At 35.0% G+C, this 60948-nt stretch overlaps 7 protein-coding genes across 7 annotated transcripts; 5 read left to right on the top strand and 2 right to left on the bottom strand.

Annotated features, from left to right (window-relative positions):
- LOC18781401 (indole-3-acetic acid-amido synthetase GH3.6) lies at window positions 11560-14249 on the top strand. The gene is made up of 3 exons (XM_007214736.2): window positions 11560-12246; window positions 12346-13277; window positions 13376-14249. The coding sequence occupies exons 1-3, from the start codon at window positions 11921-11923 to the stop codon at window positions 13960-13962; spliced, it is 1845 nt and encodes a 614-aa protein (XP_007214798.1). The 5' UTR covers window positions 11560-11920; the 3' UTR covers window positions 13963-14249.
- Window positions 27903-28962, bottom strand: LOC109948623. Its single transcript, XM_020562287.1, has 4 exons — window positions 28786-28962; window positions 28483-28623; window positions 28069-28236; window positions 27903-27977 (listed from the first exon to the last, which is right to left on the bottom strand). The coding sequence occupies exons 1-4, from the start codon at window positions 28960-28962 to the stop codon at window positions 27903-27905; spliced, it is 561 nt and encodes a 186-aa protein (XP_020417876.1).
- LOC109948624 (zinc finger MYM-type protein 1-like) lies at window positions 33556-35799 on the top strand. The gene has a single exon (XM_020562288.1). The coding sequence runs from the start codon at window positions 33556-33558 to the stop codon at window positions 35797-35799; it is 2244 nt and encodes a 747-aa protein (XP_020417877.1).
- On the top strand, window positions 39879-42020 carry LOC18781318 (DAG protein, chloroplastic). The gene is made up of 5 exons (XM_007211928.2): window positions 39879-40267; window positions 41133-41230; window positions 41318-41383; window positions 41465-41641; window positions 41723-42020. The coding sequence occupies exons 1-4, from the start codon at window positions 39921-39923 to the stop codon at window positions 41635-41637; spliced, it is 684 nt and encodes a 227-aa protein (XP_007211990.1). The 5' UTR covers window positions 39879-39920; the 3' UTR covers window positions 41638-41641; window positions 41723-42020.
- LOC18778766 lies at window positions 48324-49980 on the top strand. Its single transcript, XM_007212105.2, has 2 exons — window positions 48324-48977; window positions 49613-49980. The coding sequence occupies exons 1-2, from the start codon at window positions 48482-48484 to the stop codon at window positions 49666-49668; spliced, it is 552 nt and encodes a 183-aa protein (XP_007212167.2). The 5' UTR covers window positions 48324-48481; the 3' UTR covers window positions 49669-49980.
- On the top strand, window positions 52669-55067 carry LOC18778928. The gene is made up of 3 exons (XM_020561201.1): window positions 52669-53214; window positions 53957-54143; window positions 54302-55067. Exons 1-3 carry the CDS (start codon window positions 52856-52858, stop codon window positions 54695-54697), a joined length of 942 nt encoding a protein of 313 aa, XP_020416790.1. The 5' UTR covers window positions 52669-52855; the 3' UTR covers window positions 54698-55067.
- LOC18778548 (mRNA cap guanine-N7 methyltransferase 1) lies at window positions 55703-60311 on the bottom strand. Its single transcript, XM_007211397.2, has 13 exons — window positions 60023-60311; window positions 59385-59524; window positions 59226-59294; window positions 59064-59135; window positions 58076-58177; window positions 57857-57913; window positions 57607-57745; window positions 57319-57383; window positions 57143-57193; window positions 56963-57025; window positions 56564-56687; window positions 56318-56379; window positions 55703-56186 (listed from the first exon to the last, which is right to left on the bottom strand). Exons 1-13 carry the CDS (start codon window positions 60096-60098, stop codon window positions 56091-56093), a joined length of 1116 nt encoding a protein of 371 aa, XP_007211459.1. The 5' UTR covers window positions 60099-60311; the 3' UTR covers window positions 55703-56090.

The following is a 60948-nucleotide window of genomic DNA, read 5'->3' on the forward strand; positions in this document are numbered from 1 at the left end:
GTGATATCAATTATCAACAGAATCACGGGGTTAATAACTTAATTACCAGAAAGTTGGAAATTATTAAGCAAACATATATATATAGTATCCACATGGTAATAAAGTTCGAACGTCTACATAATAATAATTCATAAATATGCATACATATAAAATTTTCTCCCAACATAAAAGAATGGTTTCTAAGGCTGCATGAAATGGTAATAGTCTGCTAACAAGATCTGATTATGATTATAGGTACATTATTATGAATATATACGTAGTACAAACAATGTACCTATAAATAATATATACACCTATAATAACGTATCTACGTATATAAGGATAAAATTAAAACATAATATAATATATAAATGTGAAATTTTTTTTACATGATATAACGATTATTAATTAAAAATAACAACATGTCATTCTCATTGCAACTAAGATTTTCTCAACGTCCACTTATTTTGAATTGTTCGACCAGGTGGGATTGACTTACTCACATCAGCATCATGAACAGTGTCCCCTTATTTTTGGGGCACTTGACCGACAGGAGTGCACAAACAGCTAGCTTTAGCCCTAGTGGATAAAGACTCTTTACAAGCCTAGCCTATTGCAACAAGCCCCATAACCACCATCCATCCATCATCCGTAGACCATCAAGGTGAAGCTCCCATTTCTCTAACCGGTAAAATCACTCTCTCAATCAGATGAAAGTGAGAGATTGATAGAGATAAAGCGAAAAAGCCAACATTTCTTGTTATGTCATGCAATCGTTCCAAAACTAAGGTCATGGATAATGCGATCATATATATCTAATTCAAAATGTCAAAGGGTGTCTGGTGGCTTTGCGGAAAAAAGATAGGCTACTTAATTAGACCGACACAAACCCTTATGCATAGACATGCTCGCCTACTCATCATCATTTTCTAAATAATATTTTATCGCTTTTCCTTATATATAAAAAAAATTGTCAAAGGGTGTCGATTAGTTCTTTGTGAAAGTGGACACATGGTGCACTGTTGTGCAGTGTGTTGTCAAAACTTGGTTTGGGTCATGCATGACGTGGAGGGCATTGCATCATGTGTTCTGTATAAAGGTAATTAGCTATAGGGTGTAGATTTCATTTTCTCGTTTAAATGATTTCTATTTTGCTCTGGTTTCGATGTTCTTTATTTGTTTCCTTTTTATGCATGTGATTGAATGAAATGAAGGGCATGCTGGTACAAGCCAAGTACTGGAGTTGAGCTAATCGATCGATGTCCCTTCCATTTTACCTTTCTGCATATGATCATGAATGATCTTGTTGTCGGCCAATTTTGCAAATTACTTCCTCTGTGTCGGCGAGAAAAGGAGATAAGATCACTACTAAATATATATATATATATATATAAGAACATAAAATTAGATGTTAATCTTCTTTCTATATAGTCACTAATTAATCTAATCTAATGGTTATGTAAACAGTTGTTTCCCAATTAGGATAAACCAGAAAATGCAATAAAATGCAAGTAAGAATTAGATAATATCAAAATATTTGGAGTGTCTACTATTGTGTAAGTAGACTTGTTCTTGTTAGCAAGTTTTGGTAGATCAATTAGCACCTATGTTGCATGGATATGAATACGAAATAGAAATTATAAATCTTTGTTCATGCACTATGAAAATTTGTCATCATACATCTCCCATTAACTCTATTTGTCATCACTATTTTGCTCTCATTATCTTCATGTGTAAATAATATAATCTCTGTAATTTCAAACTAACGAGATCACTCTTTCTGCATTGTGCTATTTAGATTTGGTTCTGTGTTAGAAATAAAGTCATTTATTTCAAAATATATATATATATACAGTTCCGATCTCTTGGACCACAGGAGTCCAAGAGATTGTGGTCACCCACCGTTGGATATTAATCCAATGGTTCAAAAAAGTTTCTTAAAATGAGTGCAAGAGTGAGTGAACCGTTGAATTTATATTCAACGGTGAGTGACCACAAATCTCTTGGACCTATGTAGTCCAAGAGATCAAGACTGTATATATATATACAATCTCTACATTTTCAAATTAATTTTTAGGACTGGTAAGTTGACCTTGCCTCTTCAAACATTTAATTTTACTTTGGAAAAACAGAACATACCTTGAAAATGTTAAAAACATGCATTTTTCTTTTCTTTTCACACAATAAATACATAGACATTTTTTACATTTATTCATATTTATCATTCTTTTTCATGATATTGCATTAATTGAATTGAAGAGTCTGTTGGAGCAAAAATTATTCAAGTAGCAAATAAACCTTTTCAAATTGCCACATAAGTCAACAAACTTTAATTTAAAGAGTATAATTTGCTGCTACTACTCTCTTAGTATCACAATACTTTTAACCCAGTTTTGTCTAGATAAGGAAGCACAAATCTTTTAACCTAGTTTTGTCTAATCGAGATCCCCAAAAGTCCAAAGGAAAAAAGAAGAGAAAATAAATTGTAGCCTAATATGTACAAATCAAGCTGCCACCGTGCAATTGACATTTGACAGTTAAACCTTAATTTGCCCATTGTCCTCCATAACTCCCAAGATTTTATTGCAACCCTAGCCTAGGCCTACACACAACTTGTATGCCTATGCTTTCATTATGGATGACATGGTGATATACACATGCTTTAAATATCCCCCTCATAATTAAGACAACAATACACACAAAGTCAAGCATGACATGACACAAACACGTTTGATGTAATGGCATCGCCAACAAAAATAACTAATGATAATGTGGGAGAAGAAAATCATTCCCCTCTTCTTCTTCTTCTTCTTCTTCTTCAGTTCTTCTTTCCAAGTAAAAATATATGAGAGAAACTATATATATGACATCTGTTTTATCAGAAATATCTCATACCATTTCCAACAGATGCAATTAGGGTTTTTAGGCTAATAATATTGGGCCCAGGTAGGGTCAGAAAAGCTCAGGGTGCATTTCAGTTGTGGTGTATATATATATATATATATATATATATATATATATGTGGGTTAAAGATTGGAGACAGACAGTAGGAGTGGAGGAAATTCAGTTTGAAGACTTGTTCTACAAACTTTCGATGTGCCACATTGTTCCTGTTTCAAACATGTTTCACAAGCCTCATCATTTTGTTACTTGATTACTTTTTCACCTGAAGAAGATAAAAAGATTCCAATCTCACCAATAATTCAACAAGGTAGGGCTGCTGCTCATCAAACCCACAAGCATTAGGGTCCTCACCCCATCATTACACCAATAGGAAAGTTTTGCTGAGGTTTTGATTCTTAGTTTCCTGTGGGCAGGGTTCAAAAGCCAAAAGAACTACCCAACCTATTCAGAAGAACTTAAACGTTACCCGTGACCTCCGACCCATGCCACTGCCACCATGTAATGATCATTCAAAGATGGAAATGTGCTCTGAAAATATTAAAATCATGCATGCACAATCTCCAATGCAACTAGTGTAAAATGTAACATTAAACGTTACCTCGAGTGATCTACCATGGCATGTTAATCCGAACCCAAAAGTTTTGCATGTGATTAGGTAATAGTTTACTCAGATTTTGCATCAAAATTTGAATCAGTAAATTAGCTTGCTGGTGTACTTTATTTGAATAATCATGGTAGATAGCTATATAGCTAGTTAATTAGTTAAACCCAAAGTATTAAGGCAGCATGATCCTGGCTTAACGATACCGTAATTATTCCCTTTGTGTATGTTTGTGCTGTCAGTGACAATTTTTTCCATGTTCCACCCAAAGGGCAGCATGATATTAGGGACCACAATATGGGTCTCTTAAAGTTAATCATTTCTTAAAAAGCTGTTAAACCAAAGATTTAGGCTTTCTATGTTATCTTTGCTGGAAATTTGGTTTTTATACTTACTATCTTTATTTTTTTTTTTCTGCGTTGCAAACAAGATATCTTCATCATGTAAACATATAAAATATATATACATATATGCCCCACAAATTGTAAATATACTACCATCATTGATCAATGTGTATGGCTGTGCATGCACATTTTTAATTTGCAATACGTTGAGGTAGTACATGTGCATGAAAGAATGAATATATATAAACCGACCAACTAATGTCTCACACAAAACTAAATTATCTTATGATTTGTTGCCCTAAATACCAATTGCCTCAATCATCTACCTTAATTATTGAATTCCTATTATTTGTGATCCTTTTGTTAGCCATGCAATTGGTGTATGTTGAGAGCAAGAGATAGGATTTGTCTTTTTCTTGAATGTAAGTGATAGTCTAAACTACAGACGAAGGTGGATTCTTACACACACACACACTACCAATCACTGGTCTTGCAAAGAAAGATCATTTTCCACTGAGTTAGACCTCGTTGGCATGGCACTAATGGCTAGTCTTTCATAGTTTTATCTAATGTATTTTATTGACTTCAAGGCGGCAATATTGAGGACTTCAACTAGATCGAGTTAATACTCCATATTACTCCTTGAATCAAGAAATGTTGCCCCTTGAATATTACCCACAATTCAGCTATGAAGCTTCTGGTTGGTGTTGCCTTTTTATCTCTTATGAGAATTGAAACTAAAGCATGTCGTGAAAAACGAAGGTGAAGTAATTGTAGATCACAACAACAAATCCCAATGATTTATGTGAGTAACGATTCAAACCAATAAACAATAAAGACATGCTAGCTATCACTTATTCCAATTGTATCCATCTTGGTTTCACAAAGCCTATCCCAAATTCCAATTTGGCAGTGTCTTTTAAGTTGCTTCGCGACAAAAGTTTTTTTTATTTTTTATTTTTATTTTATAAAGGTACCATAATAAGTTGACCAACAATTTAAAATTGGTGGTCCAACAATTTTTCACGTTCAATGGTCTCATAATTACATAGCTATAAATCAAACAAGATCATGCAAGTGATAAATTTAACTTCATTGGTCAAGCATTTAAACTTATAATTCCAATATTAGGATTTGGGGTTTAGGGTATTAAGGCCCTCTCTAGTAATGGTGAGCTAAATATAGCCCACTCATAAAATATAGTCCATTATTTATAGTTTTTAAAGGAATAATGTTGGGTTATATTTTTATTGTCTCTAGCAGTGCAAGACTAAACCACAACTCCTCAATATTTTATTAATTTTTAGTATATTCTTTAAATATATTAGTTAATTTAATTAAACATGCATCATCATAGGTCGATACGCTCTTGTACCAGAAACAACACCCTACAACGAGATCTTGTTGCACATCTTTAGGTCAAACCAGCGTTATAAATTGAGTCATGTTCGTGGTGTTTTGTGGCTTGTTTCTGAATTTGTAATAAATTGAGTCATGTTTGTGGTTTTAGAAAAATTTAGTCATCTTGTTTTCTGAATTTGCAATAAATTGTTTTAGAGTCTTTCTTTTCATGTATGGTGTTTTGTGGCTTGTTTTTAGAATTTGTAATAAAATTGACAATCAAACATCAACAACAAAAAACAATAACTAAAACATTAATTTTAAAACAACAACTAAAACATTAATTTAAAAAAATAATAACAATGCATTAATTTAAAAACAACATAAAAACTTAAAAAAGATGACAATGAAGGATGAAAATAATATGAAAAATTAAATAGAAGGATAAAAAGAATGTGGGAAATTGTGTAAAAATGAGGTTCGTATTTATAGACAAAATTTAGATTTTTTTTTAATAAAGAAAAAACCAATTTTTTGGATTTTTTGAAAAAAAATTAATAATAGCTAGTTGACGTCAAAAGATGTTGGAGTTTTGCACGGAGTCGTTGCATGTTTTTGGAAAAATAATAATAATAATAAAAGGATACAGCCCACCCAAAGAATCAAGCCTGAACCATAAACCCGAAATTTGGCCCAATATTTGACCTCTTCGGCTTGCTAACTAGGTTTGGTACAGTTACATGGCACATTTAGCCTACTTACTGGATATAACTTGTAGATGTGAAAATGCTAAATTGATGAATTTAACCTACTGCTGAAGATGACTTGACGTAATCAGGATTAATTTATAAGGAGATGACACACCTCCAATAAAGTCACATCTTCTTAATATGATCAAGCATAACTAGATAACGAGCCTTTTGAATTCATGTGAATCAAACATAATATCAAATTCAATTAAGTGCATATGAGCACTACTAGAGTAAAGATTAGTTGACATGGGTTCGATTATTGACCTATGTTATATAATAGAGTGGGCATATTAATATACTTTGCGCATTCACGTCTTTTGATTATGGTGATTATTATTAATAATAAAATACACCAAAACAATACTCTTATATAGAATATATATATATATATGTGGGTGTGTGTGGATGGCAAAAAGGTCAACGGTCAAAGATTTGCATTACTGTCTTTGTCTCCCACACAGGCACCACTCCATAGCTTGTATGTATTTATTTTATTTACACACACTCACACACTCACATCCGTTGGTGTAAAACATTAACATAACATAATAACATTCCCCAAAACTCTTCACACACCAAGCACTATGCGTCCCACTTGGGCGCGGCCCTACCTGCTTCCTCGGTGCACTCGCCTCCCCCCAATTTCTCCTCTCCTCCACCAAATGCCCCCGGTGGGTCCCACCTCCTCCAATGGCTTAAAAGCTTCATCACATTTTCCCACCATTATTTTTTTCATCTTGCTTGGTTCCTGGCCGTCCGATCATATTACCGGTCGGGGGCTTGACCAGTCAATGTGTCGCTGCGTGCGACACGTTAATCTTAGATTAGGCCCAAAAGAGTGGACAAGCGACGACTCAGGTGGGGCGTTGACACGTGGTCACCTCCAGACATTCTCGCTGGACTCTATTCTGCTGACATGGCGCTCACGTCAGCTCCACAGACCTTCTTTTCTTTTTTCCTTTCTTTTTTTTTTCTTTTTTTAAAAATCTTATAATTTCTTCTCCCAAGGAAGTCTAACCTTGTCTCAGAGACTAGTAATCTTATATTCAAATCTCCATAGCAACGAGATCTCTCTTTGTAGGTTAGACTATCGCTTATATTCAAAAAATCTTTAAATTTCTTTTTTTATCCTAGAGTTCTTCCGATATATACCTTTACAACTACTATATCCTAGTCATATACCTGCCTATTTTTAAATATTTACTGAAAACCCAAATTTAAAATAAGTTGACATGTGAGATAGATTTGTCCTAGTATTATTAACTAAATTACATTATATGCCACCTATCTTCATATTTTATTTATAATTTCTTTTCAAGCATGTCATTAATTACCCTAATTATAAGAATAATACTAGTCTTACTACATTTCTATACCAAATGATGTGGCATCTGATGTGTACATACCACATCAGCTAATTAATGTGATTATCACCTTTTTATTTTTTATTAAAATATACTTAATTGATGTGACATATGATATGGACATGCCACATTATATAGTATATAAATGTGGGATAAAATTATGGTAAGCATTACTCTAATTATAATTAATATTTCCAATTAATAGCATATGAATAACCTCATTTATTTTGGTTCGCATTCCCTCTACACATCGCCAATCTCTAAAATTTCAAACAAACAAAAAATCTCTAAATTACATATCCAATAAATAATGTACCTATAAAAACTATAACTATGTATATAATATAGGTACTTTATTTTAAAAAATTTAAAAAAAGATCCATTACTTTGTAATTGAAATTTCTGTAAAAAAAAAATTTATGAATTAAAAATAAGTACATTATTTACCACAAAAAAAAAAGGTTTTTTTTTCTCAGAAAATAGGTAAGTTGTGCAATTGAAATTTCTGCACATTTTTTATTTAAAAAAATAGGTATGTTATTTATAGGTACACAAAATAGGTATATTTACAAAAGATATGTAAAAAATAGGTACAAATAATAGGTACATTATTTTATGCTAAAACATGATAGTTATATGAATGTTTCTTCATAAATTCAATAGGCCCTAAACGTGAATTTTTTAGATACTGAATAATTTGTTTTTAAAAGAACAAACTTACCCTAAAAATTCCTAAATTTAAGCCAACTTAAAACACCATTTTCCTATCTAAAAAAACACCATTTTAATATTAATGATATTGAGTTGCAACAAATATGTTCAAAGTATATTTAGCACAATCAATGGAGAAAACAACAATTGCAAATACATAGGGGTATTTTGGGAATATGAAAATTACAATAAATCAAATTTTGAGATTGATAAGGTAACTTGATGAGGTGGATCCTAATCATGAGTTTTTACTTATAAAAAATGAGTTTTATTAATAGGAACAAAAGGTGATGGGTTGCGGTTACAAAAAATTCAATTTAAAATGGGTAAGCCAAATTTACTATTTATTGTATACAGGATTTCTTCTTCTTTCTAAGAAAAGGTTTCATATTTTACCCTTTTTTCTTTATATTTCAATGAAGATAAACAAGAGTTTAACTTCTACCATAAGTATGAAAATATATGTGCTTAACTCGAGCTGTAAACTAACTTCATACTTTTGTGTAGGATGGGACTATTTAGAAAGTGCTTCACAAATAATTTGGCAGCTTGATTAGAATGCAAAAAATGACAAAACTATTTGGTTCTGCACTTTACTTGGTCGTGGTGATGCTCTTAATAGAAAAGGTTTAACTTCATTTATTTTCTTCTTATAGAAATGTTCTACAACTTCAACAATAAGCCTCCCTATTTCTTGTCGCATTAAAAAAAAACTATATGCCCTTATATGATATAAAAAACAAAACTATAAGCCCTTACGTGGCTGTGTGTGGGACTGTTTTAAGAATCACTTTTGCTGGCTTTTTTTAGAAATCACATAAGAAAATTTATGTAAAGCGTAAGTGCTTTATATATATATATATATATATATATATATATATATATATTCATATGGAAGCACTTGGATATGTGTTTTGCCAAAAAGTACCGAGTTATATTTTAACCTTAAAGCTTGAATTATCAAATTTGTGTACAATAATATGTCAGTATACATATCAATATCTTACTTATTGAAAATAAATGAAGCTCAAAACGGATAAATATTTGAATAAATAGAACATTGTAACATCGCTAAAGGGTCCATAATTCAATGGTAAAGACATTTACCTTGAGATCAGTGGTCTCATGTTCTAACTTTAATGACGCCTCCTCCCTCCCCCTTCCAAATTTTGACAAAAAATAAATAAAAATGTTTTCGACCCTTGCTTGTTTGAAGTATAAAGGCAATGAGTTAAAGTCAAATGAAAGCAATATTGTCAAAATGGTCCCCTAGGCATGGCATTGCGTGTGGTATGAAGTATTATCTTTGACCTGGAGATTTACCTTGTAATTTTGGTTTTGTTAGGTATAGAATGTTATGGTTGATTACTACTAAACCCTAACGTTCCATGTATTTTTTCTCAGTGTTTTTGTGCCTTCCTTATAATATCTACTTAGAAATCATTATCACTGTCATTTTAATTTGCAAGCAACAAGTGGAACCCATATTTTCTTTTAAGACCAGTCAAAAAAACCCAAAAAAAAAAAAAAAAAAAGATATTTTGTATAATGTTCCAAACAACCTTCTTTTTTCTTTTTTTTTCCTTTCTTTCTTCGTTTCTTTTTTTTTCAATAAATAATTATAGGCAGCTTAATTTGTTTTCGTCCTTATCTTGTTTAAACAAAAGTACATAAAAAAACAAAAAGATTACCAAAACCTTAAAGAAAACATGTAATTAAAGTACACAAGATGAAATTATTTTCTCACTACATATGGCATTGGAAAAAGTTAAGTCGTCCTTGATGTCTGTGGGTGCGTGCATCCTCTTCTTTTCCCCTTTATAGGAGCAAAGAAATCATGTATGCCAAAGTGCCAATGTAAACATGGCAATTGCTCTCCAAACAACTCATGTTATGATTAGAAATTCTCCCCAAATTTGCAAGGGAAGATGAGCCTTTTCTGGCTTTGCCGTCTCATGCCCACTAAGCTGTTTTGTTTTTATACTTACATATATGAACTTCCATTATATCATTCTACTTTAGTACTAATTGGTATGAATGTATCTTGAATGAGAGTCTGGTTTTTCCCACCCACTCTTCTAAGGATTAGGTTAAGTTTGCTTTTTTATACTTTTGTTTGTATTATCAAAAATTCAACCATCTTAAATTATCATTTTCAAAAAGTATCACGCTTTTACACATGTCGAAACACACATATCTAACGATACCGAATTGTCCTATATGTTACAATGCTCCTAATCCTTGAACACGATGACAAACATTACGTCTCTGCAGATATATCTACAGATGTATTTTACTAAATTAAGATTATCCAATGTAATAAGGATGGGAGTAAGGAAATTTCTTATCTTAATGAATTAAGATCATCCAATTGTAGCATCCAACTATCCATTGGGTTGAGCTTAATTAATACCCAAATTTCATTACCACCCCATAAATTTATTTTTATTTTTTGGCCCTGAAAATTAACAGAGATTAATTAACTCTAAAATAACAATCTTAATTCTTGCATGATTTTGCAACGTTGGACTAGTTTCAGCCGAAGAAGTGGTGCCAAACACACTCCCACAGTCTCAGTACGTCAAGCCACAGGCACTGAACGTCCAAGCAAACACGTGTCGACAAACCAAGTTGGCAGCCAGCTGGGTGGTCCCACTTGGATACTTGCACAAGTAACCCCAAATAATTTTTACCGTACACAAGACCACACACTATTCTTCTCCCTCCTTAATAAACTCGCGATTCATTGACTTAAAAATATCACGTTCATCTCGTGGTTACGCCGTTTTCCAACTTGGTTTACCGGGCAAGGAAGAGATATTTAATTGGCTGCCGGTATTTTGTGAAACATCCGCAGTACAAGCGCGCAAGAAAAGAGTGTACTCACCGCGGGTTTACCGGATATTGCCGGTTTATAAATGGTTTAGTTTTATCAACTCCAGTGGCTTTCAAACGCCTTCAGAGGGTGGTTTCCGTTTTTTCCTTGTACGGCAAGCCCACCTTTGGTTGTGCTTGTGCGCTTCTCCCCAAGACAAGGAAAAATAAAAGGAGGGGTTTTTAAAAAAAAGGGTTAAAACCTTGAGCTTGCAAAAGTCAAAATTGATATGGAAGGAGATGATTCATTTTGAGATTTAGTTAGTGGGGTTTCCATGAGACAATGGAATTGGCCAATTGGGTATGGGATATTGGTTTACAAGTCTAGACTTGGAGAGCTACTTGATAGGAAGTTGCTTCACTTTTCTTTGCATTTTTTCACCTTGATATTTATGTTGATGATAATGTGAGGGTGTTCCTGTTATGTGCTAATACTGTGTGACACAACAGTTGAGTTGAAAAAAATAATTACGTGTCTTCAAATTTAGCGATAAGCTTTTGTTACTTAAATAGACATTATATCTCAATACTGTCTCGTGAAAGAGTAAAGTTTGATAAATTTTTCTGATAAATTGACATGTTATAAATTCATGCTCTTAATTGAATGTATAATGCTCATTACCAGTATAATCATGTAACATGTCAGATAAGATATCCAGTACTACTAACCATAAAACTTATGACCAAAAAAAAATATATTGGCGTTGAATGCATTGAAACTCCATGTTTTTATTTATGTGTGAAATGAGCATGTTCAGAAAAGGAAAACAAAATGATACCAAGGTTGCATCTTTACACTTATGCCCTTCATAATATTGCTCTGTTTACTTTCTAATCCCTATAGCCTATAGGTGAAGCAAAGCCACCTCCATTTCCCTGCTCTATATAAACACCGGTTCTCCCTTTCTTTTTCCCCCACACCTAAGCCATCATCTTTATTTTATAACAACAACAACTATCTCTATCTCCATATATCTCTCTCTCTCCTTTTCCTCTCTCTCATACACACTTTCAAACCCATCTCTTTCTCTCATTTCAACTACAAAAACCATGCCTGAAGCACCAAAAAACTCTTTGAATCCCTCAGTGGACTATTATCTCCAAGACAAAAACGAGAAGGCCCTTCAGTTCATTGAAGAAGTCACAGAAAACGCCGATGAGGTTCAGAAGCGTGTGCTTGCTGAAATCTTGGCTCGCAATGCTCATGTTGAGTACTTGCAGCGACATGGCCTTAATGGTCACACTGACCGTGACACTTTCAAAAAAATCATCCCTGTCATCAAATATGAAGATATCGAAGCTGATATCAACCGTATTGCCAATGGTGACACCTCCCCAATCCTCTGTTCTAAGCCCATTTCTGAGTTTTTGACAAGGTGGGTTTTTGTTATCTTACACATTTTGATTAATCATGATCATCTGTTAATTAATTTGGTTGGTTTAGCTAAATGGGTTTGTTTGTATTTTCATTGTAGCTCTGGGACATCTGGTGGAGAGAGAAAATTGATGCCAACAATTGAAGAGGAGCTTGAGAGAAGGTCACTGCTTTATAGCCTTTTGATGCCTGTGATGAGCCAATCTGTGCCTGAATTGGACAAAGGCAAAGGAATGTACTTTTTGTTCATAAAATCAGAGGCCAAAACACCAGGGGGGCTTGTGGCAAGACCAGTTCTCACGAGCTATTACAAAAGCTCTCATTTCAAACGAAGGCCTTATGACCCTTACACAAACTACACCAGCCCAAATGAGACCATCCTCTGCCCTGACTCTTACCAAAGCATGTACTCCCAACTGCTCTGTGGCCTTTGCCAAAACAAAGAGGTCATCAGGGTTGGTGCTGTTTTTGCCTCTGGGTTCATCAGAGCCATCAGATTCCTTGAGAAGCATTGGCCTAGTCTCTGCAAGGACATAGCCTCTGGCACTCTAAACCCCCAAATCACTGACTCTTCAGTGCGTGAGGCTGTGATGAAAACCCTCAAGCCTGATCCAAAGCTTGCAAATTACATTGAAACTGAGTGTGGGGAGAAGTCTTGGCAAGGGATCATAACAAGACTTTGGCCCAACACAAAGTATGTGGATGTGATTGTGACTGGGACTATGTCACAGTACATTCCCACACTGGATTATTACAGCAATGGGCTGCCTTTGGTTTGCACCATGTATGCTTCTTCTGAGTGCTATTTTGGTTTGAATCTCAACCCTTTGTGCAAACCCAGTGAGGTCTCTTACACCCTCGTTCCCTCCATGGGCTACTTTGAGTTCCTCCCAGTTCAGAGAAACAATGGGATCAACTCCAATTCTCTCTCTGTCCCCAAAGCACTCAATGAGAAGGAGCAACAAGAATTGGTTGATCTTGTTGATGTCAAGCTTGGCCAAGAGTATGAGCTTGTTGTCACAACCTATGCTGGTAAGTTGTATAACTTTCTTTTTCTTTTCTTCAACTCAACTTGGGATGGGACTTAATTTTTAGTCTGACATTGATTTGGTACTATTAATTCATTGCAGGGCTATATCGTTATAGAGTTGGAGATGTGCTGAGAGTGGCTGGTTTCAAGAACAAGGCTCCACAATTCAACTTCATATGCAGGAAAAATGTGGTGCTAAGCATTGATTCAGACAAGACTGATGAGGTTGAGCTGCAAACAGCAGTGAAGAATGCTGTGAGCCATTTGGTGCCATTTGATGCAACTGTCTCTGAGTACACAAGTTTTGCAGACACATCAACAATCCCAGGCCACTATGTGTTGTTCTGGGAGCTTTGCCTCAATGGTTCAACCCCAATCCCTCCCTCAGTTTATGAGGACTGTTGCTTGGCCGTTGAAGAATCCCTCAACAGCGTTTACCGGCAAGGCCGAGCCTCAGACAAATCCATTGGGCCCCTGGAGATCAAGATTGTGGAGGCAGGGACTTTTGACAAGCTCATGGATTATGCCATTAGCTTGGGAGCTTCAATCAACCAGTACAAGACACCAAGATGTGTCAAATTTGCACCCATTGTCGAGCTCTTGAACTCGAGGGTGGTCTCAAACTACTTCAGCCCCAAGTGCCCAAAATGGGTTCCAGGCCACAAGCAATGGTGCAACCTTGATTAGAAGGAAGGAAAATAAATGAAGGGGTCTTAGCTTTATCTGCTTTTCTGGCCTCTTAATTGATTTGTTATAGCTGCTTTCATGGAGGTTCACAAGAACTGTTTTTGTGATCATCTTTAGGGAAAAGTAACAAGTACCCATTTTAGGTTAACCTTTATGCTTTCATGTTCATCTTTTTTATTTATTTTTTATTTTACTTTTTTGAAGTTTTTAGCGGTTGTTTAATTAATATGCATAACCATGTACAAAAACAGTTCCTGTTTCAACGAAGCTCTTTTTTTACTTTTTTCTTTTCCTTTTTGCATTAATAATTATCACGTTTCATGGGAATTTGATTCTCAATTCCAGCCAGAAATCCTGCCCACCGAAGTCTCATGTGCCCTATGTACTAAAACGGCACTCAGTGAGAGTCTCATCAGAAAGCCAACCTCTTCTCAACTCCTTTCTTTTTCTCTCTCTCTCTCTCTCTCTCTCTCTCTCTCTCTCTCTCTCTCTACTCTCTCTCCCAACCAAAGGTCACCAACTTTTCCCATAGTTTATGTTGCAATTGAGTTACTACAAGAATAATTAAACACCTTTCTAAAGATAAATTATCATATTCAGCTCAATGACTGGTTCTGCGAGCTTAGTCAAAGTGACCACATAATGTGACTCCAACAAAAGGCTAAACTCACATATATTAATCACATATTTAAAAATAAACCCTTTTTAAGATTTTCATAAATAAAAAAAACCCTTTTTAAGTTGTGAGATTTAATTTAAGAAATTATTTATAAAATTTGGATAAACTACATTCTTGATAGACACTGTGTGTTGAGAGATGTACATGGTGGTCACCTCCAATTTTGGATTTATATATTATAGGAACAAAGTTATGAATTATTCAATAAGGATTGTGACAAAATTGCATGCAATAATTTGGCATTATTATATGTGAGTGTTTGATTTGAATTTATCCCGAAATTTGGCGCAAGCAGTCAAAGGACAAGAACTGCTTGCTGCTGCTTTGGTTTGGCATGGCAGGGAAGGGCAGATGAGGTTCAAGCAGAGATTGTTCCCTGTTTGGCCATTGTCTTTGATAGCAAACAAAAACAGTTTTGGTTTTGAATTAAAGAAAAAGATAAAATATATATATATATATATATATATATTTTCTTTTTCAGAGTATCAGCCAGACCAAATCATAATAGCCCCGGCAGACAAACCCAGAAAAAGATGGAGACAAATTCAGAGACAGAATTTCAAGGTCTCAGATAAAAAGAAAAAGGCTTTTTTCAGAGGCAGTACTGGTGAAGAAGATAAGGTTATGCCTTTTTCTCTTTTTAATTTTCTTTTTTTTCTAGTTTGTGCTGTTGTTGTTGTTGCTGTAGTGGTGCAAGCAACTGTATCATATGGGGCTTTGTCTTGTTCATGAATTTCCCATTTTCCATGACAGATTGAATCAAAGCAAACAAGTGGTCGAGCACCAAAAGCAACTACACCGTGTCCACTCCAATGCCACCCAACACACTTTAGCCGAGGAATTGCTTACGGCAAAAAGCTGATTCATGTTTATGCATGTGGTTTTGTAATTAGTAACTAAACCAACTTGTAAAAAGTTGATTATAACTTTCTACAACTTTTAAAATCTGTGCAAATATTGTGTTAAACGGAAATACGTGTGGTTGAGTTTTATAATGAGTCTCATATAAATAAATGGTTATTTTAACATCACATGTGTGATTGAGTTTCTTAATGAGTCTCATATAGATCAACAATTATTTTAACATGACCCGTTTACATGTGACTGATAGTAACATAATTTTGTAATGAAATTATTAGCTAGTTCCAACTGAAGTGGGCCACTTTAATATTACGAAAGATAATGCAATATTTTTCCTTTAAATATCGGAACACAAGATAGTCATTCTTTGGGCATGTAAGTCATGATCCATCCTATATTTTGAAAAACATAAAAAAAGATGTGGTCATAGATACTTATTTAGATCCTTGTTTAGATCCTTATTTAAGGACTTTGTTAGAGAATAATTCCATATCCTTGTTCTTTATCTTGTGAGGATATTTTGTCTTTTACTTAAAATTCAAAAACCAAAAACCTTATCATGAACACCAACTTCGAGATATAATTAGTTCATATTTCTCACAATCATCAATGAATAAAAACAATTTCAAGAACCCAAAAACAATCTCACTCATGAGATAAATCACTGGCACAGAGAAATTACAAGCCCTGCCCCTGAGTCCTGACGATTTTCTACAATTCCTCGTGTAACAAGCTATTGAAATTCAAAACCAAAAAATCGGCGAGGAAAGTGCCAATTCGACGAACCGACTATAGACCTTTATTTGTGGGTCCCGCAGTCCATGCAGTACGACAAGCGAGAAGCATAGAATACCTGCTCTTCAAAGGGGAAGGGGGACCATGTATGAGATCTCGACACGTGGCAGTGAAAGCAGCGTTGACCTGACGTGTTGGTCTCTCTCTTTCTCCTGCTGCTCTAAAAGAGAAGGCGACTTCGGGGCCCACTTGGTTGGGCCAATGAGAGTATAGAAATCCACGTGGGACTGTCGTTTTGAGTTTTGCTTTGGTCGGCCCCAACATAGAGGATGCAAACTATAGTAAGGCACAGGAATCGGGTGGTGGTGGTGCCATTGGAGGAAGGTGGTCTACCTCCATTTGGTGCTGCCACGTCGGGAAAACATGCAGAGGAGTTTATTGGTTGATGATGTGGCAGAAACTAATTGGGTAAGACATTTTGCTGGAATGGACTCACTCCCAACTCTCATTATCGAATTATCCAAATTAAGTGCAATAATTTGAATTTGAATTCCTTTTTTCATTTTCCAATATTTCGTTTGAAGAAAAATACAGATTTATGAAGGAAAATATATTCTCACCCTAAATGTGGAGTAAGCACTTCATTACTTGAGCTATAAAGTCCTATCTTAAAATAATATTGGATTTAGTTCAATGAGTTGGATTATATGGCTGGATAGAATTTGTAATCATGGTCAAATATTTAGTGGTATAAAAATAATTTTGGATTGGATTATTTGTAATCTTACAAGGCCTAAATGTAGTACGATCATGATCACATATACGTTTCAACTAATCCGCACTTAATTTCATGATTTCTCATAGTGTGAATCTCATCAAAATGTTGGAATTAAGTTGGAATGAATTATGTCCAATCCTACTATATTTCTACTAATCCAACTCCTTATCTTCTTGAATTCAATTCTACCTCATAATGCAATCCAATCTCAGTCACCAAATACGGCCTAAACTTGAATGAATTTTGATAATAATTTTATTGGTAGTAATTATTGTGGAGGTTTTTTAAATTATTTTTGACGAGAGGTCTCATCAAACCATTAAACACTTGAGAATTCTAGGCTCTACACGTTTCACAATCAAAGCATAATGCAAGGAACAAAAATGGAGCATACCCAAGTACATGATTAGTAGCAGAGAAGGGAAAGAAACACAACCATCATTTAGTTTTGAAGCTGAATGGGTGAGTGAGGTACCAAAGCAATTATTGAGCAAAATGCGATGTGAGATGGAGATTGAAAGACATATGAATAAGAGAGGAGAAAAGTTTTAGCACTGAAACAGAAATTACACCATGCTTTTTGCGACAATTTATCAAACAATGATGGGGATAGCAACCAATTTTATAAACTAGATTTTGAGTCGATAATGAACCAAAGGTGAAAATGATAGTAACCAGAGGGTGATTGATTGACTGCAAAGACAAGATTTAAAAGAAGATGAAAAAGTAATTGGGTTGTTAACCCTAGGATTAGGTGTAGAAAATCTCACCTTAATTACATAGAGTCAAGGATATATCCATGCATTACGTCATGCATGTAGAGTGTGTGGATGTGTAGCATACAATGACTCAATGAGTTTCACATTGATTAATGGCTAGGGTAATTAAGTCAAAGTGATGAATAAACATGACACATTATATTAGTATCATATAAGGCACGTTGCGACACAAGAACCTAATTCTACTGTTGATGCATTGAATATCCTGCCAGCCTGATTAAGACACGGACAAAACCTATTCTACATACTTCCTTCAAAAAAATTTATTTTATTTTTTGTTCAGATGAGAATTTTCAATCAACAAACAAATTCATTTTTTTTCTTATAGCAAGGATATGTGTTACGTTTGCCCACAAAACACGCATTCAACTATATCTACTAGCACATGGTGCATTTGTTTGCCATTTTAGTAAGAGCCATCTCTCTCTCTCTCTCTCTCACTAGAAATTAAATTAAAACATGACAAGTCAAAAGTGGACTTAGGACTTGGAAATTAAATTTGTTTGAAATCAAATGGACCCTCCGAAAAGAGCAGAGGAGAATGTGCCGAAAGAAAATACCACATAATATTAGAATATTATTAATGATTGGCTCAAACTCAAGGGGGCAGGGCCAAAAATGGACCCCCCGATTCGTTTAGAGATCCGAAAATGGCCCAAACTTCACGTGAAGTGTCACGTCCCATCCGAGTAACTAGAAGGCGACGGCCCAACTTAGGTGGTTTTGGTTGTGGTTGTGGAGTGGGTCCACTTCCCCTCCCCAGGCCACCTCACACGTGAGCTGTGGGGCCCTGTCAGGGGTTTAACCTCCCCACCCACAGGTGAGGGCATATCCGATTTGTTTTCTTGCCGGGCTCACTTTATGGGCCCTCTTGGGTCGGGTTGGGCCCATTACTAGCTCATCAACAGTGTTGTTGTTATTATTTATTTGTTGCTGTTACTGTTACTGCTGCTGCTAGGGTTTTTTTTTTCCCTCTCTCTCTTAATTACAATCAGTAGTGGGTTATAGCTGTTTCCTAATCAGGCTTATTATAATCTCGTTTCGGTGTATAATTGCTCCCTGATAGTCAGTAATCTCCAATTATATATGAGATAATTATGAGCTGCTCCTGTGATGCAACAATGCACAAAGAAAAAGAGTGCTCAAATTGGTTAGGACAAGAAAAAGGGTTGTAGAATCGTAATTCAAAGGAAGAATTTGGCTGACATCAATCGCGCCACTAAAATGTGCACGGATGAATATAAATCATTGGTAGGTGTGGAGCTCTTCATTCAATTCGTACTCTTTAATCTCTATCAATCATCTACGTGCGCGTGAACGACTGACGCTAGCATTTCTCTTAACTAAACAGAATGAACGAGAACTGAAACATTTAACAATTAACAAATGAGATAATCAATCATGCAACCACATAAACACCTAACTCCATGTTGACATAACATTAATTGGTTGGATATTTAGGAACCTTTTTTTATTATTTATTATTATTTTTTCCCCTTAATTTCAACTTTTTGGACTTAAGAGTTTCTCTTTTTAAAACAACATTTAGAGAAGATTAAGCATTCAGTCTTATGGATTGGTGAACTGTTCAAAATTCCAAAGGTCAGCACTGCAGTCTCCATCCATCACTGAAGTCACTGGAAGAACAAATTCATTAAACATTAAGCTTTGGTTGGATTAGCTTTCATCACTAATATAACTACTACTTCAGACATTCTGCAGCACACAACTGATTACTTTTTTCATGTATTCAAATGCCTTATAAAGTTATAATGATCTCACTTGAAGATTATCATGTTCGTCTTACATTCCAAATATTCAAATGAATGGGGAAAAAAGAAGAAAAAAATACATGTCGTTCAAAGATTCTTCTCTTTCTTTCTTTCTTTTTTCAATTTCTGTTGTTATTTAAAGCAATTTTAGGTCTCTGTTCCTTTCAAGATGGCGTCTGGAGACTGCAATGCGAAAATGAAAAGTGGAAGAGTAATGAAAATGCTGCATGCGCTTTTGAATTTAAGGGAGACATTTGTTCCAAACTTCAACCACTTCAGTCCTACATACAAGTTATTATCAGTCAGATCAGGACATGATCCATTAAAATAAATCTTAAAGACACAAGTTACTCAATATATAACAAGTGTATACGTATATGTATAAAAATGTTCTCCTATCAAACCCGACTATCTTACAACATAACATGTTAATTAATATATCGTTGACGAGGTTGATTCTTACATGAAGGCGTGATTCAGGAGATATACAATTAGTGGGCTAATATATTGTTGTTTAATTGTTCTGTTGGGCTGTTGATATCATTTAACTTCACGCTATAATGGTTACGTCTTCAAAGTGTAGAAAAATTAGCAGATAATGATGCTCACAGAAGTCAAGAGAAGAAAAAATCATATCAGACAAGAGACATTGTTGAACAATTAGCTAGACATAAATGGTTGTGTTAAAGTTGATGATACCAAAACCAATATATATTCAGCTGAGAATGAGACATGGTGTGAGATATTATTAATTTCTTCAATTTCATTGACCAATTAATCAGGCTACTGGCTAGGTAGCTAGCTAGCTATAGAAGGAACTTAGTGACACTGACTTGGAGGTTGCTTCCTAAAATCAAACAGTGTTATAAACAACTAGATTTGTGCTTCCTCACGCAAACAGTTACGTCTTCAAAGTTCATATATAACCATTATTCTTCTTGTGCAATTATATTTAAGAACTGTGAAAAGAACGTCTTCCAAATCCTATTCCATTGAATTATTTGGGGTTTTGATATCCCAAAACGTACCTATTGTTCTAGTTTTTAGTGACTTATGTTTCTTTTTTATGAGAAGTATCCATCATGATTCGACCCCAAAAAAAAAGGAAGAAAAGAAGAAGAAGTATCCATCATGATATCAAAAGGAGGTTCTCTAGCTATGTTGTATTGATTTCGTGAGTATGGATTAGGGTTGTCACTAAATCGTTATCTTGAACATATAACACAATCGAATTGGAACATATTCATAGAAGGTTGCACATGCACTAATACATTCTTATATTTGGCTGGTGTACCATCGAATACACCACATGCCTGGTGTATTATCCGATACAAATAGGCCATGTGGAATTATTCTAATCCAACTTACTCCATTGCTTTTTATGAAATGTGGCTGGCTACATTAGAAATATTTCACATGTTCTACGTCTGTTGGATAGTACACAAACCACATGGTGTATCCGAAACACCCAAAAATTACTCAAACAGAGATGGGCTATATTTAGAGGCTCTCATAATTTATTTTCTCAGGGAGAGAATAAGAAGCTTTTTAAATGTCCAAAATCAAATAGCTCACAAGACTTTTCAGAGCCCTTAGTATGTGATTTAGTGTCTTGACAGCAAATTCGGCCCAAGAGAACTTATGCAAATAAATTTAGCCCAATGGAATAGCTCGTCAAACCTATTCTCTGTTTGGATGAAGGAAAATAATTCGGGATTTAGCTAAAAGTTAGGAATTGAATAGGAGAAATTGATATTTTCATTGTTTGGCAACTTTAGCAGAGAAATTATTAAATGATGCACGGAAAAAATCGTGGATATTAGGGATCGAGATTTTCGAGTTTAATTTCCCCCAAAAGAGGCGTCATCTGGAAATTTCTATTGAGTGTCGTTTTCCCTGTCATTTCTATTATTTACAAAATTTGACATACGTAAATTCAAATACTGAAATTATTAATTGCCATAAATTTAAATGATGGAGATCTAAATTGCATCATTTAAGAACTTTATGCAATTTTCAATTTCTTCGTCCAAACATATTGTTTCATTCTATGACATTTGATAACCTTTTAGGCCCCATTTAGTTCGCAAAAAAGATTTGATTGGAAATAATTTCTCATGTCTTTCCCTAGGGATTAGGGATGGCAATTTTCCCCGCGGGTAAGGGTCTTCACGGGGCTTGGACCCTAATGGGTTGAGTATGAAGGGCAAAAAATGGATATGGGGAAATTATCAGGTATGGTGATCAAGGAGGGGCGAGGATGATATTTTAATCCCCAACCTAAACCCGACCCGTTATATATATATATATATATATATATAAAGTTTTGCTCACATCAGGATGACCTCAGATCAATCCAATGGTACTGAAGCTTTGATATGTATTAATTGACAAAACTTAAAACCACGTGTAGATCAACTCTTTGGTTTTTTTTTTTACGCACAAGTGGCAGCCACTTTAATGATTATTGAACTAATTTAATATTATATCAGACTTATCATACCTTTCTCTCTCCTTCTTTCTCTCAATTACGTCACACTTTCCCTTCTCTCTCTTCTTTATAAAACTGAAAAAGGTGGTGTCACGCCCCGGACCCAGGGGTCGGTGGAAACCCCGTACCCGGTGTGTGAGAAAGTAAAATAAAATAAATAGAAGCCGGAACAAAGGTTTAAAATAAACTTCTCTTATAAAAAATAGCTCCAAAATCTTACAACTTTACAATTAATAAATAAAGCTCTACTACTCTCATCTAATTCAGCATCAACTTGTTTAGTCCTCGTCTTGCCCACTATTTCATCTGAAAAATTAAACAGGGTGAGGGATGAGCAACCACCGCTCAGTAGGGACATGAGACCTTACCACAGTAGATTGATATAACTAAATTAAGTGACATGCAATCACACAGTCAAACATCACATTAATAATAATAATGCATGAATGCTCTTCATCTATTTCCGTTAATTCATATAACTGGACAAGCAGACATGCACGTCCCATACCATGCTTATACCACTTGGTCCCGAATGTCCATTTATATAAACTAACAACTATTTCAATCATCCCATAATTCCCCTTTTGTTAGTCGTCTTGTCTACACTATTGATCTCCAAGCCCAAATCACCCAATCGACAATTATATCGCCAATTTCATAGTCTGCTGTGCACATGGACTCGCCTAAACTTGGTCCCTACAATGGTCAGACTCAACTACACAAAAGATCCTTCCCATTACCCTATTTTCCATACTTTCTTTATCAATTAATCCAAGAATTTCAGCCATCACTGATAACATATGATCATGTCAATATTAATGATATAATGATAATTAACAACACTTAAACACCCAATATCAATAATAATCAAATAATAACATAATGCATAATATATTGCTCATGAAATTTAATTAGATCAATCTTTGTAAAAGGTCACCAAGAAACCCCTACCTTGACACCAAAACTTTTATTAAAAAAGTAATGTGTTTCCCAATTTTCCACCACCTTCACAAACTCAATCTCCCACTCTATCTCTTTTCTCTCTCACTTTCTCCTCTTTCGATTTCTTTTTCTCTTCTCATGCACAACTATGGATGACAACAAGTAATGAAGGTCATATTTATACTAAGAAGAGGCGGCAACTATCCTATGCTTTCATTGGCTGCATGTTGATTTGCTTCAAGTATGGATAACTATTTCTACAATTATAACAGCTCATGGTAATGTTGCTTAGTCACAATGACACATGTGAGTCTTAGTGTGCTGCAAGTAAGTGTAAATATCTTCCACGTTGTTTATCTAGCAAGGAAATATAAAGTTGCCAACTATAATAAGTAAAGTCAAGAGGCGTTGCATGCAAGAGAAGAAGTGATTAAGTTTCCTAGTGCCCCACTCTAACAAGACCATGAATTAAAACTAATAGTGAAAATTGCACATATATATATATATAATTTATAAATTAAATGGCAAAATATGAAATCTTCAAATTTTATAATTTTATAAATACGGAGTTTCACAGGTGGGCAGCTTAGGGCAGCCTAAGAGATTTACTTTAATTAATTTTTCAACGCCTTCATCTTCTCAACACAACACCTTTCTGACATTGACAGCCCCATCACATCAGACTATAACCTTACAACTCAACTGATCCTTCCAACTTCGAAGTTCAAGTAAGTGTTATTTTAATTTTTTTTAATTTTTTTTTACTCGAATTATAATATTTAATATCTTGACCATCATGATTTCTATGTTTTTTTTCACTCGTATACCAATTTGCCTGTCATGAGTGAAGTGCTAATCATATTGATAAGAATGAGAAACCTATGTTGAAATTGCCATTAGAGATGGAAAAGCAAATGGCTGAGACTTACACACATAAAATTTTCTATGAATTTCAAGATGAATTATGGTGCAGTTTGTTATATATGGTTGAGTTGACAAGTGAGATTGCCAATTATTGTGTGTACAAAGTTAAGAGGAGAAACAATGACCATGGTTCTAGAGTGCGAGAAATTGTTCATAAAAAAGAATTGGATTTTGCTTCGTGTAGTTGCAAAAAATTTGAGAATCAAGGAATCACATGTAGACACATCTTGGCATTTTTTAATACTATGCGGTTCACGTATTTGTCACATCAATACATCTTGAAGAGATGGACTAAAACTGAAAATTTAGAGAGAGTTTTTGATGATGATGGTCTAGAATTAAATGATTTTTCTGAAAAATCATTTCTTGTGAGACGAACTAGATTGTTTCAACTTGCTTCAGATGTAATTGATAAAGCTATGACAAACGAAGAAGCAAGTGACATCGTAGCAAATAAATTATAAAATGCGCTTGAGGAGATCAAACCTATAGTTAATGCTACAAGTGGAGTTCTTGAAAAATGTAGTACTACTCGAGCACACAAGTTTAATACCACTTCTGATTAGAGCAAAAGGTTGTGGAAAAAGGCTAAAAAGAGGAAAAGAGAAAGGAAAGAGTAAGAGTAGGTGTTGTCATGGATGCGGAAAAATTGGACAATCACATGATAAAAGAAATTGTCCAATGCTAAAAAATGGGTGAGTGTAATTATTATTCAAATTTTTTATATATGAATATTGCATCAATCGTCTTAATTATTGTTTTCCTTTGATGTAGATGTGATGACGCAAATTCAAATTTATCTTATATAGATGAGAGTTCTTTCTCCACAGGTGATATTGATGTATAGATGTGTGTTAATTTATTGACAGGAAAATTGAAGTAACACATTATGATATTCATTTTTCCTTTAGCAGGCTAAAAATTACTTGGAAGTACAAACGTGGGCTTCATATTACAGTCATGAATATGGGACATCTTGCACATGAGTCTAGACTATGCGAATAAACACGGGGACATGTGAATCTTTTAGTTATATATATATATAATTTTTCTTACAAAGATGAATTTGAACCAAAGAGATGCTGCAAGGACAAGTAATTTGTAGAACTTTTATATTTCAAGAGTTCTTTTAACTTTTTCTTAATAATAAGGTATTATTTGCTTAAAGTATTTTTTCTTCCTGGAGCATGTCAATTATAAAGAAAACATAGGTATCAAACAAACAGTGACAATTGATTTCAAAGAGAGAAAAATGACAGAAAAAAAGAGCAGAAAGAAAAATTGAGGAAAAGCGAGAGAAGGAAAAAAGCAAAAAGAAAAGAGAATAAAACAATTGTCAGAGATGTATGAGAGTGAGAATGAAAAAAATGAAACAGGGGAGAGAATGAAACAAGTGCGTCCATGTTTGGTTTCAAAGTGAGAAAGAACGAATGGAAAGGCAAAAACGAGAGGAGGAATGTATCCACCCTTTTGTTTTTTTATTCTTCTCTCTGTCTCTCTACCTCTCTTTCTTTTTTTAAAATTTTCTTTCTCTTTTTTCTTCTACTTCTCTCTCTTTTCTTCTTCTTCTTCTTTTTCTCAATCGCCATATCGCTGTCTCTGTAAATTTTGTTAAATGCCGGATGCCATATACTAGAGAGATGAACAAAGAAACACCCATTGCAGAAAATTTCACAACCCCCAATTAAATTTGTCAATTAATTTCTAGGTTATGATTGCATATGTACCGCCATTAAAGAGTGTGTTTTCCAGAAGATTGTTGACTTGTAGAGAAAAACAAGAAACACCCATTGCAATCCACAAATTATCAAAATCCATTGTACGTTTGATTTAGATAAATTTTTACAAGTCATTGTTCTCATAGCTTTTTGACTCAAGGAAAATAATAGGCTTAATGAAATTTCTGTAGAAATCTAGAAATTAAAGAGGCATGTGATGCATTTTCCACAAGCTTTTTGACTCAAGGAAAAAACAACGGGCTTAATGAAACCATTGTTCTCTGGGCTTAAGCCCCCTTTATTAAGAAGGAGAAGAAGCAGAGAAGAGGGGGAAAGAGACATACGGAGAGAAGAGAGAGAGAGAGAGAGAGAAATAGAAGAAGAAAGAGAAAGAAAATTAAAAAAAGAAGGAGAGGGTGAGAGACAGAGAGAAGAAGAAGAGAGAAGGAAAAGCGTGAGATAATCGAGAGAAAGGTATGATAAGTTTGATATAATATTAAATTAGTTCAATAATCATTAAAGTGATTGCCAATTGCGGGTGAAAAAAAAAACAAAAAAGTTGATATGCGCGTGGTTTTAAGTTTTGTCAATTAATATATATCAAAGCTGCAGTACCGTTGGATTGATCTAACATTTCACATTTAGTGTCCGCATTTTAATTAAAATCCAGTCATCCTGATGTGAGCAAAACTATATATATATATATATATATATTATTATTATTATTAAAGAGATATCCTATTATTATAATATAATAATAGGAAATCTCTTCAACTATGCGAATTATAGTAATAGGACATCAGCCGACATCTAGGGCTCTCTATAATAACAGGAAATCTCTATTTATTTATTATATATAAATATATTATTAAAGAGATTTCATTATATTGCCCTTGCCCTAGGTTAATGACTTAAATGGTCCCCCAACTATCGCTCCAGTATCATTTTGGTCTATCAACTAAAATTTTCAATTCAAACGTCCTTAAACTTTTTATTTTGTACCAAAATCGTCCTTCCGTCAAAGTCTGTGTATTATTCCGTTAAATCGAGGGACAAAACCGTATTTTTAGGTGAGTATCCTCTTCTAAAACGACCAAGCCACTGTAGTATCACATTCCCTCCCATTTCTGTGAGAAGCTCAATCAAAACCCCAAAATTAGAACCCTATGTTTGCAATGTCGGAGATTTCAACGTTAGAGATTTCAACGACATCAAGTGGGACGAGTCGGTACTGCGCCTGTGGGATGAAGATAACTCGTCGGACTTCGTGGACAGATTTAAACCCAGGAAGAAGGTTCTATGCTTGTGATAAAAATTGGGTAAGTTATTATTTGGGTTGCAAAAGTTGTTCTTTTCTATTTGTAATTGCTTGATGAGGTCTGAAATTGGGTAAGATTTGATTTGCCGGAAAAGAGGTGTGCATTATTTCGAGTGGGTGGATAATGAAACTTTTCCAAGAGGAAAACAAGTGGTCCCTGATTTGCTTAGAAGACTTAGAGCAATGGAGGAGGAAGGTAGAGCAAAGGAAGAATAATTGAGAGCTGTGGAAGCAAAAAAGAAAGAACTGCAGCAGAAATTGAAAGAAATGGTTCAGGAAAAAAAGGTTTTGGAATGGGGTCATGGGTAAAGACAATTGATAATGTGGGTTACCTTGATTTTTTTATTGGGGTTTGTTTATAACATTTCTGATGAGTGGGAACTTGTAATTGTTATAGGGTTTGTTCCTTTTGAATGTAATGGTTCTGAAATGTGCATTACTGTTTTGAAATGTGCATTAGTGTTCTAAAATGTTCTTGAATTGAGGTTATTTGAATATCTGGGAGATGTCATTCCATTGAGTACAACAGAGTAAAAGCCATTCCATTATTGACCACATAGGCAATTTACAAAATGAACATCCATATAAACATTCAAATTCCAATTACAAAGTTTGAGCCCATGAAACTGAAGACCAGTTAGACCAATTACAGAATTCCAATTACAAAATGCACCTGCCTAGCAAAGTACATAAGCCAAAACAGATAACCAATTACACAGTTTGCGCTGTTCTAGCTCAAAACCAATTACACAAAGTACACAAAATCCTCATGCCCAAAAAAGTACCTAACCTAAAATAGCCAAGCAATTACAGAGTTTTAGCCATTCAAACTCAAAACCAATTACACAGTCAAAAGTCAGAATCAGTCCCTTTTGTCATAAAATCCCTCTGGCCAAAAAATTACATATCCTAAAATACACAAAATAGGTCAACCTAATTTTCCCTATATTGAGGCCATGTTATTATCATGGGAAATGTTGTCCAAAGCTGGTCCTTCTTGTCCCCTTCCTCTTGCCACCTAAACAATGTAGTAATGTCAGGTGTATAACAGTTGAAAAATTAGCAATTAGTGAAATGAGTAAGAAATGAACCAAATGACAAAAACCTACAGTTGATCGTGAAGATGGTAAGCCTCTTCCTCTTCCTAAGCCTCTTCCTCCACTTATGCCTCTTCCTAAGCCTCTTCCTCTAATTGCACTTAGCTTTGAAGATGATAAACCTCTTCCTAAGCCAATATGTGAAGATGGTAAGACTCCTTGTCCATTACCTCTTGTTACCTGGAAAAGTTATTGATCTTTATTATTTTCCAATGACATAAGCAATAAAAAATTTAAAAAAATGAGAAAATAAAGCTTACACTTTCTTGTGAATTTGGGTAAACAGGGGCTTGAGCTGTATTGCCTCTTCCTCGACTTATGCCTCTGCCTCCTTCTCCATTACCTCTTGTCATCTAAAAAAAATTAAAGATTTTAGCCTCCTAATGACTTTTGCAATTTAAAACCACAAGAACAACCAAAGCTTACACTTTGTAGAGAATTGGGGTCAGCAGTAGCTTGAGCAACATTTCCTCTTCCTCTACTTATGCCTCTCCCTCTGCTTATGCCTCTCCCTCTTATTGTGTTAGAAGAAGAACCTTGCTCCATTTGGATTGAAGATGCATTAACCTGCAAATGTATAACAAAATTATTAATGTAAGTACGCCATAACATAGAACTAAACAAGGTATTTAACAATCATACCTATTGGGTTTCATTGTTTTATCTGTCACATGTTGCTCTATTATGGCCTTTCTGACCGCATCCACGACATCTTATTTGAATAAAAACCCTTCTAAGCTTGGCTGGTAGGGCAATATATTTTGGAGGCATAGGATTTGGTAGGATGGGAACTGGTATTTCAACCTCACCAGGCTCCTTCGCCCTAACTCTGTTAGGCCTACCCGGTTGTTGCTTATAAAGTGGAGGCTTAATTGGAGGAATGCCACGTTTACTCCATTGGTCCATTGAAGAGATTGGATAAATCACTGGTTCATAAGCTTTTATATAAGCCTCCAGCTTATAACAATCATCCACATAAACAATTGGGTTTTTACATATTTGAAATATTGCTAAGATTGCATGAGGACATGGTATTCCACATAAATTCTACCTCATACAAGAGCATGTCTTTACTCTAAGGTCTACAATAAATTCTCCACCATAAATATGGCTCATTTGATATAATTTCTCACTAGCCAATCTAGGAGTGCATTGTGATGAACCTAGCTTGTTCTTCTCAATTATCTTGAAGATCCTATGCCCAACAGAGTATCTCCAATTCTGACATGCAGACCTCCTTCTAGCCATCCTAAGCATCACATACACTCTTATCCTCTCCAAGCAATTCAAAATTGTCTTATCCCTTGCATCTAGTATGGCTGCATTGAAACTTTCATATAGATTATTCAACAAAAGATCACATTTAAAATATGATTCGAAGTGAGATCTGCTCCAATTTTTTGCAGGTCTCTTCTTCAACCACTTTCATGCTTCCTCATCCTCTCTATTTTTGCCTCTCACCAAAGCACAGTTGTAGCTCTTGCTGCAGCCTATAATATATGTTTCAGAGCAAGACCAATATGTGATGCCCTAAAGTTACTGCACATGTGTCTCACACACATCCTGTGCTCTACAATTGGAAGTACTCTTTCAATGGCAGGTACAAGTCCCTTTTGTTTGTCACTTCACTACCTAAGCTTTTCCATTTGTAATCCCTAAATCTTCAATAAGAAGATTGAAAAACCAAATCTAAAAGTCTTTACTCTCAATATCAACCACTGCATAAGCTACTGGGAAATAACAATTGTTCCCTTCCACCCCAACAGCTGTCAAGATCTATCCAGGATAAGGCCCTTTCAAATGGCAGCCATCAACACCAATAACAGGTCTGTAACCTTCTAAAAATCCTTTCTTATAGGCAGCCAAGCACACATATATCCTTTGAAACACTGTCTCACCCTTCACAATCTGAGTTTTAATCTTCATTGTACTACACTTGTTTGCAATTTTCAATTCTTCTGCATAATCCCACAATCTAGCATATTGTTCTTTGAAAGTACCTTCATTTAAATCTCTGGCTAGCCTCTTTGCCCTATAAACTTGAAGTTTGGTGACATTTATTTTGTAATCTTTCAACACATCTTGTTGAAATGATTTCAGATCAAAGTCTGAGTTGCGCTTCAGCTTGTTTGCATATCTGTCGCAAAGCCATTTTGATATAGTATGCCTAAGCTTGTCCACTCTTCCACACTGATGTTCTAGGCTCAAAGTTTTTATAGCAAATGTCCATTCCTCTCTATTAATCTTTGATCCATATACTTGGAAAGAACACCTTTTCACACATTTAGCATGAACTCGTATGTTGTCATTTTTTTTCAATTTCACTTCCCTACCCTCTATAATTGCAAGCTCCTTGATAGCCACTATCAGTAGTTTTTTGTTTGCAAACTTCATTCCCAATCTAAACTTAGAATTTTTCAAATCCACATCTCTTCTATACTGCTTAAACTTTGGCAGTTTTATCTTTTTTCTACCATTACCCAGCACCATCTGATGACACCTCTCCTTGAGCATCATGGCTAGTCCCCTCATCTGCTATATTCTCTCCCACAATTGGCTTATCCTCTACCTCATTTTCACTGAACTCATAATCACTGTCTTTAATTTCTGAATATGCATCTTCATCTTCATTTGACAATTCTGCCCCTTCATTATCAATTGTCACATGTGCCCCTATAACTTCATTTGGCAATTCTGCCCATTCATGATCAATAGTGAAATGTGCTCCTATATCTTCATTTGGTAATTCTGCCCTTGCATCTTCACTTGGTACCTCTTTGACAGCATCTTCATTTGCCACTTTTGTCCCAACATTCTCAAAAGTCTTCTTATCTTCAACTTCAATATAATCCACCTCGTTCACTTGGTAATTCTGAGTCAAATCCCCATCACAATTCTCTGCATTTGCATCATACTCATAGTCTTCAATCTCACTATAGTATAACACAATAACCTTATTGGATGGTATGTGACCAACCATTTCAACCACTGTAGCATCTGATGTAACAAGCTCCAGTCCACCCTCAGGATTTTTACACCTAATTTCCAAACGTTGCTCAACTTGAGAAATGTCAACCTCATACCCAAGACCTCTCCCAATTTTCGGTAAATCTAACAAGGACAGAAAATCCTCTATAATATTGTCCAAATAACATACCTTACCCTTCTTATAAACCCCATTTTTAAACCAACCTCCATGATGTAATTCTAGAGTGCACATTCCATTGTTAGCTTCAAAATTGAAACAACAATATGTTATTCTAAAGTGATAGTTTTATTGTTAATGCTAACGACAACAAGGGCAACAATTACTGAGTTGGGTGTGAACCAGACAACTAAAGGACCACAGCCATTTAAAAAAAATACCATATTCAACATACAAGAACCACAACCAAAGGACCACATACATAAAGCTTACACTCTACAGTAAATGTAGCAAAAGCCAAATCCATATCCATATACAAGAAAACGATCCTTTACCCTTACTTTAAACATAAAACAACCAAAAAGCCGAACATAAACACAGAATAAGGAATCTTTATAAAGAAACCACAGTTCCAGACAATGACAACTCATCCATTTCACCAATTTCCAAACAAAAACAACATAAAATGCATTATAGAAGCCCTTACCGTATTTGGGAGTCTTTCCACCCGAACGGAATTCGTACTCCATTATCAGCAACTAGTGAATTTCCCAAAATCTCCAAAATCCCCAAAATCAAACCCTAACCCAAACTCCGAAATTCGAACTCCAAAACTAACACTGAAATTACACACTAACTTCACCAGTTCAACGACTCGCACACTACTATAGCATCGACCAATTCAGCAACTTGCATTAGAATCCCTTTCACTCGATGGTAATCACAGGAAATGAGAGGGCTTCTCAAAAAGTGGAGGTATTTTGGAGGTATTTTGGTTCTGAACGATAGGACTTCTCAAAAGTCGCATATACCCTTCAAAACTCAGTCACGTCACCATTGCGTGATCAAAAGTGACAGACTCTGTCACGGAAGGACCAACTTGGTACAAAATATAAAGTTTAAGGATATTTGAATTGAAAATTTTAGTTGATAGACCAAAATGATATTGAAGTGATAATTGAGGGACCATTTAGGTCATTAACCCTATTACCCAAGTGTTATTTATAAATCTTACAGCCGATATCTAGGGCTCTCTCCCACATTGGCTTGGACCACTTGCACCCTTCCTTATTTCAAAGTCAAAGGAGTAGATATCAACATACTGCAAGCACCACTATCCTAGGTACTTGATTCCAACTTTTAACCATTGATACTATTTTTTTTGTTCTATTTTTAGTTTTCATATCATCTAACATAATCACTGTAGGTAAAAACATATATTAATATATTACTAAATTTGTTAGTTGAAATAAGAATTACCAATACTATATCTTAGTTTATGCTTAGACATTATTCATTATATTTACCTATTAATAGATTTCTTGATCATCCTATTCATAGATGGACATTGATATTGAGAACATATTGGACTTTGACGGTGGTACTCAACAATCAATTGAATGCTCAATAAGAGTTGGGAACCAAGAACACACTGCACAACCAATTGATGTGATTATAACAGTCAAAATAAGAGAAAGTTAAGATCTGTTGTTTGGAATCATTAAAAAAAAAAAGATTGGAGATGTGTGGAAAGCAGTGTGTAATAACCAGGGACGGACCCACAGTGGAGTCAATGGGGTCAAACGACCCCATGGACTCCATGGAAGCAAGGTAGAAGGTGCCTTTGAATTGGGGTGTGACCCCATGAGAGAGAGGATTTGCAGACAGAGCAAGAAGAAGATGAACAAGGAAGCTCTGTTCTGTTTGAAAGAAGCTGGCCAAAACGGCGTCGTTTTGGTTTTAAAAACGCGCTGGCCAAAACGGCGTCGTTTTGGACCAGCGAATTTTTTTTTAAAAGACCTGGCCAAAACGACGTCATTTTGGTCCAGGTGTTATAAAAAAAAAAAAAACAGAACAGATGCCCAGCTTCTTCCTCCCTAATTTTCATTCCAAAACACCTATTTTCTAAACCCTCAAACCTAAATCCTCAATCTCCACCCCCCACAAACCTTTAACCCTCTTCCCCACCAAGCCTTGAAGCCCCAAATCCTCCATTGTCGCCGCTGCCAGCAGCTCCGCCACTTCCAAAAGCTTGCCTCCATTTCCACCACCTCACAATTCAAGGTAAATTCTAACTCTAAACCTAAATTACTTGAATTGAAATTGAATTTATGATTGTATTATATTGTTTAGATTTATTGGATGTTTCATTTATGAATTTTTTGTGGTTAATTGGTATAAATTAATTTATTGGATGTTTCATTTATGAATTTTTTGTGGTTAATTGGTATAAATTTGGTGTTGTTTTGATTTATTGGATGTTTCATTTATGAATTTTTTGTGGTTAACTGGTATAAATTTGGTGTTCTCTTGAATTGATTTTAGTTATTATTTTGATTAATTTATGTAGAATTATGGAAAGATTTTTTAAGAGAAAGTCATCATTGGGTAGTTCGGATAGTGTGGGAAGTTCAAGAACTTCAAGTTCAAGACAAAATGAGTTAGATGAGGTTTTGGCTAATCTTCAGGCAGACCCAGGACTAAGAATTCGTATGATTGAGTATGATGCTAATATTAGAGATGAGGTTCGAAGAGCATATCTTCAAAAAGGACCTTGTCAACCTAGAGGTCATTCTTTCCCACAAAGTAATATCTCAGGAATTAATCGACGCTTCATTCCCCAATGGTTTGATGAATTTGATTGGTTGGAGTATAGTGTATCTAAAGATGCTGCATTTTATCTTTATTGCTATCTCTTTAAATCCAATTTTGAACAAGTGGGTAGTGAAGCCTTCACTGGAGCAGGGTTTAAGAATTGGAAGAAATGGAGAGAAAGAATGAAGGTGCATGTTGGACCGATTGGTAGTGTTCATAATAAAGCTAGAGAAGCCGCTATAAATTTGATGAATCAAAATACACATATTGAAACGGCTGTGAGCAAACACTCTGAACAAGCTCGTATGGCATATCGAAGATGCTTAATTGCATCAATCAAGTGCACTAAGTTTCTATTGAGACAAGGTCTTTCTTTTCGTGGAAATGATGAAAGTGCCACTTCAAGCAATAGGGGAAATTACTTGGAGTTATTGCAATTCCTTGCAGACAATGATGAGAAAGTTAAAGAAGTTGTGTTGGAAAATGCTCCAGGGAATCTCAAGTTAGTAGCTCCAAAGATTCAAAAAGATATTGTGAATGCATGTGCCAGGGAAACACTTGATGTCATCATGAGTGGTTTAAAAGATAGATTCTTTTCTATATTGGGGGATGAAGCACGTGATATTTCTGTGAAAGAGCAAATGGCTATGGTGTTGCGTTATGTGGATGACAAAGGGCATGTAATTGAAAGGTTTGTGAGGGTTCAACATGTTACCGACACCACTTCAAGTACACTAAAGGATGCCATTGACATATTCTTTTCTTCCAATGGTTTGAGCTTTTCCAAGTTACGAGGACAAGGTTATGATGGAGCTAGCAATATGAGAGGTGAGTTGAATGGCCTTAAAACAAAGATTTTGAGAGAAAAACCTTGTGCATACTATGTTCATTGCTTTGCTCATCAACTTCAACTAGCACTTGTTGTCGTAGCAAAGAAGAATATTGATATTGCCTCTTTCTTCACAACCACTAATAGTGTGGTTAACCATGTTGGAGCATCGTGTAAGCGGCATGATGCACTTAGAGCACAACTCCAAGAAGAACTTGTGATAGCTTTCGAAAATGATTGTCTTATAACGGGGCGAGGTTTGCATCAAGAAACAAGTCTCAAACGTGCCGGTGACACACGATGGAGCTCACATTACGGTACCATTATTAGCATCATTTCTATGTTTTCATCTGTGATTCATGTGCTTCAAATGATTATTGATGATAATCCCAATGATAGTGCTGGTGAAGCAAATAAGATTCAAAGGGAAATGCTTACTTTTCAGTTTGTGTTTCACCTATTCTTAATGAAGGCTATATTGGGACTCACAAATGATGTGTCACAAGCATTGCAAAAGAAAGATCAAGAAATTGTGAATGCGATGGCTTTGGTGAAATCATGTAAGGAAAAACTACATTGGATGAGGAATAATGGGTTTGATGCATTGGTTGAAGAGGTGTCTTCATTTTGTGACAAACATCATATTGATGTTCCTACCATGGATGAGGCCTTCGTACTTCCAGGGAGGTCAAGGCGTAATGCTCCAATAAAGACAAATCGTCATCATTATCGTGTGGAACTCTTTATTAATGTCATTGACGAGCAACTTACGGAGTTAGATGATCGTTTTAATGAGGTAAATATTGAGTTGCTTATTTGTTTGGCATGTTTGAGTCCAAATGATTCATTTGTAGCTTTTGATAAACAAAAGTTACTTCGTCTTGCTCAATTTTATCCTCAAGACTTTTCGGATGGGGATCTTTTGGCACTTGATGATCAACTTGAGCTTTATATTCATTATGTGAGTTCGAGTAGTGATTTCTCTGACTTGCAAGGGATTGGTGATCTTGCAAAAAAAATGGTGGAGACAAGGATGCATCGAGCATTCAATTATGTGTATTTGCTTATTACATTGGCTCTAGTTTTACCGGTTGCTACTGCTTCAGTCGAGAGGGCATTCTCCGTCATGAATATTATCAAAGGTCCACTTCGGAACAAAATGGGAGATCAATAGTTGAGTGATAGCTTGCTTGTTTATGTTGAAAAGGATGTTTTTGATTGTATTGAAAATGAAGCTATAATGCTACGTTTTCAAAATATGAAACCTCGTCGTGGCCAATTGTAATTTGTAATGTTGTTTTTTTACATGAATTATGAATGAATGTACTCTAGTTTTATTTTCAATGTTATTTTAATCTTTCAAAAAAAAAATTGAACTTTTACACTATGACCCCACGACACAAAATTCCTGGGTCCGTCCCTGGTAATAACTGTGGGAAAAAGCTATCGGCTGGAAGCAAAAATGGAACTACACATTTGCATGATCATTTCAAAATATGTCCTTTGAGGAAGCAAAGAGATGTAAAGTAGTCTTTGTTGTATCCTACTAAATCAAATGATGGAGGTGTCAAGCTTGGTACGTATAATTTTGATCAACAAAATGCAAGGAAGGAGCTTGCTTGTATGATTATTTTGCATGAGTACCCGATGTCCATGGTTGAACAAGTCGGTTTTAGAAGATATTCAGTGGCTTTGCAACCCTTGTTTAAGATATGGTTTCTCGAAACCCAATTAAGAGTGACATCTTTAAAATATTTGAGTATGAAAGGGAAAGAACAATGAAGTTATTGGAGACAAATCAAAGTAGAATTGCAATTACAACTGATATGTGGACCTCAAATAACCAAAAGAGAGGATTTATGGCCGTCACGTCTCATTTCATTGATGAATCTTGGAACTAAGTCGACTTGTGAGGTAATTTATTTCGTTTTGACCAAGATGAAGTGAAATTGATGGCCTAAAAAATGGTAACAAAGTTTGAAAAATATTGGGATACAATGCATGACATGATGAGATTGGCAATTATTTTTAGATCCAAGGTTTAAGATGAAATTGATTTAGTTTTGTTTTCCTCATATATAAAGAGAAGTCTTCCTTGGAAATTGAGAGGGTATGCAAATTGGCTTATGATATTGTCAAGGAGTATCAGTCCAAGTCTAATTCAAGTGTTACTCATGAATTTTGTGCAATCTTCAATTTCTACCTCTTCATCGCTGGCATATCAAGTTGGAGTTGGGAACTATATGCACAAGTTTGAATCTTTGCCTTCTAATTCAACTAATGTTGAGCTCATTAAATCAAGCTGGACCATTATTTGGAAGTCTCTTTTACCTAGAACTCTGATTTTGATATATTATCATGGTGGAGAACAAATGGCATCAAATATCCTACTTTGCATGATATTGCTACATATATTTTGGTTATTCCTGTGTCTACAGTTGCTTCAGAGTCGGCATTTAGCACTAGTGGAAGAATTGTAAGCCCCAATATCGTAATCGACTTCATTCAAAAATTGTGGAGGCCTTAATGTGTGCTCGAGATTAGCTATGGAATGAGATAAAAGGTATTGAAAATATGTTATATAAATTTACTATTAAATGTAATCGTTACTTAGTATTTTCTAATTATTCATGTTTATTGTGAATAGGTTCAAACTCTATAGCATTGTCCCAGGGCTGCACATCTGATAATGATGTTGAGAATGAGGTAAAATACGAATTATATTATATAATTGATAATGATGTTTAATATCCTACTCTACACATGATTGTAAAATTTATATTTTGTTTTATTTGTGTTAGGGATCTTACTGAAGAAGTTGAAAACATTACTTTGTGCGATTGAGATGTGTGATGACTACCTCTATAATGATGAACACGCCTTGGACATGTAATTTTAATATGTATTAATTTTTTTTATATAGTCTAGATTTTTAGTTAATAATAATTGAATTGATACATATGTTTGCGCTTATAGTGTTTTTTTTTTCATTCAACAAAGTAATTTTTTTATTGGTTTTTCTTCAGTAATGGGGCGAGTAGGGGAGCCTGTTCCCCAATTAAGGCGGGGATGAGGATTCTCCACTTAGAATATTGCGGGTATGAATGTGAGGATGGGGGAAAATGCTTAATGGGGATAGGGATGGAATGACATACCCACCCTCGATTCAACCCATTGCCATTCCTACTAGGAATGGGAAATGGAAGATTCCTTTCCGTATTTGGTAATCCTGGGAAAGTAACCAGGAAATACCATTTTATTTCCTTTCACATGTTTGGTTTGTGTTGGAATGTAAAACAAAGTTTGTTTAAATTTTCAATTATACCCATATGAAATCAAATATATATAAAAAATGCATTTAATGCTATATTGTAATTCTAAATTGTTAATGGAGACAAAATGGTCATGAAAATGTGCATTTAATGTTGGCTCATTTTCTCAAACTTTCTCATGAGGAGGAAAACAAAACCAGAAGTTGGAGGATGACTTCACTTTCCCCTACCTATTCCATGTGCCAGACAACCATTTCTCATAATTAGACTTACCAAACATGGGAAAACAATTGATTTCCCATCCCCAAACCTCCTTTCCCATTAACCAAATGGGTAGCTAACTTTTTTTTTCCTTTTCAACAAGGCTAACTACTCTAATATATAGGGATGACGATCGAATTCAACTGCAAAAGAGAAAACCATGACAAACTGGTCTAATCCACAAATGTATATGAGAATGGACAATAAATACCGACCATCATGACGATCACCGTTACCACCACATAGTTCATACTCTTCTATGCATGCAAAAAATTGGGGCCCTAAATTTCCCAACTGTTGTGTATTTAGGAAGCTTCTGTAATGAGGGATAAAAATGAGGGGTTATAATGAGGGGGTTCAATTTAGCAGTCCAATAATAACTTGCACTAAATCAGACGGCTATTAAGGAACCCTTCATTATGGCCTCCCTGTGTGTTTGACTCTTTCCATTAGGGCTGGGCATCTAAAGCCGAAATACCTAAACAGTACACTAACCATACCTTACCAAACCGATTTCATACCGTTTCGTTTAGGATAAGGCAATATTCGGTACGACATCGTACCGTATCAATAGAGTATGGCACAGTAGCAGTACTAGGTATTTGGTACTGGTCAGTACCGAACCGAATACCTTAAGTTTTATAATTTTCTTTCATTCTCTTGCCTCAAACGTTAAACCTCGATCTCTTAGTCAGACACGCTCTCTCACTCACTCTCAGACTCACAGCCCATTCGAACTCTCCTCCATCCCCAGCTCTCTGTCTCTCTCTCAATCTCACTCGATTCAAGCTCTCTCCGAGCCAAATCCTTCTAAAAGCTCTCTCTCACTCTCTCGAACTCGATCTCTGTCTCACTCTCTTAATCTCTTGATCTCTTGCTTTCTCCATCTTTCTCACTCTCTCTTATATGTCCCAGGCTCCCAGCCCTAATTCTAGCCCAGCCCTCTCTCGGCTCTCTGGAATAACTATCAGCCCCAAATCAACGAAGGGACAAATGGTAAGTTTTGTCGTGATTTTTGTTAATTTGTTTATGGTTAATTAAAAATGAATGAAGTTGAGGGAGTTCCTTGTCCAGAATGTTGATAGTATGCTAGGAATGTTGATATAGTAAGAGGGCCGTTCATATTTCTCTTCTAGAGGAATGTTGTCCATAAGGTTGATATAGTATGCTAGTCATCAATGCTAAACCTCTTTTGTTATCTTAATATGAAACAGTTTTATTAGCTAAATTGGTTTGTAAGTTGTAAGGCATGAGTTTTAACAATTTTGATTTGATGAATCTATTCAATCTGTTGATGGATATTGATTTGGTTGATTTGGATATTGAATCTGTTGAATGATATTGAATCTGTTGAATCTATTATAAGGCATCACTTATTTGATGAATGAATCTGTTGAATATTGAATTGATTGATTTTTGAGTTATGTCATTTTGGTACCGAAATGGAACCTTTTCACACCAATACCGATTTAGTATGGTATGGTACTGTACCAATTTTGGTAAACGATAATCCTATATCATACCATACCGATTCTAATTTCCGATATCAGTAGCGATATGAGCTCAATACCGTACCCAGCCCTACTTTCCATAGTATAGGTTTATAAAGATTTAATAAAATTTTGATGGGCCATTGGCCAAAAAAACCCAATTCATAAGCCCAAGCCCAACTCAAAACTATCCAACATAAAACCTGAAAATATCGTCCTTCTCTCTCCTTATCTGCGTTTACTCTCTGTCTCACTCACTCTGAACTCTGAAAATGGCAATGGCACCGAGCCTCTATCTTACTTCCAAAGCCCTAATACCAACCCCAAGACCCTCTCTTTTTCCTCCTTCTTTCCAACCCTCTTTCTCTTCCCTCCGATTCAATGCGGAGACTCAGCCTTTAACTCGCTCGGTTCCTTCAAAGCTGCGCGTTCGAGCTGTGAACGACAGCGACTACTCGTCCAGGAGGAGCAGCAGCAATGAGCAGAGAGAGACGATAATGTTACCTGGCTGTGACTATAACCACTGGCTTATAGTCATGGAGTTCCCTAAAGACCCTGCTCCCACTAGAGAGCAAATGATTGAGACCTACCTCAACACTCTCGCTACTGTTCTTGGAAGGTGCTTCTTTACTAATTTATGCTTTAAATTATGTTCTTTAACGGTTTATGTTTGTTTTAATAGAAAATGTTTCTGGGTTCTATTTGTTTTGGGCCAAATTTTATTGCTGTGGAGAAATTTTTGGTGAAAACTTCAAGGATTTCTGGGTTGCGTTTGTTTCGACTGGAAATAGTTCCTAGAATATGTTAAGGGGAGATATAAGTTCAAGTTTTGCGTAAATAGAATAATTTGTTCACGAATTCCAAGTTGAGTGAAATGTGTTTATATATTTCTTTGATAGTATATCAAGGAAAGGAAATGTTTATGCAGGTAATTGGGAGTAATCTGTTCGTGTTTATATAGTGCAGAAAATAATTAATTATTAGATAAATAGAAAATTACTTTCCTTCTATGAAAGGTCCAAGAAAATGAAAAGAAAAATAATGCAGTGAAGCTTGGAAAGTGTAGTATGTTTGATCACTTATCATTAAGCAGAAGATTCTCTTATATTCTGGAAGTAGTGTTTTTAATTTTCAGAGACTGGATAATAAACTATCTTCTAATTTTGAGTGAACTTCAAATACGTTTTTATGTGGGAAATCAAGTTCGTTCTAGTATAACAATTATCATAACTAGCTAGCAAAACAACTTGATAGTTTGAATCTGACCAATGGCATCTGAATTGATGTTAGCTGTTGCGTTTATCGAATGGAATCATTTTGAACTAGTTTTGATTGATGATGTGGAAGGCTCTTCTTAGATCAGTTAACTTAAGATTGTTTAACTCAGTCTGAGCCTATGTGGGTTTTGATACTCTCCTAGATTACACACACTTAGTGGGAAGCACTTAGTTATCAATCTCACAACTTGGTTTTTTATGTTGCAGCATGGAAGAAGCAAAGAAAAATATGTATGCTTTTAGCACCACCACATACACTGGATTCCAGTGTACTGTATCTGAAGAAACATCTGAAAAATTCAAAGGTTATGTATTGCATTCAGGTGCATCTTTCTGCGGGTTTCTCATATAACAGTGACTTTGTAGAGCTAACTTGGTTCTTCCTGATGCAGGATTGCCTGGTGTTCTCTGGGTATTGCCAGATTCGTATATAGATGTTAAAAACAAGGATTATGGAGGTATGTTGAGTCACAAACAAATGGTGTGTTTTACCACTTGAGTGTCATTCTAATGATTTCATCTTGGGGGTTTGCATGTAGGTGATAAGTATGTTAATGGAGAGATAATTCCTGGCAACTACCCTGTTTATCAACCAAAGAAACGAAGAGAATCAAAATTTGAGAGCAGAAGATATGAAAGACGAAGGGATGGACCTCCTCCTGAACGAACACGGCCAAAGCAAGAAACAACTCCATCAGAATCAGCCTCTTGATGAGGTAATCAGAATGCCATTGTATGCAACCAATTCTATTTAATTTTAAAGTTATTTTTAACTCTATTTTCCTGTACTTCTACAGTTTATTAACGTGGGAATGCAAAAACAAATAGTACTTTATGAACTGGTAGTGAAGGTCATCTAATGGAGGAACTCATCCAGGGGTTCACATATCTGTGCTTAGATTTTTGTGGTGAAGTCTTTGTGTTTTGCCTGGATTATGAGCTTGTTATTGAGGCATCACTATTGGTGAATTACCCGATTGACCTAAGATTACCTTTGTGATAGTGTTTTTGCTTCAACACTAAGAATTAAAGTTCAGCTATATAGTTGATTTTAGTTGTGTGGATGTTTGATTTATGATTGTCTTCTTTTTCTCTTTCCCCCACTTCATGCTTGATTGCCATCATATGCAATTGTGCCCGCTAATTTTGCTATATATTTTCTGATTTCTTTGCACTGATAGGCTAGCATATTATAAAACACACAACATAAATCTGAGTGACCTAAATTCACAGCACAAAATGATAAAACCTGTGATGGTGATTCCTTCCCTGGACAAAGCTGAGATGAGAAAGCAACATCTTTTAACTGCAGAGAGTCCTGCAAGTATGCAAATCATGAAAATTAAGACTATAAATCGTCAGAAATGAGTTATGTTGATTTTTGTTTCACTTTTTCTTGTGATATCCTGCTTCATAACCACTGCCCTTTTTCTTTTATTTGTATTTTCTTTAAGCCAGACATTAGCTTTGCTCTCTCTTGTGTAAATTAAAGGCAAAATGTGTCGGTCCTACCAGCAAAGCTCATTCTCTTGTACACTCCAGGGTATCTGTGTACAGAAGATTTTTACTGGGTACTTGTGGTGCATAAATTGGCCTTACTAGAGTTTATTGTTGTATTCTTGCATAAATTGGCTATGTTTGTCAAATGGTTCATGATGTGAAAGCCTTGTTAGTGCATATCCGGTCCCGACCCGTCCCGTCGCAATTCTATTTGTATTTATCTTCTTAGAAGATGCAATAAGAGCTCATGGTTTTGCAAGATAACTTTGTCCTTTCAATGGAAGATCCCCTTTTCCTTTGTAAGGATAACAACTCTCTTCATTTTAATATAATGCTCTGGGTTCTCCCATCTAGCAAAACCCAATTCAATCATTCATTCATAGTCTCATTTTCTTCAAATTTGATTATGAAAATTATAATACACATGCGAGATTACAATTTACAAGGAAAAAAAAATCATACCATCAAAGGACAAAAAAGAAATCAACAGGAAGCCACATTGCATGTGTTGTTAGCATGCCACATTGATGATGGATAATTTAAAGGTGAGTGTAAAAATGATTGGACTGTTTGATACTGATTGCAATTGCTTTTTGTCTCGGAGTCCCGTGATTTTGTTTTTAGCTCACCCACCATGTTCGGGCATCTTTTCGAGCCACTCGCCTAATCTAATTACAATTCTCCTAATTTACGCATACAAGACAGTGCACGCGGTTCAAGCCTAGGATTTGAGGTTCGCAATCATTTGTTGGGGGTTTGGTATTTAGATTAGGATTTGTGGATCGATGCTCTCAGGTTCGAGACCTAAATGCCCGATTTAGTTCGAAGAAAGTCTCACTCTTGTTTTGGACTTTCTGGTTTAGATTCAGGTTCATGATCGTATTACGAGGTTTAGGAAAATAACATGGAAGTACACATAAACGTAGAGAGTGCAGTCTTATAAATCTTCAATTGCACAATCATAAGTTACAAGTATTTAACAAAACCAAGAGACAACTAGGCTATATAAAAGTAGAAACTAAGTAATGAATAGATTAAATCAGAAAAATAACAAGTCATCAATAAAATCCTAACAAATTGCATAAGAAAAAAATTCTCAAAATTTAACATCCAAACTTTAAATCATAAAAAGCTAACAATAACAATTGAAATTGGAAATTAAACAAAAAGTAAGAGAGAAACTTACTAATATTAAAGAATCCGTTGGATATAGGTTGATACAATTTTAAAGAGGAGGAGACCTACTACTTCTAAGCTCTCAAGTTCAAATATAAAGTTATAACTTACATGGATGGGTTATAGAAAAACATGATGTTTGATGTGTGTGGGTGCCTCTAGAGATGAAATCTTATAGTTGTGATAGGCTAATTTCAACAAAGAGGAGTGGACTATTTTTAATTAACTTGGTTTGACTTATAAAATTACCATTAATTTTTTTCATCTCCAAAATTAGCACTGGGCTAGAGTCCACTCTAGCCCATGCCTAGATCCGTCCTTGGTTATAACCTTATTTTATTGTAATTTAGACTTTTGGGTGAAATTTGAGGATGAAATTATGAATTTGAAAAATCTTGATGATGAAATTTGTAGAAGCATTATTAGTACTAGCCTCTTCGCAGTGCTTCCGTGCCTGAAAGAAGTGTTTTTTTTTTTAATTTTAAAATTTTAAAATTATTTTAGAACAAAAAAAAGAATATGGGTAGTTGTATTCCATAAAAATATGATCAATTATTTGATTTTTCTTTTAATTTTAATTTTTTTAATATAAAAAAGTGTGAATTTACTATATTATCCTCATTTAATTAATAATTTCAATTCTTAAAGTTTGGATTAACCAAGGGCATTTTTTAGTATTTTGAATGTTTTACAATTCTCTGTCTTTTGCTTTATATATATATATATATAGATAAACACAATATGAAATAGGTGGTTAATAGTTTGACTTCTGGACATAAAAAAAAATCCAAATCAATACAAAATTGAGCACTTCATAGGAATTTTTGGACAACTATTGTCACGCCCTTGCTTCACTACTAAGATATTGTTTGCTTTGGACATGGGCCCTTACTGTTTTGTTTCATGGGCTCAAGCTTATGTTATATTGCCCAAAAAGGTCTCTTGCTAGGAAGTCAAGTGCCCACACACATATGACAGTTACTTCACCTTTTCATCCTTAAGGGATATGGGATTGCCTTCTCACTTTGCATCCTTCAGGGCTCACATGTCTTACAATTTACCCCATTTGGGGCCTACATCATTGTCGGCACACTTCCGTTCAAGGTCTAACTCTAATACCATTTTGTCATGACCATACTTCACTAGTAATATATTGTCCGTTTTGGACATGGGCCCTCACATTTTTGTTCCTGAGCTTATGCTCATTCTATCATGTCCAAAATGTGTCTTGCTAGAAGTCTGAGTGCCCATCCCACCCAACACCACACACACCCACCCCACACCCCCCAATCAAGTAATAAATCTTGAATGATATTAATCACTTCTTGAATCCAAAGAGCAAACTGCACAATATGATGAGCAACTCTGTTAGTATGGTGCTGAGGATGGGTAAACCCTTGTTCAGTGACCAACCCCAACGTGACCTACGTATTCAGTAACATGACAAATGAAGAACATATATGAATTTGCATTGAAATGTAAAATAATATGGAATGAATCAGTCATAAAATATATTAATGAAATTTGTTTTATCCTTCCAAAAAAAAGAAAGAAAAAAAAATGTAGATGATAAACAATTATTGAAAAAACGCTACGATATTTTGAGACATGATTTGTGTATTTTGAAATTTCTTATTCCCCATTATTTTGAAGGTGGTTAGTTTGTGATTGAAGAATCTTATTCTCAAATTGACATGCTATATTATATTCTACTAGATCTTTTTGTAAAAACACTTTGTTTTATCTATATCTATATATATAAAGCAAAAGGCAGAGAATGGTGAAACATTCAAAATACCAGAAAATGCCCTTTGTTAATTCAAACATTAAGAATTGAAATTATTAATTAAATGAGGATAATATGGTAAATTCATATTTTTTAATATTAAAAAAATTAAAATTAAAAACAAAATAAGATAATAGGTCCTACTTTTATGGAACATAACTACCCTGTTATCTTTTATTAATTCTAAAAATAAAATAAAAAAGAAAAAGAAAACCAATTGGCACATGCGTGAGCATGCGTCAAGGGGCTAGTATATATAAAGCAAAAGGCAGAGAATGGTGAAACATTCAAAATACCAGAAAATGCCCTTTGTTAATTCAAACATTAAGAATTGAAATTATTAATTAAATGAGGATAATATGGTAAATTCACATTTTTTAATATTAAAAAAATTAAAATTAAAAATAAAATAAGATAATAGGTCTTACTTTTATGGAACATAATTACCCTGTTATCTTTTATTAATTCTAAAAATAAAATAAAAAAGAAAAAGAAAACCAATTGGCACATGCGTGAGCATGTGTCAAAGGGCTAGTTTTATTTTATAGGCAAGGGTATCAAATTCGGAACTTCTTCAATATTGAGAAGAGAATTAACACTAGACTAAAAAGTAGTTGATCTTGTAAAATATACTAATAATTATAATCAAGGGCGAAATTAAGTTAATGGCTACAATGGGCTGTAGCCTAGAAAGGTTTTTGGGGATAAAAAAAAATTCAATCCTAAAAAAAAAAAAAATTATATATTTGACTTGTTTTAAATATAGTCAAGTGTGTATTAACCTATTAAAGTCCCAAAAAAGTCCAATTCTTTATGAATATAGTTGCATGACATTAATAAAATACACATAACAATACGTACGCTTTCAACTATGTTGTTCAACATATTTTAATTTTGATAATATGTATTTTTTGATTGTATTTAATATGTATTTTTTTTATGCTAAAATTTATTAGAAATTAGCATTTAGTTATATACTCGAGGTCTTAAATTCAATTCTCCCTCCCCAATATCAATTATATAAGAAAAACTTTTTGAAAATTAGTCAATAAAATTATAAACTAGTATGATTTATATAATTTAATATATACTTTTATTTCTAAAAATACTACAGAAATTCCTAATTATGCTCTTGATTATAATCATGGCTAAAAAAAATTATAAATCCATACAATTTGTTGGTACAAGAAGCAGAAGTGACGCGCATGTCACGCATGGGGACCTGCATGCACAGTACACACGTGGGCCTATACTCACTAAATTTTCACTGGCAATGGACCGGCCTCTCATTGGACCACGTGTGACAAGTCATTTCAGCTGGGGCATCTATTACCTAGGTCTCCCTCCCACAGCAAACTTTAATCATTACCTCCTTGAAAACTTTTTTGTGTTGAAGCACAGCGGACTGCTGGTACTGTCACTCTACTGGGTCTTCTTCAATGGCAAAACAATAAAGTAAAAATGAAAAAATTTCATGTCCTTTTTGGTCACAAAAGTTTCATCAACTTCATAATTTCCTCCTGAATCCATCCATTTTACCACATATGTAACATGAACTCTACAGATGTCTGAGATGTGGGTAGTTTAATTAGTTAAGGTAGCATGTTTTGTTCGTCCTTTGCACTCAGGTTCGATTCTTCTTCCTGTACATTAGAGGCAGTTTTGTTTGGATATTGTCTTATAAAAAGAGAGAAGTTTTTCGTGTCTGTAATTACTTATTTACCATCCCTTGAGTTGCAGGATTCATGTGAAGTACCTCCTGGATTCTGACTTTTCCACTGCAGGTGCAGCCGTTACAATCTGGTTATCATTCATGCTCCATTGTTCATGTGGGATTGTAGAATGTCTAAAGTACCCTTGTTACTGATAGTAATCTCTATCAGACGCCTTTGTTCAATGAGTCTTTTCCAAATTTAGGTCTGTTCACCTCCAAACGCAAAGAGAGACCAATGTGGGTGTTTGTTTTCTTTTTTATGTTTAAATTAGTCTTTGCTGAATTGTTTAGGCAAAATTAGTTAATAGAAAAATATTAATCATAGAGTCACACTTCGTTGTCAATTTGTATGATTAAATGTTGGCAGCAGGAGGTCCGTTGGCTGAGTTGTTCTGGAGTTTGGACCACCCAGAGACCTTTTTCAGTGTACATTTCTTCTGGTTCTAGGTATATGATACTTAATCAGCAAATATTATAATAAACCCATTGTTCATGCATGATTATGTCATGAAGACTGTACAGACCACTACACTTGTCTTTTATTTTGTCTCTTTTTCATTTTTAGTTGCCTTTTGATTAGGAAATATATATATATATATATATTTAAGTAATTTGATCCCATATGATGATATCGCAAAATTGATATCATGTCGTCAAAAGCATGTGTTTTGTGAAGCTAATTATGTTCCATTCTCATCACTTTTAAAAATCACTGGTCGACTCTTTCTGTCGTGACTATTGTTAATTTGATTAACGAGACTCTAGTTGTATAAGGAATTTGTTCTTCATTCATATTTTGCTAGTGAAAGAAAATGTGAAATACTTTGACATTGTTTCATTATCTGTGATCTTATGTTCAAATCTCTATAACACTTTTGACAGTGTGTGTGAAAGATAACCTTTCTTTTCCAATACCGCTTGTATCACAAAAGTTGTAAAAAAAAATTAAAATCACAAAGGTTGTCATAGAAGACGACCTTTAATTAAATTGCACTTATAGAAATTTGCAATTGAACATTAATTTAACTTAAAGTAATCAGTCTCATACTTACAAATTACAATTACAACAACTAAGACTGAAATGGAATATAGGATTAGTAACTAACAAGAAAAATGGAGTACATATGGTGTAGATACAACAAGAAGCAAGCATACCGATTCATTTTAATTTTATTATAAGGACAATAAACCCATATCTGGTTAAAGCATATACTCCATTATAATTAGGTGCTACAGAACAAAATAATTAAACTCTAGGCCCCCCCATAGTCACCAACCCAAGGGCAAAATGGTAAGTTCACCATTCAATCTCCATTATTAAAACAGTCTTTCAAACTTTCCAACTCTCCAAATATCATCCCCTAAAAACAAAACCTCTACATGCTCTCTCTCTCTCTCTCTAAACATTTCCAGCAAGCCATCATGTCCTTGTTTAACACCAGCCACTACTTCTTCTTCATCACAGTCTTTCCATGGACCTTTCTCATCTTTCTCTCTCTACCCCTCTCTCTCTCCTCCTCCTCCATTCACGACCTTCTTATCTCCCAAGGCTTGCCAGCAGGCCTCCTACCAAAGGAGGTCAAGTCCTACACTCTCTCTGACAATGGCCAGCTCCAAGTCTTCCTTGATGGCCCTTGCCTGACCAAGTTTGAGAACAGGGTCTTCTTTGAAAGTGTTGTGAGGGCCAATCTCAGCTATGGAAGCCTCATAGGGGTGGAGGGCTTGACCCAAGAAGAGCTCTTTCTATGGCTGCCAGTCAAAGACATCATTGTGGATGATCCAAGATCAGGCCTCATACTCTTTGACATTGGGGTTGCTCACAAACAGCTCTCTTTATCACTCTTTGAAGATCCACCTGACTGTAAACCCTCATCAGGTAATTCATTTTAATTGATTATGTATCAGATTAGCTTAATTAATTTTTTTTTTCTTCATTTGATTTTATTTTGATTTGCAGTTTTTGACATGTGTTGCAAGTTTCTATGGACATAGATTTCTGGGTTTCTGTTTTTTTTTTTTGGTGTGCTGAGCAGTTTTTGGTTTTTAATGTATGTCATGTCTGACGATTGATGTATTGGTATTGCAGAGACAAACATGTTAGTGTTTCAGAAACTGATCCGAGAGAGAGAGAGAGAGAGAGAGACTTTGTTTTCTTACTTGTTTGTTTGTTTGTTTTATTCATAAACAGATATTTTCCTTTGTCTCTATTTCCTGTTGATACACATGATGTATAAAAATTTCTCTTATAAACAATTAATTTTAGGAAAAAGAAAAGAAAAAGAAACGCAGAGTATCCAAGAACTTTCCTATATAGAAACAAAAGAACTTCGGTTGCACCGATTTCCCTCGATCCTAGGCTAGGTAGCTTGCTTACTTAGTGCTTGCGCTAACTCTGAATTTTGATAACCAAAATTTCTATTCTTTTATGCTGTTTTTTGGTTTGGGGTACTAAAAGTTTGCATGCAAGATGGGGCTTGATTGTGGAGCCTAATATTTCATGTGACTTTGCAGGTGTGTTGAAGAATCATGTGAGGAAGGAAAAGGCAGGCTTTGAGGGTCTGAGATAGGAAGAGATGCATGCCATTGCCAACCTGTTTCAACTTTGTCTTTTTTTTTTTTCTTTCTTTAAAATGCAATTTTAAATTTGATAGGTCTAATGATATAATTAAGTAGGTGTTGTAGGTGGCCTGAGATTAGAGAGGGGAGGGGTTTTGAGGAGAAGGAGAAGGAAAGGAAGAGGAGTTTGTAAAGATTTGAACTCCTGGAATCAGATGTCCTCATCATATTAGCGGTTCTAATCTTCTAACTTTTGTTAATTCCATTATTCTACTCTCTCTAATCTGTTTAAGCAAAGCAAAGGATCAAATTTCTTTAATCTCTCTCTCTCTCTCTTCACCTATATTTATATATATATATATACATATATATTTTTCTCAAGTTCGGATTGACAAGGCAAGAATTTTCTTCTAACATGCCGGTTTTTTTTTTATAATTGTTTTGAGTATGAGATCAAAACAAAATTTTCATAACAAAAATTTGACCTTTTTATTAACTTATGATTTTGTTTTTGGCTAAAAATGTAAGTTTGCATTAAACAAATCTCTAACCCGAACCTGTCGCCTATTATTGAGCTACATCCTGATCTACACCAGGTTCACAATTTTTGAAGCTACTTATTCAACCTTTTATTTTCTTAATGATATTGGTTTTCTCTAGCCATTTACTTGATTTTTCTGACCACCGAAAGTACTTTTAACACGGTATTTGATAGGAAAATCTTAAAAGTGTTTTCGAGTTTATTTCGCAATGGGGTAGAGGAAGGGAGTCAACACTTTTTAATAGAGTGTGCTTCTACAGAAAACACTTATTGATTTTTTTAAATAAAAATATTGATTTGCTTCTTAAAAAAGTACTTACGAACATAAGTGTTTTCCTCCCAAACCGCGATTTATAGAAGGAAGGGTGTGGAATTGTTTAGAACATAGATTCTTAATAGCCTATGATTAAGGTTAGGCTAGGAAGGAGAAAAGCCTTGTTTCACGGGTGAATTGGGTGCTGTCGTACAGACAAACCTTTCTTCCTTGGTTGTATTATCAGATATTCAGATTCTGTTATTCTAATATTTTATATTAGGGACTGGTAATATCTCCCAAAGTCGGGGTCCTACTTGTTGTATGGGCCCACAAGCACCTCCTTGCTGCAATTGGCACCTCTTGGCCTCCTCCTCGGCCTTACATTTGTTCTTGAGTGTTTATTTGCTTGTGAAAGGTCATGTTAGCAAGTCGGTTTCAAACAGTGGTGGCCAAGCAACTTAAATACACAAATTTATTAAAGAAAGACGATCACTGTTTTGAGCAATTGGATTGAACCGTCCAACTTCTTTTAATTTTTTTATACCGACAATATTATAAGCTGGATTGAATCTAAAACTTCAGATGCATAACTAAATACTCTTAACAACTTGAGCTATAAATTTCTTACAATCCGTCGAACTTCTTAACCTTGTTTCGAGAGTTGCTCTTTTTTACTTCTTCATCATGTTGTCATTGAGTTTCAATTTATATTGCTTTGCATGGAGAGGAAGACTAATAAAATATTTGGTTGCAGCCGGCCAGTGTACTGAAAAAATCAATGATTTTCTCCCTGTTAAACTCAATTTGAACAGTCACTGAACTACACAATGGGCATTGAAGCAAGGCCTTTCACGTATCAAAACAATCCGGTCTACAATATTGGGCCAAAAATTAGGGTTTGGGTTTGGGTTGGATTTGCCATACTTCTGCTTGAATTTTTGCTTGGGTTTTTACATACATCAAATTATTTGAGTGTTCTTAGAAAATAAAAATAAAAACATTTATTTAGCTGAAAGTACCGAGTATCTATCATATCGCAACGACGGTTTGGTTTGGTTCAAAAATTATATAATTATATAAATATTTTATATCAATCGGATATAAAAGCAAAAATCTCGATAAAAATTGAGTTTAATAATGTTTCAAACCAAATTGAATATTATAATTCATTACATAATTAATCTTTTACTATACATGCCACCATTTTATTGGAATTTGAAAATTTGGTATTTCAAAGCCCACTAAACAAAATATAAGGTGCTTTCTATGAAACCAATAAAAACAATAAAAATAGTTAGAAATATGTAAAATAAAAATGACTCACTCACACCGAATTGAACTAAAGTGATCTTATTTGGACCGTTACAATTTCAAAAAAGCATTATCAAAATAATCGATTTAGTTAACGGTTTAGGCTCGTACTGAACCAAATTGGACTATGCGCCATTGGCCATTGTATAAAAAATATATTAACATTACAAAAAATTAAACTTTTTTTTTTAATAAAGAAAAAATAACTTTACCTTCATACTTTATACAAGAAATTTTTCATTTTCCATTGAACAGATAATTTTAGTTCTTCTATTTTTGGGTAAAATCTTCAAATGATTTTGATGATTTAAATTCAGAATCAATTTATGGCAATAGTTCAATTGCACACAACAATTGTAAGTCAAGAAAAACAAGGTAAATTCTATATATGGGCCTCTTTCTTGAATACCACACGACAAATCTTTACTTATTTATCTGATTTAAAGAAGGAAAAGCAAAATCTCCTCTCATTCTCTAATTGAATCAAATACTTAAATAAAAAGTAACATCGAATCTTAGTTGAGAGATTATTACTACATTTTAGCCTTTATTATTATTATTATTATTATTTTTTAAATGAAACCATTGCTCACTTCTTAAAGAAGAAAGGAAAAAGAAAGAAAAAGGGAATCTTCTATTTTCTTCAGATTTTGACTATTCGTTTTTAAATTTAAAAGAAAGTTAACAGAAAGTCAAAAATAGTTGAGGCTAAAACAGGAGCTCCAACAAATTAAACTAAAAGAATAAAGGAAAACAAATTTATGATTTATCCATCGACCAACAGTAAAAAAAAGAAAAAAACAACCATTTTATTCACTGTTAATTAAAAACATAAAACTATTTTACCCCACACGTGGCAGCATGAGAACGATCCATAAATATATAAATCTCATCACCTCACAGATTCTCTAGATAATAAGGAACTCCTTTATTCCCTCTCTCTCTGTCGCCGTCCTCTTTCTGTCTCTAAATAAATCACATCACCTCAGACTCAGAGAGACTTCAAGAGGAAGGAAACGGAGAGCGCGAGAGTCGAGTGATCTCAAGGGTTTTTATCACACACGCTTTTCCTAGTGTCCAATCAATATCAATGGGAGGCGGAGTCATGAGGGCGGCGGCTAAGGTGGCGGGGATCGGCGGCGTTGTTCCCGGCGGCATGCTTCGTGGCGCGCCGGTTCCATCGCCGTCCGGTCAGTCCATCCGAAAGGCCTCGATCCCCGTCGCCGCGACCCTCACGGCTGAGAATGTCGGCGGGGTTGACGTGTCTCCGATCGAGAAGACGGCGTTGGATGCGATGGACGACTTCGTCGACTGGCAAGTGGTCGGCGCCGCAGGCGAGGAGCTGGTGATGTCGGCCGGCGAGCCGATGCCGAGAGTCGTCTTCGACGCCGCGCCGAGCTTCAAGGAGGCCAGAGAGGCCACCACTGAATTGAAAGACGCCCTCGATAAGTACATTTCTCCGCCAATAAAAGCCTTAATTATTTTTTCTTCGTTAATTCTGTTTTGCTTTTGTGATTTCTTATTAAAATTTTCTTTTTTCCAAAGCAATGACGTCCCCTTTTGTATTTATTTGTGTTATGCTCTGTTACGTTGACGAGAAAAGAGTGCAAAAGAAGCGAATGAGTGCAGAAATGATTGAAATTTATATTTCTGCTCTGTTATTTTCTAAAGATGGTGTTTTTATTGCTTTATTTGAAACCCAAATAGATTTTTTCGAAGTTGCTTGATGATCGTAGGTGGTGAAAATTTGTTTATTTGTAGTTTTTGGGGATTTTTCATTTGGGATGAAGAAATGATTGGATGGTAAATTGGACATTTTGCTGTTGGAGTAATGGATGGTGAAAGAATTTAGTTTCAAATAGTTTTTTTTATTTTTGTTTTGGTGTGAACTGTGAATTATTTATTGGTTTTTAAAATTCTAATTCATAGTTCATGAAATTGAAAGTATTTGAAACTAAATTTACAAAAAAAAAATGAAAACCAAGCGCCAGAGTTCATGAAATTGAAAGTGTTTAAATTCTAAATTCATAGTTTCTTGTTACACCAAGCACCACGGAGTTCATGAAATTGAAAGTGTTTGCTGTTGTTTCCCGTTTGTCAGCTTGTAGGTTGATCTATTGTGTGTAGTCTCATGCTTGAATAAATTTTTTTTCTCCTTCATATGTTCAATTTTCAATAAATGAACTTTCAGGATATATCTGTCTTCACCCAAATCTACTGAATTTGGGGAGCAGTCTGCTACTGATAAGGTTTCTGGGCTGTCTCAAATTATGAACCCTGAACCTGAGGAGGTGGAATCCCTGCTTCTTACTAGGACTTCCGTGCCAAAACATGCTTTTCAGGCATTTGAAATGCTGAGTAGAAGTACTGAAGCTCAGGTATTTGATTGAACTCCCAACTCATATCCTTTCAAGATGTTATCGCTGTGAACTTGGAAGTTAGTGTATGGCGCTTTTGGCTACCAAAATTCAGTTATGATAGTCTGGCTTATACCATTTGTTAGGGGACTAATTTATTTTTTTGGTTTCATGCCCAGAATGTTGTTGCTTCAATTGCAAGCGACCCAAATATCTGGAATGCTATGATGGAAAATTCTGCGGTCAAGCAATTCTTGAAGTCCAACAAGGACTATAATCTTTATGAGCCCAAATATGCGTCAGATACTGAGTTTTCTGATCCAGTATCACCCAAGGAGCATGAAGACAAAGACAAATCTGATGGGTTTGAGGCTGTGCTCCGTGGTTTTGTGCAGAAAATCAAGCTTACCGTGGATAGGTGGGTGGGCGATTTGTCAACTTACATCCAGAATATTTTTCCCTCCCCAGCTGAGAATGGAGATGCAGATGAGAATGGGAATACGAAGACGGTAGCATCTGCATTCATGGGGCTGGCAGTTATGGTTGTTATGGTGGTTTTGATGAAGCGTTCGTAGAGTTCATTATAGGTTGCCTATCAAAATCTGCCGAAATCACAGTCCTTATATGAGTGTCTCTGCCTAATGTGCTTGTAGAATAAATAAACACAAATTTGATGCCGGGAAGTATTGCTATTAGACTAGCTTGCTGCATATAAGTTTCTTAGCTTAATTGAACGTTTTCCATTTGGGTCAGCACATTATTGATCGTTTATGGGAAGAGTAGTAAAATGACATGTACAGCTTATGTCGTTGGTACTCAGATTTTTTATTTATGGTAAGCTTTTTTGGTATGTTTTGCAGTCAGATTTTCATTGTGGTTAGAGGATCTGCAAGCTTAATCTTGTGTTTGAACAGAACCATCGAGTGTATTTTCTTTTCATTTTTTGATCTTTCACTATTTACAAACTGGCAATTCATAGCCTACGTACTTTTACAGAAGAAGATAATTGTTGCTTGGTCATATCAGGCGAGGAAGGTAATTGTTGTGTGGCTCTATGCCAAAGGATGAAGTTTCTTAGGGTTTACAATGTGTGTGATTTTAGCATCATGTTACGTCAGAAAATAGAAATGTTTTGCATTTCAACCTCATCATGGGTTTGAGATCTATGAATGATGATATCCTGTGTATATATATCCTTCGTTGAATTACTTTTGGATTAACTATTGTGTAAACTGAATTACTTGTTGAATAAGTAAAGCCTCCAAACACTCGAAGAGAACCCCACTTGCTACTCACTCACACATCCATTAAATTATTACAAAAATTGCATTATGACTTTTCTAGAGCGCAAATAAAAACTTCCTAAATTAAGAAGGATAAAATATGTATTTTTTTTTCCTCCCAATGTCATATTATAAACTATTCTAATGTACGAGAAATGGATTGAACTCGTAAGAAAGGAGGCAAACACGTTGTAATGACAAACTAGTCTAATCCACATCTACGAATAAAATTTGTAATTTATTATACTAGAACAAAGTAAGGAATAAAACTTGTGCTGAGGGAAAATAAAGAAAGTAAAGTTAGCGAATTTGGGGGTTCAAATACAACCACCCAGTTTTATTCAATTGTTACACTAATCTGATGGTGATGTTACAATTCACCAAACACTCGGTTGGTGGTCACGTTTTAGTAATTAAACTATATTTCTCATCCCAGAGAGACTACAAACTGTTATTTCCTCGGGAGCATTCTTCAATTAAAATGTAAATTACAAATCTTAGATCGTTGTTTAAATCTACAAAATTGAGTAATTACATCCATTTCTACAAGTAGCTAGTAGAACAGTGTGGGGAGTTGAGCTCTCTTCCCTTTCCCATCTGGCCAAGCAGAGGCTTCTCCATGCTGCAAAATCATTGTTCTTTTTCTGCTATGAAAATGGATATTTCAGACATTATTGTTTTTCCATTAATCATTGCGGACGTACATTATGTCCTCTTTTGATATATGCATCTTCCCTTTGTCTCTTCTACCATTTACTTGTGCCCGATCAGGTTCGCCTCGCTGAAAATAACACAGATTTATTCCTCAACACACAATCACACGAATGCAAACAGAGACTATATTAACAGCAACAGCGACACCGAAATGGGATTAATCACACAGGTTATTTTGCACTAGGAACATGTACTCACCTTCCTCAAGACAAATGCCAAATACAAATAAGCTACTTCCCATTCATCTTGTGATAGCGTGCCTGGATATTGCCAAAGCAATAATGAAAAATGATCAGTACTAAAAACTCATCAGAGGCATTCTAATGACAACACATCATTTTAGTGAATGACAAAATCAATAAGCAGTTGAAACAAATTTGGTTCACAATTAATCCACTGTTTGTATGTAAAGAGGAAATAAAGGGTTACAGGGAATGAACATACTCTGATCTTGGTTACCATCACCTAATGCACCAAGCCTCCGCATTAGCTCCACATATTCTGGTTTTTTCATATACTCGTGCACAAATTCATGTGAGTTCTTCACAAAAACTAGCTCCATATCATACTGCAAAAGGTAAACACAAATTCATGGAAGTTCTTCACAAAAACTAGCTCCATACCATACTGCAAAAGGTGAACACAAATTCATGGGAGTTCTTCACAAAAACTAGTTCCATATCTTGCAAAAAAATTTCACACACTTGTTCTCAGTTACAAGTAGAAAAACATTTCAAATAGCAAAGAGTGTTCGTCTGAATGCACCTCCATCACCACTTCTATTTACAAGTAAGATGCAGCTTTCAAAAGCTGGTGACATTGATATAAAAGAAGAAATTATACCTCTTCTACCAGGGATTTGAAGACATGAAAGGGGACAATCCATTCAGGACAATCAACAGCATCCTGCAAAGAAAATTTATATCAGAAATCATGGTTTAAAAAGTAAAATGGAACCATCTAGCTTAACATTTTTTATACAACCATATATGAACAGAACATATAAATAAACATGTTAGCTACCTCCAGGTGAAACTTGTACTGGATACCAAAGGGGCTTGAAGACTTGAATTTCTGAGTCATACATGAAGTAATCGTCAAATTTGGAAAATTTTCAATACTCATGTTTTCATAGGTAATGTCTCAGCTTGGAGAATAACTAAATAAATGAAAAATGAAGCACATGAGTGACAACATACCTTTTCAGAAAATTCTTCATCAAATCGTATCCAGTAGACACTATTACCAAAGACCAATCCTTCAGCTGGACATTCACAATGAAAATAGGAACTCAAATCAATAATGACAAAAGTGGTTTGCCATGCCCAACAATCTTAATGCTAAATATTTCTATATCTAATGAACTTCTCTATCTACTGGGCTTAAAAGAACATATATTGCTTATGTGAGGATTTACAGGACTTATGAAGGAGTGTTCCTTGGTTACTCTCCAAAAGAAACGAAAATGTTTAAGGTGTAAAATAAACCTTCTCTAAGCTTTTTGATGATCACATTGGCATCAGGCATTGTTCCAATGAAAGTACCGCCAGGACGAAGTAAAGCTGAGACATTAGCCAAGGCTCGTCGTGCACGTGCTTCAGTAGACCAGGAATAATGCAAGGCAAACTGCAAAATAAAATGTATTTCGATGGTTCTGTTTCAAAGCTTTCTTCCCCTCAAATTTTTAATTACGTTACAACAGAAGGTAGAAATCTATTAGTGCACAGATAGGCTCACCTGGCAACTGCAAATATCAAAGGGGGCATCATCAGCCAGGACTTTATCCAGGCGAACCTGAAACCATCCACATAGCATTAATAATCATAGGGCATAGAACAACATAGCAGCATTACCACATATGCTGCTGCCTAACAGCTGCTTCTTTGATTGAGTCAAACCCAAGCTCCCTAGGGGCAAAATAACGGTTTTATGAGCAGCTATTATATTTGTGAGTACCTCAAAACAATCTCCACATATAAGGTGGGCGGGAAATGTAAATTTTTTACGGCGTTGATGATGGTCAGCATCGCCATTGTAACGAGTACGACAATCTTCTATCTGTACATAAATTTGAAAATGGTAACAAGATGGTTGATGGTGGCACACATTTGAAAAAGTAAACCGTAACAAGAAGGCAGACAACAAAACGACTACAGCACATCCTCATAAGGTCTTGAGCGAAAAGAAGTCATTTATTTGTCATCAGGGAAATATACCCATACAAGGAAGATGTCATGCTTGAAAGAGAAGGATGGTGTTCAGAAAATCATTTACTGTCGTAAAGACTGAGCAATTTATCACTACATGATGAGGCGCAGAATAATGAAAAACTATGTAATTCACAAGAAAGGCAAACAAACACACAAAAAACAGAATTTACATGGTTTTAAAAATAGTCCACATCCAGAGGGAGATCAAATCCACTATCGACAATAAGGATAAGTTAAGGGTACTGTTGAAACCTCTCAAGTCTCAACTCACAGCCTCCACGGAGCAATACAGCATCATCCTAAACCCTGGACTAGGCCCTATATACTAGAGTTCCCCAAAACTCATTCCTTGATTGACAAGGGAAATACTTTCCTTCCGCACCAAATAAAAATCTAGGAATTATTGAATAGAAAAAGAAAAAAAAAACCTCTACAGCATTGATCAGGCCAAATTTGGAAATAGAATAAAGGACACTTCATAATAGCTATAATGTAGAGCAACTGCAACTCTAGAGTACTAGTGCAAAATTTATGCATTCTGGAAACGTAAGTGAGCAATTGAGTAGCAATACAGTAAAATGGTCCTAGAATCAATTTTTGTACTCCATAGAAAGATAACTTTGATGAAAAGCTTAGAAGGCCTCAATCACATCTAAGTTATAAATATATGGAACTATTACGTGAAAGAAAATTGTGAACCAATGAGCTAATTACAACCAAATTTCAGTACTTACTGAGCCTTCAGCGATATCGATGCCAACATAATATCCAATTTTGGCCTTGTCCCATTTGATGAGATCACCCCCCTAGCCAAAAAGAAAAAATATATATTAAGAAGAGAATATTAGTGGAAGGGTGGGGGGGTTAGAAAGGAAGATGTAATGGACTATCAATACCTTGCCACATGCAAGATCAAGTACAGCATCTCCTCTGCGAGCATAGAGTTGAATTAAGACACTCTTAATCTGCTCAATATGAGAAGGAACTATAAACAATTGGAAAAATATGGAGTGTGATTATACCATTATGGAGTATCTACGAGATTAAAGACATACCCAATTGTTAAGCTTTTTTAAATGGATGATTGGACTAGCTTCTCGTTCTTCCAACGTTTGATTCGTCCTTGCACTGTAATGATCTGCCACTTTACGTGCAAAAATTTTTGTGCTTTCATCCTCCAAGAATTGTGAATCACCTAAGGCCACATTGTAAGAAACTCTGATTAATTAAAAAAGAACAACCTAACACCATTGTTGCGTTCAATATCACTGCAAGTTTTTTACGGAAGAGCAAAAAAGATTTCAATATTGAAATTTTCATTATGTAGTGATTGAAAAGAGTAAAAAGTAGCAAAATCAAAATTTAGTTATATTCACCTTCTCTCAGTTTCCACTGTTATAAACCAAATACGTTAGTTAGGGAACTAAGAATCCCAGGTTCGAATTAAACAGCCACTAATCAGGAACACAACAAATATTGAATGAATTACCAATCGAAAACACAAAATAGAAAAAGAGTTCAGACTTTGATGTTTCTCTCCCTCTCCCTCTCCCTTCACTTTATCAGCAAAAGCTACAAGACCCAGATCCAACAACTCCCAAACAAACCAAAAAGATGAACAATTTACCACAAGAAGCTACAAATCAGAACCAGGGAATAAAAGGGCATAAGAGTTTGGCATCACAAATATTACCTTCTGGGTTGGGCTTTAACCTGGATTGAGGTGGCCCAAGAGAGGTGGATGGGGATTCTGAGTACCCTCGTTTCATGGCCAAGGATCAAACTAACACTAGCACACTATCCGGGTTTGCGGTAAATAATCGAATGCCGGCTCAAAATCAGAGCTTTGCTATCAAAAAGGCAAAGGAAACAAACACAGACAGCAACGTTTTTCTATTTGTGCTTAGTGAGATGAGAGAGAGACAAAGAATGAATAAGAAGGGTGTTTTCAAAGGCTTAAAAGTTGCTTTGAGTGTTTCTCTGTATCAGATTTTATGCTTGCAGGCTGTGTGGGCCTAACATCACCTAATGCTAATAATAATGGGTGTATTTTGTTTAATGTGGTATGGTGCGTATGTGATTTTTCTCCTAGGTTGAATGAAGTTGGTCTTTGCTAGGGCATGGTTTGGGTTTGATATGACACCATTGTCGCATATGGTCAAAGTAACAATCGAAAGCCGCAAACTCACTTATACGGTGTGTTTTGGTGATGTTTTTCATTTGATATCTCGATTCATGATTCCTCTCATTTTTATTAATAACATATCGAAATTATAAATATTATAATTGAGATTGATTTAATTCAAATCTCAAAGTAGTAACATAATTATATCATTAGTGACCGGTTTGATCAGCTTCCATTAATGAGAAACTTAATAAATACTTTTCATGTTCTATCATAAAGAGATATATCATATGAGTTTGATGTTGTTGTTGAATCTCTTCATATTAGTTGTAATTCTTTATAAGTATTTGTCATGATTCTTGTAGTATGATTTATGAATGCAATCTCATTATATATTAAAAAAAAATTATACGAAATAATGAGCTTAGTTGCATATAAATTAAAACTCCTAAAAGTTTGAGTCATGAAAACTATTTTTTATTTATTTTTTCGTA

This window comes from Prunus persica, chromosome G4, assembly GCF_000346465.2.
Source record: "Prunus persica cultivar Lovell chromosome G4, Prunus_persica_NCBIv2, whole genome shotgun sequence".
NCBI lineage: Eukaryota > Viridiplantae > Streptophyta > Magnoliopsida > Rosales > Rosaceae > Prunus > Prunus persica.

Bases quoted from the DNA above. Each gene is read 5' to 3' on its own strand.
- LOC18778928 (XM_020561201.1), top strand. From the start codon at position 52,856: ATGGGAGGCGGAGTCATGAGGGCGGCGGCTAAGGTGGCGGGGATCGGC. The intron at 53,215-53,956 runs GTACATTTCTCC...ATGAACTTTCAG, and splicing joins TTGAAAGACGCCCTCGATAA to GATATATCTGTCTTCACCCA. The intron at 54,144-54,301 runs GTATTTGATTGA...TTTCATGCCCAG, and splicing joins GTAGAAGTACTGAAGCTCAG to AATGTTGTTGCTTCAATTGC.
- LOC18781401 (XM_007214736.2), top strand. From the start codon at position 11,921: ATGCCTGAAGCACCAAAAAACTCTTTGAATCCCTCAGTGGACTATTAT. The intron at 12,247-12,345 runs GTGGGTTTTTGT...TTTTCATTGTAG, and splicing joins ATTTCTGAGTTTTTGACAAG to CTCTGGGACATCTGGTGGAG. The intron at 13,278-13,375 runs GTAAGTTGTATA...AATTCATTGCAG, and splicing joins TGTTGTCACAACCTATGCTG to GGCTATATCGTTATAGAGTT.
- LOC109948624 (XM_020562288.1), top strand. From the start codon at position 33,556: ATGGAAAGATTTTTTAAGAGAAAGTCATCATTGGGTAGTTCGGATAGT.
- LOC18778766 (XM_007212105.2), top strand. From the start codon at position 48,482: ATGCTCTCTCTCTCTCTCTCTAAACATTTCCAGCAAGCCATCATGTCC. The intron at 48,978-49,612 runs GTAATTCATTTT...GTGACTTTGCAG, and splicing joins TGACTGTAAACCCTCATCAG to GTGTGTTGAAGAATCATGTG.
- LOC18778548 (XM_007211397.2), bottom strand. From the start codon at position 60,098: ATGAAACGAGGGTACTCAGAATCCCCATCCACCTCTCTTGGGCCACCT. The intron at 57,384-57,606 runs GTTTATTTTACA...GTGAATGTCCAG, and splicing joins CATCAAAAAGCTTAGAGAAG to CTGAAGGATTGGTCTTTGGT. The intron at 56,380-56,563 runs GTATGTTCATTC...GGCAATATCCAG, and splicing joins TGATGGTAACCAAGATCAGA to GCACGCTATCACAAGATGAA.
- LOC109948623 (XM_020562287.1), bottom strand. From the start codon at position 28,962: ATGGACCAATGGAGTAAACGTGGCATTCCTCCAATTAAGCCTCCACTT. The intron at 28,237-28,482 runs GTAAGCTTTGGT...TAACTTTTCCAG, and splicing joins ACCCCAATTCTCTACAAAGT to GTAACAAGAGGTAATGGACA. The intron at 27,978-28,068 runs GTAGGTTTTTGT...TACATTGTTTAG, and splicing joins TACCATCTTCACGATCAACT to GTGGCAAGAGGAAGGGGACA.
- LOC18781318 (XM_007211928.2), top strand. From the start codon at position 39,921: ATGGCAATGGCACCGAGCCTCTATCTTACTTCCAAAGCCCTAATACCA. The intron at 41,231-41,317 runs GTTATGTATTGC...TTCCTGATGCAG, and splicing joins AACATCTGAAAAATTCAAAG to GATTGCCTGGTGTTCTCTGG. The intron at 41,384-41,464 runs GTATGTTGAGTC...GTTTGCATGTAG, and splicing joins TAAAAACAAGGATTATGGAG to GTGATAAGTATGTTAATGGA.